At 34.8% G+C, this 72,089-nt stretch overlaps 2 protein-coding genes and 1 non-coding gene across 3 annotated transcripts; all 3 read right to left on the reverse strand.

The window, feature by feature from the left end:
• Positions 1-22,626: 22,626 nt before the first annotated feature.
• LOC136233847 (trihelix transcription factor ENAP1-like) lies at positions 22,627-24,208 on the reverse strand. The gene has a single exon (XM_066023541.1). It carries the CDS (start codon positions 23,821-23,823, stop codon positions 22,963-22,965), a length of 861 nt encoding a protein of 286 aa, XP_065879613.1. The 5' UTR covers positions 23,824-24,208; the 3' UTR covers positions 22,627-22,962.
• A 5,182-nt stretch (positions 24,209-29,390) lies between these two features.
• Positions 29,391-29,497, reverse strand: LOC136234396 (small nucleolar RNA R71). The gene has a single exon (XR_010691280.1). It is a non-coding gene; the product is annotated as a small nucleolar RNA R71 (small nucleolar RNA).
• Positions 29,498-50,510: 21,013 nt separating this feature from the next.
• On the reverse strand, positions 50,511-56,825 carry LOC136233601 (protein LIGHT-DEPENDENT SHORT HYPOCOTYLS 10-like). The gene is made up of 2 exons (XM_066023332.1): positions 56,112-56,825; positions 50,511-51,005 (listed from the first exon to the last, which is right to left on the reverse strand). The coding sequence occupies exon 1, from the start codon at positions 56,703-56,705 to the stop codon at positions 56,145-56,147; it is 561 nt and encodes a 186-aa protein (XP_065879404.1). The 5' UTR covers positions 56,706-56,825; the 3' UTR covers positions 50,511-51,005; positions 56,112-56,144.
• Between the last annotated feature and the right edge of the window lie 15,264 nt (positions 56,826-72,089).

Raw genomic sequence — 72,089 nt, forward strand, 5'->3', positions numbered from 1 at the left:
AATGATGTTTAGAGAGATATAGATGTTAGTGATCAATGAGAAGTAAAGTGGGAGAATATATTAAAGTTTATGATTTGATGATTAAAAGGACAAATTTTTCTGATCTTACGCACAGTTTGAGGTAGAAAATTAAGAACGTATTTTTAGTTGAAGTTTGTGTGGTTATGGTTTACGTTTATATAAGGATCAAATTGAGTGTTTTTAGGTCAAATAAGAAACTCGAGGTTTATATTGGTGATGTTGATGTTGAGGTTTATGAAATGACTCTTATAAGAATGATAGTGATGTTGATGCTAATGATTGAAGAGTATAATATAAATAGTTATTGGAGTGAAAAATTATAGATGAAATATGATTATAGGTGTATGATGTTTATTGATTCGAATTATTTAGAATATCTAAGAAAAATATAATATCATACATATTAGCGGTTCAAAAGTGATATTTTTGAAGTCTATAGAACTTGGAGATAAGTGAAATATATTTGATATATATGCAATTGATGGAATCAATTGTGATTTTTCACATTATTAAAGTGAGATTTGATGTATGTTAGGAAAAGATGAATGATATTTGACGTTTTAGTGTGAATTATGGAAGGAAACGTTGAAGTTAATGGAAGGAAACGTTCGAATTTGTGGTCTTATGATGATTATGGAGAATCTTGATAATGTGACATAATTTTGTGATCTTGGAGATTATTTGAGGAAGAAGATTTAGATTAGAAAATGTGAATTTCGAGGACGAAATTTCTTAAGGTGTGAAGAATTGTCACGCCCGGGTCTAAATTTCTAAAATTTATAGCTTGATAGTAATATATATTATAATTATTAGGTGTGTGAGTTTTATTTGGTGCTATAGGAAAAAAATTGGAGTTAATTTGATGGATTTAGGTGTAAATTAAAAGTTTAGGAAAGTTTTAAAAGATTATATAAAGATAGAGGATCAAATTGGATATTTGCCAATATGGATATATATATATTCAAAGAGGCAGGGAGATAGGATCATGATTTTTTTTTTCTTTTTCTATTTTTTTTATTCATCAATTTTCTCTGAACCGTTTCTTCACCGTTTCTTTGATTTACGGAGATTTGACCGTCCGAATCACTCGAAATTGGAACCATAACATCCTTATACATAGATCTAAGTCCTAGCCGAAGAGTTTTTGAGTTTCGACAATGTTTGGAGAGAAATGTCTTAAACAGAGTTTAGAGACGAATAGAGCGGATTTGTGGTCTTTAATTAGTAGCCAAGGTAAGTAACTATCAATTATATTTTGAGTTTGATGTATATAAACATATATATATATAATCAAAGAATTTTCAGAAAGTGATATTTTAAGGTTATGTAGGAATTTTGTAAATTGGGTTTTTCACAATTTTGCTTTTTATTGTGAAATTATGGTTCAAATGAAGCTATTGACTATGCTTCTATTTGAATTTCAGATTTTACTTGATTATGTTGATTTAAGGCTTAATTTGGTTGATTTACATATATACATATATGTTTTTGGTTTCAATATATATCTATATTGAACAAAATGAATTTGATGATTTCTTACGAATTGTATTTGGATTGAGAAATCTATTACGGTTATTGTTGTTATTATTTTGGATTGAAGTCCAAATATGATTTTTATGATACAAAAGGCTAATTGAAGCCAAATGATTTATGGTTATGAAATAGTTTGGAATTTGATTGTGAAAGGAAATTTGAGCACGTTATGATTTAATGATTTTATATCCATCGAGAGTTATCCGGATCGGTGGTTTTATATTTGAAGACCATGTTCAGTGAGGGACATGGCCTGTGTACACAGTCTGAAGACCTATTGGGTATGGCAAAGAAGTGTCGGGTAAGACCATATGGGATAGGCAATGTTAAGAGACGTCTCGATTATATATGTGGTTATATATTGATACTTAAGGGGAGAAACTCGAGGATGGATACAATGTTTTAAGTTCATTTGGATTACGTTTTCGGTTATGATTGATTTTGATATAAGGTTTTACGTTTGATTGAATACGATTTGGTTTGATAAAACATTTCTTTGATTATGAATTGATTTGATAAAATTATATGAACTTTGGTTTTGAGTATATTTTATAAGGTTTTAATTAAATCTCTTTCTAAAGGTATATATGTAGTTATGTTAAGTAAAGTTAGTTTTTATGGCTGATAGTTTCTTACTGAGATTTTTGTCTCACGTTTTTAAATGTTTTAATGTTTTTAGGTGAGAAAGTAAAGGATATAGAGAAGGTTACCGACCGTTTAGGCGGGGTTTGAAAGTTGGCTGTTTATTGTGAGAATTATGGTTAGAACTTTGGTAGTTCAATTGTAATATAATGGCGTTGGATAATTTGGAGACTCCTAAGTGTTGATTATGATCTTTCTATTTCATGCCCGATGTCGATTGAGGTCGTTTAGGGTCGGATGTGACAGATGCCCCTCCTATCCAAGCTGAGAGACGTGTAATAGCTTTAATGTTAAAATTGGTAATGTAATTACCCTGTATACTTATGTTAACAACTCTTTTGTATTATTTCTCTGGTCGATATTTGCCGACAAAAGCATGGGAAGGATGCAAGGAACAATCTTCATAAAATTAATTAATTAATATAAGAAAAAAATGAAGGAGAATAAGCAAATAAACAACTCGAAAACTTGGGAAAATAAAATAATAAATCTTTAGGGATGAAATTAATATTCTGAAATGTTATTTATATCAACTAGATCCAATAAAAACTAAAATTAGAGAGCTGAGCTAGATATGATCATCAAATAGCTAGCTAGCATGGTCTAATAATAATATAAATATAATATACCAACTAATTTTTCATGTTTCCTGCATACAAAATATAATAATATTATTAAAAAGCACGTAAATCAGTGGTATTCTAAAGTGAACTTTTCCATTAAAAAAGAAAAAGCGTAAAATATAGGAAAATAAATAAATATAGTGGCCAAAGTGCTACATAGAAATTAAAAATGATAGAGATTTGATATTGTGTTTTGGTGGGTAATCCAATAATTCAAGCGGCGCCTCTTGCTTTTGCACCGATTTGCAAAATTTAGAAAATAGTCACTATCTTTCTCTTTTTTTTCTTTTTATTATTCATTTCATTTTATTTGGTATAATTCTATTATTATTATTATTATTATTTGTTGGCCTTTTTTTTTTTGGTGAAACTGGAACAAAATAATTTGTTGGCCTATATAGTATATATCTTCTGTGATCTTTATTTATTTCTAGAATCTCCATGCTTTTTTTTTTAATTTCTTTATCAAAATAATAATAGTCTCCTCCATGCTTTGAAAGCTTTATAAATTATCTGATTACAATTTATGACTTCTTTTGTTCCTTTTTGTGGCAGATTTAGTGACATGATACCCCTGCTTCCTAGGCTATTTTGATGGACAAGATCTCCAGAAACTAATGGGAGGGGGTTAATTATATTTGTTTATATTTATATTTTTTTATTTTTAATAAATAAATTATTATATAAATATAATTACAATATAAATTATACTATTTAAAAATAATAAATATAAATTATTTAAAATAAAATAATATATATATTTCAATATTTAATTTTAAAAATGCCCTAACAAAATAACATTAATAACAAAATGTACTAACAGAATGATATTAATATACTTAAAAATAACATTTTATTTTTAGTTATTTAATATTTTATTTAAAACTATAAAAAAAGACATAAAATTCAAGGGTGATTTTTTTTTAAAAGCCGCAAACGGTAAAAAAAATTGGTAAACCGATTTAGTGAAGAAAATCGGAATGATAAAAATTTAAGCATAGACCGATTGGAAAAGAATGGATTTGGCTTTTATATATAAAACAATATAATATTAAATTTAACATTTGTTAGACAATGCAATTTCAAGTTCCAATAGAAAATGAGTTTTTTTTTTTTGTCATTAATAGAAGATGTGTAATTTAATTGAAGACTCTCTAAATAGCCATAATGGATCTCTTCAACCTCCAAGAGACATGTAATGAACTCGGATCTATCAATAAATAAATCAACAGATTCAGACTTGTCTTTTGTACCACAGATCACTTGAACAAGAGTCGAAGTAATCAACATTGGCTCAGTATCACTGATCTAGGAGGTTACTACACCGAATGAGCAATTCGTTGTTCCATGAACTAAGAGCGCTACCCGATAACAAAGAGAGGCGACGGCTAAGAGAGAGGGAACAGAGGGATTGCCTTTGTGCAGTCTCTGATATTTTAGTTTAGAGTAAACTAGTGTAGGCAGTATACTCTGTCTCTAGTGTCTGTTAGGTTTAGCCTCCATAACTATTTATTTATAGCTAGGCTAAACCTATAGGGTCAATTACATGAATATCATAATTAACTACAAAATTACAATTAAGTCATATCACCAAACTTAATTCTTAATATGTAATTATTCTTTATATATTATGATTTTACACCATAGTTTAAAAATTCTAGACTCCAATTCATAAATCATAAACTCTAGAAAATATATTTTAGATTTCTAATTTATAAATTCTAAACCTTAAAGTATATTAAAAGTACTAATTTTACTAGTTTGACATATAATCCAAAATTATGACATGACATAGTTGTAAATAGTTGTTAAAAAATGAATTCGTGTGTAATTTTCCCAAACCTATACCTTAACCGTAACCTTAACAGATCAGGTTATGAGCGGGCCATAAATGGATTGGTAAATGGACCAAAGCCTGTTTACTCCATTTATTCCTACATCTCCCACTCGTACGTAATGACAATATATTCCATCCCTCTGTCTCGTTCATACTCGCAAATAGTTCGTGTGACCGACATACAATCGAGAATTCAAACGATGTATCACTATGCCATTTTCCCTTTTACATGACACAAGATATATAACAGAAATTTGTTTTCGTATCGTCTGAATGTTTTTCGTGACAGTATTTTAAATTTCTGTCATCTGAAAGCTTAAATTCAAAGAACCTCAAATTACATATAGCTTTACGATGACACATGTATGTCATCCCATAAAAATCGGATTTTAACTAAAAATGTATATCAATTTTAGATGACACTTATTAAATTGCACTATCATTGTTGTGAGTAAATCAAAATCTAAATTTTTCTAACTTTCGCGGGCGGAGCAAAAAGTACTCAAAATTTTAACGCGCCCAAACTTTTATAGGTCATATAAAAGGAGAGTAAAAACCTAATTTCTTCTGCTTTCCCAATTTCTCATATCGATCTCCCTCCTAAAAATCCATCACACCTTGCTCCCTCCATCTCCATCTTCATCTCTAGAATCTGGAATCGTGTCATCTTAAGATGTCTTCTTCTCCGACCATTCTCAACTCTATCTCGTAAGTATCGTTAGATTTTATCCTTTTTATCTTACTAATTCCATAAGTTTAGGGTTTTCTCTTCACTTTGTGAAACTCAAATTTCTTATGTCTCACAACTGTATATGATTCACCTTCCTTTTTCTTATTTGTGTTATATCTAATTTTTAGGGTTTCTGCCTCAAAGGGTTCTGCGCAGCGAGTAAAGAGAAAAAGTGTAGCAGTATCGTCAATATTTGTTACAAGTAATAAATTTATCCTCCTAATCTCTCTATATTTTACTCCCATGCTTAACTTTGTTTAGATAATGGATTTATCTTCACTTATCTATGTTTTTTAGTTTCTATTTCAAAAGTTTTTGAATTTTTTTACTGAGCATGGTTGGACCTGTGGAATGGTTAAAGCCTTATACTGATGATACTATCATCCAGCTCAAAAAAAGGGGTAAAGAATCTTCTGGTTGTTCCTATAAGGTATTTAATTTCATGTATTATATGTTTAATGTGATTGTGTATTTGTTGTCATATCCTCTTAATAGCCCTGGAGAATTGTATATTTTACATCTGTTCTGTAGACTAGTTGGCATTGGTGCTTTCAACTGAGCTTTTTTTATTGTTTATTGCTTCTTTTCCTCAATTGTGTTTTAGGAAAGTTTTGATGTTTGAATTTCAGTTTGTACGTCTTGTTGGTTGCAGCAGACAAATATGACTTACCTAGACTCAGATTAATGTGTGAATCTATACTCTGCAATGATATATCAGTAAATTATGTGGCCAAAATTCTTGTCCTGGCTGATAGTTTTAATGCTATGGACTTAAAATCTGTTTCCTTAAAGTTTGCTGCAGAAAATCAAAGGAGTCGTTCTACTGAACAAGGAACTCAACAGCAACAAACTCACTCCTCTTCCACTGCCCCAAAAACTCAACAACAACATCAGCAATAAGGAACCTCACAGCAATCATGAAAATCTAAACAAGTTCAATACAACACAAAATAGTTAGACTTTTTAGTTAGCTTGTCTAGCGACTTAGATCTTCTAATTTGTCTAGCTTGTCTAGCAACATTCTCGATGCTGCTGAGAATCACCTCATGGCAAGAAATCAACTAAGGAGGTACCTCAACAACGTAGCTTTCGTCTCAGTTTTGGAACCAAAGAACTTTTCAGAAGCTGAGAACGATGAATTCTGGATGGGTGCAATGCAAGAGGAGCTTGACCAATTCAGAAGGAATGAAGTTTGGGATCTAGTGACACATCCTCAAAGTCAGAAGATAATAGGAATAAGATGGGTCTTCCGCAACAAACTTGGTGAGCAAGGAAATGTTGTCAGGAACAATGCAAGACTCGTTGCTCAAGGATACAGTCAGTGGGAAGGTATTGACTACGGTGAGACCTTTGTCCCAGTGGCAAGGTTAGAGGCTAATAGAATACTGTGTGCTTATGCAAGCTTCATGAAGTTTAAATTATTTCAAATGGATGTCAAAGGTGCATTTCTAAATTGAGTTATAAATGAGGATGTATATGTTAATCAACCTCTAGGGTTTGAGGATCCAAAGTTCCCAAACCATGTTTATAAGCTCAAGAAGGCTCTGTATGGTTTATGTCACATCCATGTCATTAATATTAGTTATTATGCCCTAATATTAGGTTAGATTATATTTGTTTATTGATTTGTGAGTTAATTGAATATTATGGATATAGTTTGGAGGCTAATTTCAAACTTTAAGTGTAAATTAAAAGTTTAGAGTAAGTTTTAAAAGAAGTTTGATTTTATAGGGATCAAAATGGACATTATCCATTCTTTGGGAATCTAAATAACACCATTCAATGAGTTAATTTCGTGCAGATGAGCTGTATCCTTCCCAAGTACTTCAAGTCCATCATCCTCTTCTTCTCATTCAAACACCAAAACTGCCCAGCCATACTAAAGTAATGTTTCCCAGATATTCAACCGTCGGATCGTCGTGAAATTTAAACTGTACCTTCTAGACACATATTTCTAAGTTCTCACCGGAGGGATTTTGATTTCGATATTTCTAGAAGGCTTTCGGACTAAACAGATTCTAAGGCGAATTTGGTATATCTTTTAGAGTTTTCTTCAAATTCTTGCTAAGTAAGTAACTATCAACTACCCTTTTGAGTTTTTATGTATATATTATCTATATATCACTCTATGTTTTCCAGAAATTGATATTTTTGGGGAGTTTTTACCATGTATTTGATTAAATGGGGTTTTTATGATTTAGTTTTAATATGATTTTAAAGTATGTTCAAGAATGTATACCTATATATTTTTGCATGCAAACTTAATTAGCTTAAAGTTAAGTTCAAGTAATTATATATGTATTTGCATGCCAATTTCAACCTATAATATATATTTATATGTACATAATTTGAGTTTTGTTTTGATGACTTTAATATATTTGATTAATATTTGTGTAAGAATTGATAATTTGAAGAATAGATTTAAAGAAAAGTGTATTGAGAAAATTTATTGAAATTGATTTATGAATAAAGATATATGTATATATTAAGTGATTTTTATAATTTATTTCTCAAAATAAATTTTAGTTTTAATTAAAGATTGCTAAAGTAGTAAGTTTGATGAACTTATGATTTATTGAAATAAAGTTTATATATGATTATATATGTGTATTTTTTAAGAAATTGAAGTTATTGATAAGTATATTTTTAAATTATTTATTGGTGATTTTAGTTCAATAATGATTTATGATTGAAAATTTTGGAAATTGATTGAGAAAGATACTTGAGAAATTTTATGATGTTGATTTATGAGTTATATATATATATATATAGGAGAGATCAGGTGTGACACATTTCTTATGGTGTGACAAGGACCAATTTTGTAATTATTCAGGGGAATATGGTAAATTTATAAATAAAAGCAAAGAGAAAATTATTTTATTTCTTTTCTTTAAAATGCATTTTTCCGACTTTTCCATCCTCGTTTTTCAAAAACTTTTATACCGTTGGACTCATCTTAATTAGACGGTCATTTTAAGATCCAGAAGTTCAGGTAAAAAAAATTCTGGTGAATAGAATCCGCCGATTTGTTTTTCTGTGAGAAAAAAAATGCCCAGAAAATTTTCAAAAAATTTCAAAAAATGTAAAACATCATTCTGAGAAACTTTAATTCTTGACTCAAAGTGAGATTCCTTACGATTTAGTCCAAAATTAACGGAATCTGGCGATTAGGTGTTGTTTTCCGGCGAGAAAACAGAAAGTACCCAGAAAATTCTCAAAAAATATAAAACATTATTTTGAGAAACTTTAATTCTTGGGTCGAAGCAGGATTTCTTACGGTTTAGTCCCAATAAAATAATTTTCTTAATTTTATCCATTTTACATGCTTCAACAATATATTGGGTCAAACCGTAAGAAATCTCGTTTTGAGCCAAGAATTAAAGTTTCTTAAAATGATGTTTTACATATTTTAGAATTTTTTGATAATTTTCTGGACACTTTTTAGTCTTACCTTTCAGCACTATCTGTTGCAATATTTTGTTGGAACAATATAAGTATTCTGTTGGAACAATATAATTATTCTGTTGGAAGAATATAAGAATTATAATTATTTTCTAAATCATATAACTAATATAAATTTGAAGATAATATATTAAATACTAAGAAACCAAAATGAAATTGAAGACATAGATAATAAAATTGATTTGGAACAATTGGTAAACTGATTTATTATGTTGGAATAATATAAGTATTATGCTGGAATAATAGAACTATTTCGTTGGAAAAATTGGTACGCTGATTTATTCTGTTGGAACAATATAAGTATTATGTTGGAACAAATGGTACACTGATTTGGAACAATTTCGTACATTGTCGGAACAATGTAAGTAGGATAAAAAACGTGCCCAGAAAATTATCAAAAAAATTCCAAAACATGTAAAACATCATTTTAAGAAACTTTAATTCTTGGCTCAAAATGAGAATCCTTACGGTTTTGACCCACCAAATTGTTGAAGCATGTAAAATGGATAAAATTAAGGAACAAGTTTTATTGGGACTAAACCGTAAGAAATCTCGCTTCGACCCAAGAATTAAAGTTTCTCAGAATAATGTTTTACATTTTCTGGAATTTCTTGAGAATTTTCTAGGCACTTTATTTTCGTCAGAAAAAGCCCACCCGGATTCCGTTCACTAGAATTTTTTTTACTTGAGATTCAGGGATCTTAAAATGACCGTCTAATTTAGACGAGTCTAATAGTATAAAAAATTTCGAAAAACGAGATTAGAAATGTCGGAAAATGTATTTTAAAGAAAAGAAATAAAACAGTTTTCTCTATCCTTTTTTTTCTTTTATTTACAAATTTGCCACATTGACCTTTTCAATTATCATCAAAACTACTTAGTTTTGTTATGTCACACAATAAGCTCATTGCCACACCTAGACCCCTTGTCAAACTGGATCTCACCCATATATATATATATATATATATATATATATATATATATATATGTTGACATATATATATTTCTGATTTTAAATTATATTATGAAATTATAGTATTTTTAGTATCAATCAAGAGTAATCCGGATAGGTGGTTTTTATTAAAGTCCGTATTTAGTAAGAAATACGACCTGTGTACACAGTTGAAAGACCTAATAGGGCATGACAAAGAAGTGTTGAGGAAGACTATGCAGGGTTAGGCAAAATTATGAGATATCTCGATTCTATTATATTGTGGGGATTGATACATACATGGATTATCTCTCGGATGGATACAGTTGATGAAGTATTTATTGAAATATAGTTTATGAAGTATTTATTGAGATACAGTTTATGAAGTATTTTATTAAAATACAATTTATGAAATATTTATCGAAATACGGTTTATGAAGTATTTATCGAAATACGATTTGCGAAGTATTTATTGGTATACGGCTTGTGAAGTATTTAATGATATACGATTTGTGAAGAATTTATTGATATGTGATTTGTGAAGTATTTATCCAAATACGGTTTATGAAGTGTTTATTGATTTACGATTGATTTGAGTAAATTGCAAAACTATTTATTTTGTATAGTTGGGATTTTAACCAAATAAATGTAGGGTAAATTACAAAAATGGGTCAAATAGAAGACTCATTTATATATTTAACTCATTTACTCAACCTACTACATATCTAGACTGATTTTGTGTGACTTTCCCATAATACCCTCAATATTTACGCGCCTCCCTCCCTCCCGTCTGACTTCGCAGATTCGATATTATGTGAAGCATGCGAAGCTAATGTTTGGATTTACTTGATGAATTTAATTAGCATATGCGAAGCCTGTGAAGCTAATGTTTGGTTTACTTGATGAATTTAATTAGCATACGCGAAGCCTGGATGTGTTTTGAAGCTAATTCGCGAAGTGGTATATAACAAAAAATGCCAAACAACAACGGATTCTAACATTAAAATCATAACATTATCAAAATTTACAACAAGATTGCCACAATAACAACATTAAAATCATAACATTATCAAATTTACAACAAGATTGCCACAATAAACTTCTAACAAATCACTTCATTATCCATAGGCTCTTATTCACCACCGATGGATGTCTCACGACACATAGGCTCTTATTAACCACTAAGGGATGGACGTGTCCCATGGTGTAGACTCCTATTCACAACCGATGGTTGGAAGTCCAGGCCTTTTTGAATGGATGTCTCTCATGGCACCCTAACACGCCGGCTTCCAGGAATGAATATTATTTATTCAACCACCTTCAGAAAAATCTAATCATGTTAGTCAGAAAAAAGGAAGATTTGGCTTCGCGAAACGATGATTCGCTAAGTATGCGAACATAAATGTGCAAGGAAGAGGCTGATTTTACTTAGCAAAACAATGATTTCGCGACGTCCGCGAGGAGGAATGTGACACTCTGACTTCGCGAAACAATGATTTTGCAGAGTCTGCGAGGAGAAATATGACGCTCTGACTTCGCGAAACGATGATTTCGCAGAGTCTGCGAGAGAAATTTATCGAATTACCTCGCAAACTTCGTGTAATCATCGTTTCACGAAGTTAAATCGATAAATTTCTCCCCGAAGACTTCGCAAAAGCCGCATATGCTAAGTGGATTGGTCCGAGAAAACGCAGAAAAAACAGTATATACTTACATTTTTCGACGAACCCAATATGATAAACTGGGAAAAACCATGAAAATAACGTAGAATCACCATTTCTTCGAACGAGCAGGAAATGGAAGATGAAGAACCATGGCTTCGTTTTCTAGGATTAAGAAGTTGCAGAATCAAGAGATGAAGAGAGGAAGAAGAGAAATACAATGTGATTTGGAGAAATGGTGCAGATTTCGTGCAATTTAAATGGAGATAGGAAGATCAAAAGTCTTGGAATCATTAATGGATTAGCTGCCATCGTTTCGCGCAACTAAGGAGAAGAGGGGAGAGACCGTTCGCGTTTGGGGAAATGGGAAGGTTAGGGGTATTATGAGAAAGTCACACAAAATCAGTCTAGATATGTAGTAGGTTGAGTAAATGAGTTAATGTAAATGGGCCTCCCATTTGACCTAGTTTTGTAATTTTCCCATAAATGTATATAGCTATTTTGAACACGAATTTTATCTTAAGTAATTTAATACAGTGATTTACGTTTTGAATACGCTTGTTATTTTGAGAAATGATAGCAAGCTTGATATTTTAAGTTGCAGATTTTGTTAAAAGTATCATTTGACTATTTTATTATGGTTTAATCCATAAAATGTTCATTTTTAAGAATATGAATTTTATATGATACATTTTGAAAATTAAACTATAGATATAGTTATTTTGAGTATAACTAATTTATGTAGTTGATAATTACTTACTGAGATTTCTGCCTCACATTTTTAAATATTTTAATGTTTTAGACGAGAAAGAGTAAGGTATAGAAGAAGTTACGAGTTGATAAACGAGGTTGAAGTATCAAGTCATTGACTTTGTCTTTAGTTAGGACATTTGCCTTTCATTTGAAAATTTGATTGTATTGGGTTATATTTTGGGACTTGAATGTAGTAGATATATGAATTCGTTTTATAATATATCTAAGAGGAATACTTGAAAAGTTTGAAATTTAGGGTCGGGTGTGACAGTTTAAAGCAAGCACCACGTGCTTGGTATGAACACTCAACAAGCTTTCTACTGACTAGAAATTATGTCAGGGGAAAAGCTGATACAACCTTATTTATAAAGAAAAAGGGTAAGGATACCCTACTAGCACAAATTTATGTTGATGACATTATATTTGGTGCTACTTATGAGTCTCTTTGCAAGGAATTTAGTAAGCAGATGAAAACTGAGTTTGAAATGTCCATGATGGGAGAACTCAACTTCTTTCTTGGACCCTGAAATTAAGCAAGGCAAAAATGGGATCTTTATCAGCCAAACTAAATATGCAAATGAAATATTGAAGAAGTATGAAATGGACAAGTGTAAGTCAATATCCACCCCTATGGGCACTGACACTGTCCTCTCTACCGATGAAAATGGAAAGTCAGTAGACAGTAAGTTATACCGAGGTATGATTGGCTCTCTACTCTATCTTACGGAAAGTAGGCCAGATATTCAGTTCTCAGTATGTTATTCTGCTAGATATCAAGCTAACCCCAAGGAATCTCATTACATAGTTGTAAAAAGAATCCTCAGATATTTGCAAGGCTCAGTAAATGCAGGCTTATGGTATCCCAATATTACTGAGTTCACACTCCTTGGATACACTGATGCTGACTATGGACGAGACAAGCTGGAACGAAAATGTACCTCAGGAGGATGTCACTTTCTCGGAAACAGTCTTATATCTTGGTTCAATAAGAAGCAATCATCAGTAGCCCTGTCGACCACCGAGGCTGAGTACATTGCTACTGGAAGCTGTGTTGCCCAAGTTCCTTGGATCAAGCAACAGCTGGATGACTATGGAGTAAAAACGAAAACAATTGAAGTCAAATGTGACAATAAGAGTGCCGTTGACCTATCCAAGAATCCAATCCAGCACAGTAGGATGAAGCATGTCAGCTTAAGGCATCACTTCATCAGAGATCATGTACTCAAGGGTGAGATCAAACTGACCTATGTTCCAACAGATGAGCAGCTCGCTGATATCTTCACGAAGCCACTAGCTCGTGAGCAGTTCTGCATACTAAGAGAAGCCATCGGTATGTTCAATCCTCTTCAATAATTCTAAGTGTAAACTATGCTAAGTGATAAAATTGGTTTGCATGCTATGTGATAATACTGAGTAGACCTTCTAGGGTTTGCACACGTACTAAAGTAGTGACTAGGATGATGTAATCAATCATCATTAGGGAACCATGTGCCATAATTAGCATTAATGTCAAATTAATTACACTGAGTGGTTCAAATTCCCACCGTTCACTCTGACCTATCACATCCTCTCCTTCCGGCTATAAATAGTGAAGCCTTTTACCTTATTTTCCTTACACTTGAACTATTCGCACTATTCCTTCTTTCTCAAATCCCATTCTCTTTCTGGAAAATCTCAAGAACTTGAAGAACACCATGTCTTCACATTCTCAAACCTCTTCCAACAGAACTAAATCCTATAAGGATAGATCCTCTGAAGTTAACCCCTCCTCACCGAAGGATGAACAACAACTGGACTAGGATGATACCCCTGAGCATTAGTCAATTCATGGCCAACACGATCAAGTCATGACTGAGGCAAGTATCCTAGAACAACCAGTAACTCAGCACAACGCTGAGCAGCCTGCTGAGTCCTCTAGACCAAAGAAGAAGAAAAAGAAAGCACCTAAAGAATGAACATTCTGCATCACTTATAAGTCATTGGAAACTACCGAGAATCCTAAAGTCCATATCTCTCGGTACTTCTCCCTTGACTTCGTTAAGTTAGCCCAACCATTTTGCAAATGGATTGCTGACCTTGGTTGGGAAACCCTATTTGGACTACCTGGAACTACCTACCCAACGCTGGTCACTGAATTCTACAAAAACCTCAAGATCGATGAGGATGATATGGACTACATGGTGAGCTTATTAAAGGGCACTGCAATCATAATTACCCTAAAGTACCTAGCTGTTCTGTTAAATCTGAAAGAAGAGGGTACTGATCTTCGAAGAGTGGGAGACGAGACAGACCTTGACTATAACAAGGAATACTGTAAGCCTAAGGGCTTTGTCGGTGAAGTCATAACAACTTCTCTTTCTCTGCCTCAACGTCAAACTCACTACATGCTGACAACCTTTCTTTTCCCAAAGGCCAATGCTGTAACATCAGCCTCAAATTTTGAGCAGTGTTTCATATGGCATATGCTGTAGAAGAAGCCCCTGAATATGCCGGTTTTCTTAATTAGAACGCTTCAACGAAGTTCTGGACAACTCAGGATGGGCTCACTGATCACAACCATCCATGTGGACCACAAGGTAAGCTTTGAAAATAAAGTCAATGAAGTTGGTACTGAAATCACTACTGAGTATCTCCAAGGTCTCACACACAGCAGACCATAAGTGCCTAAGGGAAAGAAAGCTGAGACTGCTCAGGGTGCTAAAGCTGCACAACCCAGCAAGGGGAAGAAATGTAAGGATGATGTGTCTAAGTCATCTGCAGGCAAGTCTCCCAAGGCAGCAACCAAAAAGGTCAGAATCTCCACAAATGACTCTGAGCCAACACCTGCTGAGACACCTTAGAAAATAGCTGCCACTGATGACTCCACTGAGGATGATCAAACTCTCAAGAAAAAGAGAACCTTCAGAGTTAAGCGATTAACAGCTCCACCACTGGTTGTTGCTATACCTGAGGATTCCCATTTCCTCAAATCCCAAAGTGTGACTGCTGAGGAGCCTTCAGTTACAACCTTTGCTCCAGGTCAACCTGCCCCTGCTGTCTCTCCTACTCCATCCACCACTTAACAGCATGATGAATCAATCCACACTGAGGTCGAACCCAACTCAGCTGCTGAGAAACATATTGAATGTGAAGGAGTACAAACTCCTAAGGAGGAAACCTTAGCTGCTGGAGAGCGGCTTGAAGGTGAAGGAATACGAGCTTTTAAGACGTCAGCTACTGAAAAGCAGATTGAAGGTCAAGGAATATGAAATACTGAGGAGGAACTAACTCCGCAACCTGAAATTCCTTCCTTCCAATCACCAGCCACCATTCCTATTGCCTCTCCTAAACACCATCATCGGTTGAGTAAAGAAAAGAGGTACAAGAAGTCAAGAAAAAAGCCTAATGTTCATTTTCTTGATGATGACTCACCTCCTAGCAAAAACTCTCTTGACCCTAACAACATAGACTTTATCTTCTTCACACCCAGCACTCAGCTTACTGAGCCATCTGCTCAGCAAAAGTAAGCCTTTGTTTTTGTAACTTAGGAACAAGCCTTATCTGAACCCAACTTGGGCTCTCAACCATCCAACGCTGCTGCTCCCACCATCTCCTTTATTGAGCCAGTGCTTGACGCAACTACTGCTCAAATCAAATCCTCTATTGAGCAAGTAATTGAAGAAACACCTGCTCTGAATAAATCCATACCTAAGCAAGTGATTGACTTAGCTACTGCTCCATCTACTTCCAATCCTGAGCAGACAGTTCCTAAGTCCTCTGCCGCTGCTGCTAACACTTCCAACACTGAGCAAGCTCGCACTGACTCTCCAACTCTTGTCCAACAACCTTCCAATCCAAATCAATCATCTGGAATGGACAAGAAACCGGCCACTGAGACTTCACTGGGCAATGAAGATGCTGGCCCAGAACCACTCACCTTCCTGAACGCCACTGAGTCGGGGCAAAAGATTATCCACTCTGCTTTTGCCTTAGTCAATGACATGGCCAAGTCTCAAGCCACCAACTCTGCAACACCTTTTACTAAGCCCACTTCACTTAGCGAAGTCATGCATCTTCTGAACGAACTCAAGAGTCTCAAAGATTTGATACATGCACTAACTGCTTTGGTCTCTCAGCAAAACAACAAGGTGTTTACTGATAGAATGGCTGAATTACAACTGGTGATGGTCCAGCACTTGGATTCCCTTGAAGGTAAAATTACAGCCATCTCAGCTGGCAATTCCACTGTTGCCACGTCTGCTGAAGTAACCCAACATTTCCAGCAGATGTCCTCTGAGCTCACTAAAGCTCAGAATTCTATCACATCTTCATCCGAATGCACCATCAAGCAAGTTGCTGAGGCCATCCGGCTACTCAGTATAAATCATGCAGCAATGGAGACTGAACAAAAGAAGACCTTTGCCATCTTCAACTTTTCAAAAGATACATTTGGGCATGTCAAACATCAAACCCAACAGCGCCATAATTATGATGGTGCAATGTTAAGACTACATCAACAATCCTTTGCTAAGCTCACTGACACGCTGTCCTGGCAAGCCAAAGCAATCCAATTTCTTCTCAGCAAAATGAGTGCAACTGGCAACATGCCAGCATCTAATATGGACGCTGGATTGTTAGTCTTCAATGGCCTCAAGGACAATGCGAGTGCATTACAACTGTATTCATCCAGACTCTCTCATGCTGTTGCCGCTGGTCAATTTCTCCCTTCCTCTTCTGGACCCAGTTCAGATGCTGGCAAAAAGGGGGAGAAAGAAAAGGGAAAGGCTAAGGAAGATCAAAGGAGTCGTTCTACTGAACAAGGAACTCAACAGCAACAAACTCACTCCTCTTCCACTGCCCCAAAAACTCAACAACAACATCAGCAACAAGGAACCTCACAGCAATCACGAAAATCTAAACAAGTCCAATACAACACAAAATAGTTAGACTTTTTAGTTAGATTGTCTAGCGACTTAGATCTTCTAATTTGTTTTTGTGTTAAGATATATCTCTGCTGTGCTGACTTGCTTGCTATGTTATTTATATGAGAACGTATCTTACATATATCATGTGTCGATTATATATACTCTGTCTGTATCTAAATTGCTTAAGTCTTTAACTGCCATGTTGAACTTATCTTGACATTCTCATAATGTATATCAATTTAAAAATAAAATATTGATCTAATACCTCAACTTAAGAACATGAAATTTATACAAGTATAAGCCACTGACTAATCCTTACTCAACAACCTTGTTATAACTCAGTAACACTTTCAACTCTGATAATTGAACACTCTTAATTAAATCAATTCAAGAAGTATCATGTACTGAGTAAAATAAACATGTTCTTAATACTGACCTGCTTCTGACCTTGATCTCAGCCTTACTTAGATAAACCTCGAAATGTTTAAAGTAAAGCTAAATCAGTGGTCCAACCCTTATGGGGGAGAATTGAGAAGTTAAAGAAAGATCAACAATCATGGGGGAGCTCCATACTAAGTTCCTAATTCAATATTTTTGCCAACATCAAAATGGGGGAGTTTGTTGAAACACATTTCCACAATGATTTTGATTTGACAAAATTATTCAAATTAGAATTAAATCCCTATGATAAAATATTCCAACACATTAAATTTAAATACTTTGATTTATTTGTTACTAATGTGTTTGTTCAAATGTTGAGTATTTAATTCACAAGTATTAAAAGACATTAAGACCAAGGCCCAAAGCCCATGAGAGAATGTCAAAGCCCAAGTCAACAGATCTAAGCTAATTGATCAACTCAGCACATCAAGAAGAAGGATCTAGAAGCCTTGCTAATTGCTTCACGATGAAGCTACTGAGTCAAACGGATAGAAGGCAAGTCAGTAGTTGACCTAAACAACTTGGAAACAAAGCTAATCCATTTTGGGAAAAGATCGGACGCCGTAGAAAGCTGTCTAGAAGACTTTACCATAAATGGAGAGACAACCTGATGCTTACTGACCAAAAGTATCTGATACCTGATCAAGATAGAAAAGGCAACGTTTTTATTGGCCGAAGACACTGAACACTGAGGAGCGAAAGCGACAACGAAGCCGTTTCACTTCAAGGAGAAAAATTTTAAATAGTTCCTTAACCCCCGTGGAACTAATTCTCACATTACATAGGACCAACAAAATTGATCTTCATGTTGGAACAGATGTTAGGGATGGGATTGGTACAACATGTATTATAAATTGGTGTGGTTGCATTGTTCAGGATCCTCATCCAGAAGTTCGTGCTCTTGGGTTTCTTCCTGAGGAAGTTCATGGTGTTTATGTGGCTAGGTAACATCTATTGCTGCATGGAAACATTGCTGGGTTTTTTTTTTGTAGAGACGGTAGTAAGCAGACATCACATATCTACTATCTAAAGGGAATTATTTTACTTATTATTTTTCTCCCTAACCCTCAAAAACATTCAGTAATTGTATATGTGTCATGTTTACAGCTGTGGGATATGGTCAGGAGGACTTGGTTGTCTCACCTCCCATCCACCATGTTTAAGAACTTAGACGCGCCTCTGATATCTGTGTTTGTGGAGCGGTGGAAGCCTGATAAGAACTCCTTCCACATACCGTTCGGGGAGATGACTATTCTTCTGCACGATGTATGGCAGATTCTACGTATTCCGATGCACGGTTAGATGGTCTCCGATGCATGCAGTGCTGAGCGGCTGCAGGCCATGTGTATGATGATGTTTAGGGTCAGTCAGGAGGAGTTGCTATCGCCATCTTGACATTACTATAGTGGTGGAGGTGTTTTTGCTGATGCTGTGGAGAAACTTACCCACGAGGGGTGGGTCGGGAGGACGGGACTCGGCATTATGTTAGGATCCACCTTGTTTGTCGACAAGAGTGGCGATAGGATCAGGTTGTCCCATCTCCAGGAGGTTCACGGCGGTGTCAGAGGGGCAGCTGGACTTTCTTGGGGGTCTGCTACACTTGTCACGTTATATCGGCAGCTAGGGATAGCGAGTAGAGGAAAGTGCTCGGGTATTTGTGGATGTTTGACCCTCCTCCAGGCGTGGATATATGAGTATTTTTCGGTGTTCCGGCCCCATCGACTACCACTCCAGATCCCAGATGATTCTCCCCGGACGTGTAGATGGAAGGTCGGGGTTCCAGGCAGGAAGGTCGCCCGACTCGAGACCATACGTGCACAGTTCGACCGCATGACGGCAGCCGAGGTATTATTTATAGTTTAGTATTATTTATAATTTTAGTATTATTTATAATTTAGTATTATTTTTAGTATAGTGTTTAGTATAATTTAGTATTATTTTTAGTATAATATTATTTATAATTTTAGTATTATTTAGTATAATATTATTTATAATTGAGTATTATTTTTTTGCAGGTGACGTGGTTGCCTCATGGTCCAGTCGCCGATGACGATCAGCTACGAGTGTCCTATGCGGTTTGTATACGGTGTAGAGACATTGTTGAGCCGTATATGCCCGATCGAGTCCTACATCAGGTCGGTTATGTTCAGCCTATCCTGACTGAGCGTATTAGATCTGATACTGCATTCCGACCATGGAAGTCTATCTCATACAGACTCGCGCATTCATCTGTTACAGTTGATGATACTTGACGGAGATTTCCATCGACTCGTGGCGTTGATCGGAGGAGATGCCAGCCAGTTGGAGCCGATCCCACTGCTTGTGATGCGGGGTACATGGAGTGGTACATACGATATTCACATCCTCATCTCCTTCATACCCCTTGGGATGCGCTGATCTAGTATGCTCGCTCGAACAGCGAATATGTAAATTTATTATTATTTTGTTATTTATTATTGGTTTACATATGTTTGTTTTCTAATATTTAATTTTTCTGCAGTTGGTTAGCCATTTGTGGCGCATAACTGAGCGGCCGGTCGCCGGACAAAATGATGCGGAGGCTCTACTTATTAGGACTGATATGGATCAGTTTATGGACGAGTGGCACAAGACGAACTTTATATGTTGTCATTTACTAGAACTTATTGTTTTTAACACATTTGAAAACATATATAATATTTTGTGTATATTAATTAATTGTAATGTTAATATTGTACATTTAAAACTAAAAGGTTAATAACTATAATACACAATAATCCATAATAAACCGTCTAATCCGTAATATAATACACTGTATTCAACTTTTTTTTTACTTATCCGCCACGTGGGCGTGTAGCTATCACGCCTCACCACAAGGTGAGGCGTGACTCCCTCACGTCCGCGTGACGGGAGAGGAAAAAAATTTCAATTTCCCACCCCAAAATCCCAAAGTATATTTTCATCCTTTCACGGGACTAGGGGTGGAAAATTGATACTATGTTTAACAACACCCAACTACATTTTTATTGAGATCATGATTTTCCGCTGTAAATCATTTGTTGATCTGTTGATGTCTTTTTTTTTTTTTTTTTTTTTTGAAAAAAGATTCATTTGGCTTTGTTCTGTTTGAAACTAATAGTTTAATTTATTAATACTATGTTTTAATAGTTTAATTATTAATACTAAAACATAAGAGAGATTAGTAACACTTTCCTTCTGTCTTCGGAGAGATTGTCTAAAATAGTACTCAACAACAAATTCATTGCTCTAATTCAAACTTTGAAATGTAGCTACTTAAAACATCAGAGTCCATTCCTGTCCTACTCAGTCCAGACACAAACTAAAATCATCTTCCTTAAACTTTCGGTACGTACTAAACCTGAGGATTCTCGATAGTAGAATGTATTAAAATCTTCTGATCTAATGATTTCCTAGACCGAAAAGTGATACTCTTAAAACTGCTCACTGAAGAGAGAAAGGGAATAGATGGGAAGACAACACTGCTCACCGAAGAATGAAGGGAATGGATTGAACTTGATAACAGAATGTAGTTTATATCTACAAGTTTTAAGAGTGTATCAAGTTTAAAAGCTCTAGCAGCACCTCCATCCGTACTATTCTTATGGTTGTCACTTGCAACCTGATTCAGTTTCCTAAAAAACAATGTTAAGAGAATTCCCAACATTAAAAGTACGAGTATAGTGATTTTTTTAAAGAAGATTCAGCCTCATTGACAAAAAGCTTCTTGCCAAGTTACCTCTAAGAGAAAAATGGCATTTCAGAATTAAAAGAGAAGAAGAAGACTCGACTAAGAGGGACAAAGACATGGATCATTACATTTGGTTAGAAACAGAGTTAAAAAAACACGGTTAACTCGAGTTAATTGTGGTTAACAGATTTAATGAATCCAAATGATGATTAGGATATGTTTTACACATGTAATTTATTTATTCCAGGACAGGGAAGGAGACACCATTTAAGGGACAGAAGATTTTTTTTCCAATACGACTGGCACGATTAAATACAATATGTAAACAACATAACACACTAACCCGAATTCTCTAGCGAGACATGGCTAAATACAATAATAATTCGACTCATCTTTGCTAAACATTTGAGAAATATGTGTGCATGGATATGCACAGATAGCTCGCCCTAAACTTTCAAAAGGCCTCTAGACATATCAGTCAAACAGAAACTTTCAAAAGAAATAATGACATGAGGTTCAACATCCATTTTTCAACAGATTGCTAACACCAACAACTTCTTTTAATACTATGAAATTCATATACTCCTGTATCAATAAATAGAAATTATCCAAACGCATTTAATATTATCATTTGCTAAGCACATTTATATGGCTTTGCCCCAGCAAAAGGAAGATCAATCCAGAATATTAGAAAGTGACTCCTTCCCAGATATCAACCAGGGGAATTGAACAACCAACACGAACAAGGAAGAGACTGATGTAATAAATACACTAATGTCTCGCAAAACACAATCTACCACAATTACTTGACATGCACATTATTGACAAATTGAAATGTTGTTAGCCCAGATGAAAAAAGTCTGCTTATTAGTGTTTAATCATGCAAAAAACACTACAAGGAAAAACAGCATGGGAGATGGAACAATTTACAGAATTTAATTATGTGCTTGTGATGTTAATAGACAGGCTATTCCTTCCAAGCAGTTGCTGGAAGAATATAAACATACTACGAAGCAAATGTTACACATTTACACTCAATGAAAATAACAGCAAAATCGTCACGAGCCTTCTGCTGTGACTGCTCTAAGAACTCAAGTTGCCACATGGACACTTCTACCAAAGCATACAAAACTTACACAGCTTTGAGCAATAGACAAATCATGGGTTTACTCTCGTTTGATCGAGTGTCAAGCACACAACATGTTGTAACTTGAGAGATAGAGAAGTATTTAGATCATTTCTACAAGCACACAACATGTTGTAACTTGAGAGATAGAGAAGTATTTAGATCATTTCTACGCAGTCAAAGGCTTAAACCAGCAAGATGATATATTGACAGTTCTATATATATTATAGACATTTGACCTTACAAACACTGGTTTAGGCCTTAGGACAGGAAGTAACCAAGCTAATTTTCCACCTTTGTTATCAAAAAAAATTAATACAACAGACAGCTCAGAGTATAAACACGAATCAAATGTGGGAAAAACTCAATATAATTAACATGTAGACAGTTTTGAACTTTCACAAGGTAGATTAATTCAACTCCTAACATCTAATTTTTCATGAAACAGTTGCAATTGTATTCTTCTATCTATCCATACTGTTTCCAAAATTCTTCTCTGAGTTTGGATATTAGCAATTGTGCACAATGTCCAAATAATATTAATATATGAAAAACCCTAACCTTACAACAAGGATTTACACAAATGTGAAGGATCAAATTAGAGTTAGTTTTAGTAATCTCTCTCACCATTAGAGCCGGATCGTTTGCCTTTCTTGATCTTCTCAAGCTGAATTTGCGTCTCTGTGAAAATCCGCATCCTTTCCGTCTCTAAATCTTTGGCGAATTTCATCCTCTGCTTCTCCAAATCCAACATATGCCTCAATTTCTCACTTTCCACCCTCTCATAAACCTCCCCAAATCTCTCTATAGCTCTAGCCAATCTCCTTATCCCTTCTCCCTCTTCATCTTCCTCATTTTCCCTCTCTCTTTCCCTCTCCTCGTCCTCCTCTTCTTCATCGCTCTCTGATTCTGCAGCTGCTGCAGCCGCGGCCATAGCTGAGTAATTCCTCCTGAAATACCCATCATCCAATGGCCTCTTCTGTGGAAGCGCCACAGCAGGCATGGCCGGCGTCGAGGTCGAGGTCGGAGTCCTCCTAAACGAATTCACCGGCAAAGCCACCGGCGGGGACGGTGAGAGGGAGGGAGAAGCTTGTTTCTTACCGGAAAAATTAGATCCAATCAACGAATCCAAGCTGTCATAGAAAAGCCAAGACGACGCCAACGTTCCATTAGAGGATGTAACCCTAGCTTTCTCGATCTTGTACTTCTTCTTAATCGTATCGATCCGATTCTTACACTGCACATCGGTGCGATGCGTTTTCTTTGTATGGCCGTGTTTAGCGTTAACTGCGTCTGCAACTTCTTGCCAGTCCTTCTGTCGAAGATTACCACGATTGAGCTCCATATACCGGCGGCCCCAAACTTCAACGAGAGTGGAGGTAGCTTCCTCACTCCAGCAATCTTCACGGATAGGCAACGGCCGGGAGTGAGAGGTGGAGGACGGAGTGACGGAATCCGTTAGGTCGCCCATATGAATGAAATCGTAGCCGTGGAAGGAAGAATATGTGGTGGTGATGGTGGCGGTGGTGGTTTAGGTATTTAATCGTCAGGTGGAATATTGATGGGGAGAGATAAGGTTAGAGAGTAAGGGAGATCTCTGACCAAATACAAAACAAAGGAAACGGGGTCGGTGCGGCGAAGGTGACGCGCCGGACGCATGAGGCGAAAGAGTAGGGGGAAAAACTAAAAGAGAGGGGTCGCCGGGACGTGGAAAGGCGCGTGTAGTAAACATGGAATACAATGGGTGTGTCATCGGGATTTGGCTCGGCTGTGTTTCCACACTCCTTTAGCTGCTAAAATTATTTGTTATGTTTTTTTGGTCCCTTCCCCAAAATTCCTCTCTTCTCCCATCTTCTTCTTAAATTATGCCTATTTGTATTTTCATTTCCTAAATTATTAAAACAGTAATTTAATTACGATACAAACCCATGCTATGTTATGCACTACCATTTTGCTTAAGTAATTGTATCTTATATTTAACTAATTAAAGATGATGTAGTAAATTATTATTATTTTTTTATTATCACAATATAAAAATAATGTAACGATGATGATTCCTTTTTGTAGATTAATAATATTTTGTTGATTTTTTTTATAATATCTCAGATAAAAATTTATTGTTAACAATCAAATTGTATAAGAAGGTTTTATGCTTTGATTGGATGAAAGGTTTTAGCGTGATTGGAAAACAAAAAGATTTTATAATTTAAGGATGACTAATTAGAAAAGGTATGCATATTTAAAGATTACATGTTAAATTCTATATCGTTAATGTCTGCTATTCGCTTGTGAGAGTTTTTTATTGTCATTTCCTTCGTGTTCGTTCAGTTCAATGAAGAGTGGTATGGAAAACTTTTTTTTTTATCTCATAACCGAACATGATGTGTTGTATATTTCTAGAGGAGTCGCTAACTCTGAAAATTGCTACTGTGGACCATGTTTGATTGGGCAACTGTTGATTGACAAAACCATTAAATACCAACAAACACATCCTTTTGTGAATAGTCTTGTTTGTCGTGAACAGTCATGTTCATATATAAATAGTCGTGTCTGTCAGTGTATAATCGTGTTCGTTCGTGAAAAGACATATCCTTTCGAGTTCTATTTATATAGAATGGATTGTCAAAATTCACAAGTGGCTAAAAGCTGTTGTTGAAGTTTTAAAAAATACTATTTCTCTGTTCACATTGTTCTTGTTTTCCTACTCCGATGATAACTAGGCTACATACAGTTTGAGTTCGCTTGCGTAATCTGTTGTATCCTGGAAGACAATCGTCAATAGCGACGACATCTATCTTAAGGAAACTGCTGATACAGGCCTCAGATTTGTCTAATTCTTTCCTTTTAATTTCTAGTTTTATTGTTCATATGTTTTTCTGTGTTCGTTTTGTTTTTTGGTTAATCACATCTAACATTTTTAAGACAGCCGTAATTGTTTGTATCCCTGCTTAGGTAAGGGAACATTATGAAGGTGGAACCAGGCGACAAATGTGTTAGCTAAAAAATGATAATCGTTTAATTGATATGCATGGTTATAGCTTTTGTGTAGATGGATGGATTTTCGCAAATTGTGATCCTTCTATTCATTTAAAAGAAAATCAAACGTATAGGATGAAATATTTTGATATTTCTAATGTTATTTTTTTATTTGTTTTCTTTTGATCCCTGCAATTTTCATAGTTTTTTTGACGAACAGGAATACGTTAATGATCAATTATCTTGACGAATAGATTATACTTGAAAAATTATATTGGTTCTGTTTGTTTAAACAGATTATAATATTCTGATTCTAACTTGATTTGTTTGAATTTCAGGAAGAAAAAGTTATTAATTATTGTTTTGTCTTTGTTTGTTTAAACAGTTTAATTGCCTTTTGGCATATGTTGGTACATGCGTTAATTGAAAATGGATCAGGTTTTAAGAACACAGTCACTTCAAAGGTTTTAGACCTACTTGTACCAGTGGTAACGTGTAAGCCACAACGAAAGTCTAGGAAAATTCATTGGTATGAATTTTAAAGACTTTGTGATAAAAGAAAATATCTTTTCTTTAGAGATGATGATGATATATGAAAATTCCATATTTGATATTCTCGCGCGTAAGGATGGATTTACATTAGAAATGTGAAATGTCATAAATTGACAAATCTGAGTAGTGATGTTATCTAACCGAGTTAGACGCTGGTAGATGAACATTAGTTGGCTAGATTTAATTTATGAAAGTCACTAAAAATGTAGAAATCAAATCGCCTTAAAATAAGTACATCACAATGATGGAATTGAAGGAAAATATCATATCAATTGGTGAATATGCGGTATAAAAAGCTTTCGAAAGATGAACTTGTGCAGAAAAGCTTACGTGTGATAACACCATTAGTCAATTGATCTCAACGAGTATCATTCTAATTGATTTTGTAGAATCAAAGGATAACACAGCGGATCCGTTATCCTAGAGGTTAAACCGAGATCAAATTGAAAAATCATCGAAAGTAGTGAGAGTAAAGCCCATTAGAAGAGGCGTTATGTGAAGGAAAACCCTAGCTAGTTGACTAGAGATCCCAAGATCTAGGCTCAAAGAGACAACCTAATTGCATAAACCTTATGCGCTCACTGTGGGTGTTAAACCATAGTCCATTCCTAGATGTAAACAGTGACACCAACGGGAAAAGGTTAAGCTATATGCTTTTAATAATACATTGTGCGTCAGTATGCTGAGTAAATAAATCACCTATGTCAGAGTGAAGTGGGGTCGCTTTGATGGAGACTAGTGATGCCTAGTTCTCTTAAACTCTCGCAGAACCAGGCGATGTTCATGACCATAACGAACATAACCATGAGAACCATACCATGTTATGTTGGTATCTGTGTGGGGTATATCATCGTTTACAAAAACGGCAGAATAGTTCAAAGACATCGCGTCTACTAGTCAGCTAGTAAAGTAAATATACTTTCACAAAGGAAGATTAATGCACATTAGCTACCTATCCTATGCAGATATCTTCTGTAGAAAGTTATCACCACATCGTAATCGTCTCGTTTATAATTTTATTCATGTGGGGGATTGTTGCAAAAAATTGAATAAAATTATATATTAATTTAAATACCAACAATCATGTTCGTACATAAACAGTCGTGTCTGTCAGTGTATAGTCGTATTCGTTCGTGAAAAGACATATCCTTTCGAGTTCTATTTATATAGAATGCATTGTCAAAATTTACAAGTGGCTAAAAGCTTTTGTTGAAGTTTTAAAAATTACTCTTTGCTACACATGGTTTGAGTTCGCTTGCGTAATCTGTTGTATCCTGGGAGACGATCGTTGTTAAGCCCAAAATATACCTAATATATCATCTATAATTACATCAATATTGCTACGAATTTGTGCTACTTATACCTATTTAGAATGCTTTTACTCTCGAATATGTTTCTTTCTTGCAAGGTACGTAAATGTTTGGTAAAATCCAAATAGGAACGAAAAGAGCTCAAAAACAGAATAAAAAACTTACAAAAGGAGTTAAAAACGACAAAGATCAAATTACTCCAAAACAAGGACAAAGACGAGGTCAGAAACAAAAGAAATGTCAAATTCTCGGTTGAAGAAACGAATTCTCGGTAGAGAATTTAATGAAAGCCGCGACCAAGAATCCATAATTCTCGGTCGCGACACACGTTCGTCCAGATCTCCTTCCCTTCGTCCGAAGACCAAATAAATGCTCCCCCATTCTCGGCCGAGAATTGCCATTCTCGGTAAGTGCAGAAATTCTGCCAAGTACAATGAACACATGTTAAAATCTAAGAAACGCGTTCGTTCGGGTGGATAAAGACGTTCTTTCACAACGGACACGATCCTTCACAGGGGACACGACACTTCAAACACGACTCTTCAACATCTATAAATAAAGAGTTGATGGAGAGTTGAAAATATATAGAAGAAAGAGATTAGTATAGAACTTATGCAGAAATTCCGAGTCAAGTGATTCAGAATTTAGATTTCATTTCTGTTCAAAGCAATATGATGTACACACATTGTTTATTCAATAATAACAAACACAGTAGCGTTTAGACATTGTTCATGTTTAGTTTTCATTTTGGTAGTAGATAGACCAGTCTCTATTCCGAAGATTCAGCGAGAAGATTGAGTAGAGAATCCGCCCCTGAGCCTGACAAACTCTAACGAAACCCAAGGAAAGGATTGACAACCCGTTCACTTGCAAGTCGTCGAATGTTTTCATGCTCCTTGTTCTCTGTAAACTTGTATCAATTTATATTTCATCTAATAAAGTCCGTTCTATTCGATAGATTTTTATGCAGCACTTTGGTAAAGGATCCGAAGTGGATTGCTGGTGTTTTCATTAAAACGTAGTTTAATTCAAAATCTTTACAAGGAAAGTTTGTTGAACACTTAGACAAGTTATTATCTCGGTAGAGTTTTAATTTGGTTAAGGAAGTAATCTAAACTAGTTAGGCGGATTGTTGCATTCAAAGCCTAAAAATTAGAGGTTTCGTCATTTATTTCATCGTCATAATTTATACAAAGTTTAAAGTTGTTTTCTTTGCTTAATGCAAACGAATATATTTGTTTACTTTTCTAAAAAGTACTAAACGTTCCTGTCTTGCAAATTCACTCCTAATCAGAAGTATTTTCTAACATTTTCATACTCTAATCTAATTCTCATTCTAGCAATTTCAAAACCAAATCCGATTTAACGATTTTCCTTATTATAAATTTTAAAAGTATATTTAACCAATTCAAAATAAGTTTTTGTTAAAAAGCGTTCCCTGTGGGATCGATATCTTTTATTACTACAAGCGTATACCGTGCACTTGCGGAAATCGCTCAACAGGTTTTTGGCGCCGTTGCCGGGGAACGCCAAAATTTTTGACAAAAATTTAGATTTTTGATATTTTATTTCGAATCTAGGTTTATTTATACTATTTCAAACTTTTAAATTTTAAAAATTTAAAATTACTAACATATTTATTTTTCAAATTCTGTTTTGAAGGTAGTTTGGGTTCGTGCGAAATTTCAGGTTCATGCGTAGTTCTCATAGTTCAGGCACGTCACCAGATCCTATTGACCCAGAAATTGAAAGAACTCTTAAAAACAACAAGAAAGAAAAGAAAAACAAAAACAAAACTCCAATAAAAACTAGAATTACCGAGCCAGAAGTTGTGGCCACACTTATGGATTAAGCTAGGCCAGGAGTGGACGGTGTAATGAACAGTATAGTTAGACCCCAAATTAATGCAAATCAATTTGAGATTAAGCCATCTTTGCTTAATATGTTACAAAATAACGTAACATTTTGCGGGTTACCTAACGAGAATCCTAACACCCATTTGACAAATTTCTTAGAAATTTGTGACACTTTTAAAATACCAAATGTGACTGCAGAAGCAATCAATCTTCGCCTTTTTCGTTTTACTTTGAAGGATCGAGCCAAAGAATGGTTAACTTCTATGCCAGTCGCATCATTTGAGACTTGGGAGCAATTAGCCCAAGCATTTTTATCAAAAAAAATTCCTTTAGCAAAAACCGCAAGAGTCATTAAAGAGTTAACATCTTTTTCTCAAAATGATAATGAAACTCTTTATGAGGCTTGGGAACGTTTTAAAGAACTTCAACGTTTATGCTCACACCACCAATTGCCGCTGAACTTTTAATGCAAACATTTTATAATGGACTCAATCCTACAACTAGAGGTTTATTGGATGCTATGTCTGGAGGGTTATTCATGAAGAAAACATCTGCCCAAGCAAGAGAACTTTTGGAGGAAATGACAATCAACAGCAATATGTGGCCCGCGGAACGTGGACACGTACCAATAGCGAAACCATCATCCTCAACTACGTCATCAGTTAAAGGTATAGTGAATCTTGATCCAGTCGCGATGTTGCAAGCCCAGTTTTCTGCCTTATCGCACAAAATTGATAGGTTTATAGCACCGTGTGATCCTAATGGTAAGCCAATCCAAACGGATGTGGATTATGAAGGTATGAGCGAAATTGAACAGGTAAATTTTGTCCAAGGGCAAAACCAACCTAATAACCCTTACTCCAATACATATAATCCTGGATGGAGAAATCATCCTAACTTTAACTGGAGAGATAATAATAACAATGCTAATGCTAATCAAAATCGTACCACTAATTATCAAAATCAATCAAGATATACGATTAGCACTTTATCTTCTAAAATCGACAAATTTATTGATGCTATGAGCGGAAAAATAAGTAATCACGACGATGGTTTTAAACGGATCGAGAATAAATTCGATCAGCTTATTAAAAACCAATCATCTAGCATCTATAATTTGGAGGTTCAAATTGGACAACTCACTAAATTAATTCCATCCCGCAAAGAGGGAAGTCTTCCAAGCCATACAGAAGAAAATCCTAAAGAGCATGTTAAGGCTATCACTCTTCGTTCAGGGAAAAATTACTTAGGTCCGGAAATGTCCGGAAATTCAATTTTGCCAGGAACTGATTTACCAAAATCCAAAGAAGATACATTAAATCAAAAAGATGTACAAATTGACTCAAGTACAAAAACTTTTGTACCCAAACCACCTTTTCCACACAAAGTCCGCAATAAGGACTATGACAAACAACTTTTAACATTTTTAGACAAACTTAAGAATTTGCATATTAATTTGACGTTTATGGATGCGATTACGCAAATTCCCAATTATGGTAAATTCCTCAAAGATTTAATTTCAAAGAAAATCAGTTGGGAAGGAATTTCATCCATTTCACTAACTGAAGATTGCAGTTCAATTGTGTCAAGTACTTTGCCCACCAAACTCAAAGATCCCGGATGTTTTACCATTCCATGTAAATTGGGAGATATTGAATTCCCAAGTTGTCTTTGTGATTTAGGAGCAAGCATAAACTTGATGCCATTATCTATTTTTAATAAGTTAGGCTTAGAAGAAGATATCAAACGTACCAATATGGTTTTGCAATTAGCGGATCAAACCACTAAAAGACCATATGGTATAATTGAGGATGTTTTAGTTAAAGTTGATAAATTTATTTTTCCTACCGATTTCGTTATATTAGATTTTGCATATGACGTAAATTGTCCGCTAATCTTTGGTAGACCGTTCATGAACACGGGACGTGCTCTAGTTGATGTGTCGGAAGGAAAAGTAGTTTTACGAATAGGAGACGATAAGATCGAGTTTGATATGAACCAAGCAATGAAATATCCTATGGAGGATTTCGCTTGTATGAAACTTGATTTAATTGAAGAATGTGTAAATGACATTGTTCAAAAAGAGGAAATAATAGAACCTATAATAAGTGAGGAACTAGAAGATAAGGACCCAGAGCCTTTGATTCGTGAAGATGGACCAGTTCCGCCTTCAATTATAGTTCCACCTAAATTAGAACTTAAAGAATTACCAAGTCATTTGAGGTACGCTTTCTTAGGCGAAGGCGATTCTCTACCTATAATTATCTCTAACAAATTAACACAAGTTCAAGAAGAGAAATTGAAAGAAGTTGTTAGAAATAGGATAGGAAGTATGGGTTGGCAAATTTCAGACTTAAAAGGTATTAATCCGAGCATCGTAATGCACAGAATTCACTTAGAAGAATATAAGCCACCTAAAGCGGATAGGCAAAGACGCCTAAATCCGAATATGAAAGAAGTAGTAAAAAAGGGAGGCATAACAGTTGTAAGGAATGACGAAGGTGAATTAATACCTACATGAACCACCATTGGTTGGAGGGTTTGTATAGATTATAGGAACCTTAATAAAGCAACTAGGAAAGATCATTTTCCTCTACCTTTCATTGATCAAATGATCGAAAGGATATCTGGTCATGCTTTCTATTGTTTTCTAGACGGTTACTCCGGATTCTTTCAAATATGTATTTACCCGGATGACCAAGATAAAACAACCTTCATGTGTCCTTACGGAACATTTGCATATAGGAGAATGCCCTTTGGTCTATGTAACACACCTGCAACATTTCAACGTTGTATGACTGCAATTTTTAATGATTTCATTGAAGATATCATGGAAGTTTTTATGGATGATTTTTCAGTTTATGGAGATTCTTTTGATTCGTGCCTAAAAAACTTGGATAAAGTTTTGTCTAGGTGTGAAGAAACAAATTTAGTATTAAACTGGGAAAAATGTCATTTCATGGTTGACGAAGGAATTGTTTTAGGTCACAAAATATCTGAAAAAGGATTAGAAGTGGATAAAGCAAAAACTTCAGTAATAGAAAAATTACCCCCTCCAACTACTGTTAAGGGAGTAAGGTCATTTTTAGGACATGCCGGTTTTTACAGAAGATTTATTAAGAATTTCTCTGTAATTTCCAAACCACTTACTAATTTACTCATGAAAGATTCAACTTTTGATTTTAATGAAGATTGCGTTAAAGCTTTTGAAACATTGAAAACAGCTTTAGTCAGTGCACCTATTATTGCTAAACCCGACTGGGATTTACCCTTTGAAATTATGTGTGATGCAAGTGACTTAGCCGTCGGATGTGTTTTAGGTCAAAGGAAGGATAAGAAACTTCATGTCATTTATTATGCAAGTCACACACTTTCTGGTGCACAATTAAACTACACCACAATAGAGAAAGAAATGTTAGCTGTAGTTTTTGCATGCGATAAGTTTAGGTCATACTTGTTAGGTTCGAAAGTCATTATATATACTGATCATGCAGCTTTAAGATATTTATTTGCTAAAAAGGATGCTAAACCACGTCTAATTAGATGGGTTTTATTATTACAAGAATTTGATATAGAAATCAAAAACAAAAAGGGAGTCGAAAACCTTGTCGCCGATCGTCTATCAAGGCTCGAAGATGAAAACGGTCCTATAGGTGAAACTATAGGTATACGAGATGATTTCCCCGATGAATATCTCTATCAAATTGAAAGTGTCATGTCACCATGGTATGCGGATTTTGCAAACTATCTTGCAGCCAATATTGTTCCGGAAGGATTAACTTTCCAACAAAGGAAGAAATTTTTCTTTGACATTAAACAGTATTTTGGGAAGATCCTTTTTTGTTCAAGACTTGTGGTGATGGGATAATTAGGAGATGCATTGGAGAAAATGAATATGAATCCATAATTTCGGAATGCCATTCTAGCTCTTATGGAGGACATAATGGAGTTAGTAAGACTGTAGCTAGAATATTTGAATGTGGTTTCTTTTGGCCTACGATGTTTAAAGACATCCGTTCATTTATTACTCGTTGTGATAAGTGTCAAAGAACAGGAAATTTAGGAAGGAAAGATGAGATGCCCCTCACAACCATGTTAGAAGTTGAAGTCTTCGACATGTGGGGAATAGATTTCATGGGACCTTTTCCCCCTTCTTTTGGTAAAACTTACATATTAGTCGCCGTTGATTATGTTTCCAAGTGGGTTGAAGCAATTGCAACCCCGGCAAATGATTCTAAAGTAGTTGTTAATTTTCTTGACGATATATTTTGTAGATTTGGTTGTCCTAGAGTCATCGTTAGTGATGGCGGTACCCATTTTACAAACCGAAGTTTTGATATGCTTATGAAAAAATATGGAGTACGCCACCGCGTGTCAACGCCATACCATCCTCAATCAAATGGTCAGGCGGAGATATCTAATAGAGAACTCAAATGGATTCTAGAGAAAACAGTTTCATCTTCGAGAAAAGATTGGTCTTCTAAACTCAATAATGCGTTATAGGCATACCGTACTGCATTTAAAATGCCAATAGGAATGAATCCATACCGCTTAGTGTATGGGAAGGCATGTCATTTGCCAGTCGAATTAGAACACAAAGCCTATTGGGCTATTAGGGAACTTAACTTTGATTTACGACAAGCAGGTAAGAAACGTTTGCTCGACTTAAATGAGTTAGATGAGTTACGTCATCTATCTTATGAAAATGCGAAGATTTATAAAGAAAAAGTGAAAAAATGGCACGATGCCAAGATTAAAGTCAAACACTTTAATGTTGGGGATAAGGTGCTGTTATTTAATTCACGACTTTGTTTATTTCCAGGAAAACTTAAGTCCAGATGGATATGACCGTATTTAGTCATCAAAACATTCGATTATGGTTCTTTAGAACTTGAAGGACCTAACGGAGTTCGTTTCAAAGTTAATGGTAATCGATGTAAAATTTATTACGAAAGTATTTCAAAAATAGGAATTAAGTTCGTAACAAGATTATCTGACGTATAATTCGTTTAGCTTTTCTAATATAGTTTATTTCGTTTTATTTCTTTTAGATTTTTGTTCATTTTTATTTATTTTATTTTTACACATGCCATTTTTTTATTTTTTATTTTTAGATGACTTTATGTTATGATTTAGATGCATAAAATATGATTATTTCATGATTTTAGATTTGATTTTAGGCAATTAGTTCAAAATTGAAGTTTCAGGTGATTCTCTGCCGCGAATTTGGAATTCTCGGTCGAGAATTATCCTTTTCAAAATTGTCCAAATAGGTTAGGTTTTTTCTGAACTTACCGAGAATATTTAATTCTCGGCCGAGAATCGGAAAATGGGTTTCGACACCTGATTTCCGCAAGAAAATCAGCGTCGGTCGCGACACACGTTATTTCTGCAACATCAGACCTGAATCATCTTCAACCTGTAGACAAACCCTTTCATATACGAAAAATTAAGTTTCTTCAATTCAGAAAGGTATAATTTTATGCCTTTTCGCATCAAAACAACACCTCATTTCATCCTAAAATCTTATAAATAAGTCCTTGAAGATCATGGTTCTGTTACATTCTTTTCATCTTTGTCAGATCAAATTTCTGATTTTCTTCAAACACCATTTTTCACTAAGTTACAGAAACCTTGTTTCTTAAGTTCTTTACCATGCCTACTAAACACAAAACCTCAAAGAAAAATGCTGCTTCAAGCAACAAACGTCCAGACTTGTCCAAACGATATGATGCGCCATTTTCTATCTTCAATCACGATGAAGGAAGGCGCTACTAGAGGCTCCGTTATACATTCTTTGTTGGAATGCTATATATGGATGACTTCTTGAATGATCAACTTGGTATAAGCGATGACATGAGTCGCTATTTGGAACGTTTAGGGTGGACAAAATTCGCCAAAATGCGATTTCCAATCATTGGCGATTGGATTCTGGAATTTTTCTATACCGTTCATTTCATTAACAAACGACGTGTCCGTCTTAGTTTTCGTCGAGATGGCGAAATCTTCACTTTTGGCTATCCAGAGTTGCAGGTCTGGTTTGATTTTCCCCCGAGGGATACAATCAAACGTCATCCTGGCAAAGACATGACGTCCATGGACATTTGGAGAATGCTTACTGGTTTTTGGCGTTTCAATCTTAGACTCGCCTATAATCATTCCTTTCACTCAAACTCCATGCTGTATTTACACAAATTGTTATATCACAGTTTGTTCGGTCGCACATTTAGTAGTGTGGTCCGTGACACAGATCTATATGTTCTTGGAGATATATTCCAAGGCAATGCAGTGGATTCTTCAAAAATTCTGATGGAGGGTCTTGTCGCCGCTTCTCGATCCAAGGATAAAAAGATTGGGTTCGGCAATATAATCTGTGGAATAATTCTCGGTACCAAGGGTACCATTGATGTTCCTTGGAGTGATGATGAATTTTTCCCGACGATAGACTATGAGTTTTTAGAGTTCGAAGGACTCGTAAAACGTGTCTTTCGTGCAGGCCCGCATTTTCTTTTTGCACCGGAACGTCAAGCTTTCGTGCAGTTAAAAATTGACCATTATAGGGCCACAGAAATCCCGCTTGATAAGGATGAATATATAGAATAGTTTAGGTTTTTCAATTTTATTTTGTATATATTTCTCTTATTTTGTTGTAATTAAATTGTTTATTTTTATTTTGTACACATGTGTTCGATTAATAAATTAACTTTTCTATTTCATCTTTGTTCATTTATTTTTCTAATAGTTGCAAATATTGGTTAAATGATAATAATTAAATGTTTAGATTAGTCTAATATGATTTCTTATTCAACACATCTTCCAATTTTTCCAAACTTAATTCATTGGATTCAATACATTAAATTTTCCCAATTCTTTCAATTGATTAAATTCATTGTCTTTAATATGTATTAATATGAACTTAATATGCACTTAATATGGTTCTTTTAACTTGTATGCATAAATAGGCATTTAAGTTTCATTAATTCTATATTTATTACCCTTTAATTCCAATTAATAAGGCTAAACCTTTGGTTTTCCTTATAATTAATGCCATTTATTTTAATTTTTAAGTGCAGGAACAATTTATATTAAGTTCAGGACACAAATTGCCAACAAAATTGCACAAACCAAGTCAAAAGACACCAAAAACGCCATTTTTGACCAATTCTCTACCGAGAATTTAAAATTCTCGGTAAGTCCAGCAAAAACGGCTGAATTCAGAACAAATTTATCTCTGAAATTCGCGTGCCGCGACCGCGGCTCAGCATTCTCGGTCGCGACACGCGACCTGCAGGCAATATTAATTCCGATTTTTGCCCTATTTCAAGCATATTCCTATTCCTATTCTACCTCTATACCTACCTATTTCACCCTATATAAACCTACCCCTTACACAAACATCACATCACCTCACTTTTTATCCAATCCCCTACTCTAAACTCTTCCCCATAAATCACTTTTACTCTTCCCAATTTATTCTTTCCCCTCTCTTCTCTCTTCTCAATTCATTACCTCATTTTACCCATTTCAATTCATCTTCATCCTTTGCTCTTCTCTCTATTTTATTTCTTCTTCTTCTTCTTTACACAACCCTAGCCAACACCATCACCATGTCTAGACAAAAGCGTGTGGGTCAAAAACCTCCGGTTACGGAAGCTAATCGCCTTCGTATTCGTTGCGGAGCTTATTTTGATATCGAAACGGAGGAGGAAGCCGCTCGATTTCTTCACTTTTCCAATTCCAAACGCGAGTTTGTGGATATGCACTTCCTTGACTTCAATTTGGTAAGAGCATTAAACTTCTCCACTAGAATTGATGCTTTTATTGAAGCTTTAGGTTGGCAAGAGTTCGTTTCTATGCGTTTTCCCCGTATTTATGAATACGTGGTGGAGTTTTTGGTCATTTTGACCATGAACAAGAAGAAAACATCAATTTCTTTTAGGAACAATGGTGTAACTTACACCATAGATTATGAGGCAATGGGAAACATGTTTGGTTTCCCTACTACTGATTTTTATGATAAGCTTAGGGATTTTGATAATGATTCTGTTTGGCAAACCCTTTCGGACCAAGATTGTTTTAACTCCAAAAACACTTCAAGCAAGTTGATTAAGGACAATTGTGTGTTCTTCTTTCACAAATATTTGAGTTTTTCCTTGTTTGGTCGTGTTGAGAGTTCGAATATTCAAGTTCGGGATTTGTTTGTTTTGGATAGCTTGTTTAAAGGTTTGAGGGTTGATAGCATTGGTATATTGTTTGATAATTTGTTCCGTGCTTCGAGGGCTCACACAAATCAAGTCCCTCTTTGTAATTTTATCATGGCTATTGTGTTGGGAGCACGGGGTGAATTGGCCGATTATGACATGTCCACCTACCATGGGTATATTCCAATTTTGGACATCTCGGCACTTGAGCGGGCTCACTTATTGCTTACTTCGGTTCCTCCCGTCTTTATTTCATATGCTTCCCGTATTTCCCATCTTCGTGGCACTATGGGTGGAGGAACTTCAAGTTCTCAATATGTAGGTACCGAAGAAGGAGGCGAGGCGGAAGGCGAGGAGGATGCACCACAAGCTCAACCACAACCCCAAGCACCTTATGAGGATGATCCGGTGGATTTGCGGAGGATTTTGAACCAAATCAATTCCAATAATCGTCAAATTAATTTAAGAATTGATGATTTGGTGGAAAACAACATGGTGATGAATGACAACCTCAATACTTTGAGGCGCGAGCATAGGTCTACTCGGTATCGGATGCTTTCCTTTTTCCGTCTGCCGAAATGTGGAGACTTCCCCAACACCTCCGGATTCCCCGCCTCATGCCTAGGTTGTTTTCTTTATTTTTATTTTCATCTTGTTAAAGTTTGGTACAATATTTCTTTTTAATATGTTTGGTACAATTTTTAATTTTATGTTGAATGATTTTAATTTGCTAATATTCTATCTTTATTTCGTATGCTTTATTTCGTGCTTATTTTTTATGTTATGTCGATTTTTGCACCAATGAGGACATGGTCCAATTTAAGTGTGGGAGGAGATATACATATATCATTTTAGTTTTTAGCACAAATACTAAATGCAACGAATAATTTTTATGCAAATGCAACATATATTGCAACACATTTTATTTTCACACTATTTTTCATAAACTTAACATTTTTCATATGTTTGTAAATTACTCATAAGTTAATATGATTATTTATGATTTTTATTTTTAGGTTATCATTATCGTTAGAAATGATATTTCTATACGGGCATTGTTTTTCAAATTTTTCACAAATTTTCGACACGATTTTAAATAAAATTGTCTCGAGTGAATGTATTTAAGTAAAAACTTCTTTATTTCAATCTCTACTTTATATCATGAAATTCGTGATACAATAAATCTCATTTTGAATTTTCAATTAGGTTTATAGGCATTAAATTGAACTAACAATTTTAGCTCGGTTTGATTTCGTCTTACATTAACACCAATTGAAGTTTTTAAGGAAACTTTAGCCATAATACATGTTGAATTTTAAGTCAATATAGGATGAATGTGCTATCTTTCTTTTTCCCAAGTTACAATTTCAAATTTGTAATTCATATTAATTCATCAATTAGTTGAATTCTTAACTTTTGGCCACGATTGAGACCAACCTTATCAAGGTATGAAAGGGAAGAAAATTAAGTACCGTTTACTTTTGGCCACGGTTGCGACCACCCTTATCACAATCGAGGTATGGAAGGAACGTTTAAGCAAAAAATAATAAGAGTGTTTAAGTTTAAAGTAACGATTGCGTCCACCCATGGCATGGTCGGTACCTCTTAAGCGAACACAAAACAATAAAAATACGTATAAGGTTACGATCAAGACCACCCTTATCTCGGGCGTAACTAAGCAAATAAATTAATCCTAAGTACTTATTTTCATTTAATATATCTCATATATTAGTTTAGGTTTGGGAAAGGAAATTTTGTGCTTTAAAATGCCTTGAGACGAAAGACTCAATAACATGCGTGCTTATATCGTCCCGAATGCTTCAATTCAAAATTGAAAAAAACAAGACGAATGATATATCGCCTTTATACTAAGTTAGTTTGATATTTTGCGTATAAATTTGCCATGCGAAGTAAGTCTTTTTGGCTTAACTAATTTAAAAGGTAACACCGAGATATATGTTTTATTTTCATAAACGAGATTAGTTAAAGATTAAATTCAGTGAAATTTTGCTCGGGACTAGCAAAAGATTAAGTGTGGAGATTTGTTAAGCCCAAAATATACCTAATATATCATCTATAATTACATCAATATTGCTACGAATTTGTGCTACTTATACCTATTTAGAATGCTTTTACTCTCGAATATGTTTCTTTCTTGCAAGGTACGTAAATGTTTGGTAAAATCCAAATAGGAACGAAAAGAGCTCAAAAACAGAATAAAAACCTTACAAAAGGAGTTAAAAACGACGAAGATCAAATTACTCTAAAACAAGGACAAAAACAAGGTCAGAAACAGAAGAAATGTCAAATTCTCGGTTGAAGAAACGAATTCTCGGTAGAGAATTTAATGAAAGCCGCGACCGAGAATCCACAATTCTCGGTCGCGACACGCGTTCGTCTAGATCTCCTTCCATTCGTCCGAAGACCAAATAAATGCTCCCCCATTCTCGGCCGAGAATTGCCATTCTCGGTAAGTGCAGAAATTCTGCCAAGTACAATGAACACATGTTAAAATCCAAGAAACGCGTTCGTTCGGGTATAAAGACGTTCTTTCACAATGGACACGATCCTTCACAGCGGACACGACACTTCAAACACGACTCTTCAACATCTATAAATAAAGAGTTGATGGAGAGTTGAAAATATGTAGAAGAAAGAGATTAGTATAGAACTTATGCAGAAATTCCGAGTCAAGTGATTCAGAATTTAGATTTCATTTCTGTTCAAAGCAATATGATGTACACACATTGTTTATTCAATAATAACAAACACAGTAGCGTTTAGACATTGTTCATGTTTAGTTTTCATTTTGGTAGTAGATAGACCAGTCTCTATTCCGAAGATTCAGCGAGAAGATTGAGTAGAGAATCCGCCCCTGAGCCTGACAAACTCTAACGAAACCCAAGGAAAGGATTGACAACCCGTTCACTTGCAAGTCGTCGAATGTTTTCATGATCCTTGTTCTCTGTAAACTTGTATCAATTTATATTTCATCTAATAAAGTCCGTTCTATTCGATAGATTTTTATGCAGCACTTTGGTAAAGGATCCGAAGTGGATTGCTGGTGTTTTCATTAAAACGTAGTTTAATTCAAAATCTTTACAAGGAAAGTTTGTTGAACACTTAGACAAGTTATTATCTCGGTAGAGTTTTAATTTGGTTAAGGAAGCAATTTAAACCAGTTAGGAGAATTGTTGCGTTCAAAGCCTAAAAATTAGAGGTTTCGTCATTTATTTCATCGTCATAATTTATACAAAGTTTAAAGTTGTTTTCTTTGCTTAATGCAAATGAATATATTTGTTTACTTTTCTAAAAAGTACTAAACGTTCCTGTCTTGCAAATTCACTCCTAATCAGAAGTATTTTCTAACATTTTCATACTCTAATCTAATTCGCATTCTAGCAATTTCAAAACCAAATCCGATTTAACGATTTTCCTTATTATAAATTTTAAAAGTATATTTAACCAATTCAAAATAAGTTTTTGTTAAAAAGCGTTCCCTGTGGGATCGATATCTTTTATTACTACAAGCGTATACCGTGCACTTGCGGAAATCGCTCAACAATCGTTAATAGCGACGACATCTGTCTTAAGGAAACTGCTAATACAGGCCTCAGATTTGTCTAACTCTTTCCTTTTTAATTTCTAGTTTTATTGTTCATATGTTTTTCTGTGTTCGTTTTGTTTTTTGGTTAATCACATCTAACATTTTTAAGATAGAAGTAATTATTTGTCTAACAATGAAAACCATATTAGCAAGTTTGTAGTGGCTGGGAAGAGGGATATCAATCACAATGTGATACAGAGCATCTTCTTCAAGGGTTCGAGTCCGGATGAAGAGAGCCGAAGTAGGAATGAAGCACGCTAGAAATTTCCAAGAGGAAGATAGACATCGACAAAAAAAAAACAAGAACAATGAGAGGATAGGTTAAAATGAGAGCTTTATTAAAATAAAGTTTTTGTAAATTTTGGAGATGATGTTTAAGATTTTTTTTCCTTTTGAAAATCCAACGATAATGAGGAAAATTTTAGAATGAAATAGTTAAGAAGTGGTGAAAAATAAAAATGGAGACCTTGAATATTTGGATTTACTGATTAATCAAATGAGAAAAATATTTCGTAATTTAGTAAATAATATAATTAAAATAGTATATAATAGGTTTAATACATCAAGAGCTTTTTGAACTTAGTTCAAAAAAACAGATTGTTTCTCTAAATTTATAGTATTTATTGTTAGATTCTAAATCACTCAAGTGATATGATTAACCCTCTAGATCTATATGACAAAACAAGAGATGATTTGAATAAATTAAAAACTGTATCATTTTAAGCAAACTTAAAGTACATTGGATCACTATAAACAAGTTTATGAGTCAATATATCATTTTAAATAAATTCAGATGGCCGATATGTGATTTTAAATAAAATCGGAAGCTAACGAGACACTCGATAAGGTGGAGCAAAATAATGTTTTAGCAATGACGGGACCACAAGGCAAACGAATAAAAGAGGGCAATTACCCCTCTAGATTTGACCCTGCATATAGTTTAAATTTTGTAAATACGAATATAAGATTTCAAATGTGTAAAAGATGAACTTTTTTACTAAAATTACTAGTAAATAAATAAAATTTTAGTTAACCTCAAACTTAATAGAATATATATTTATACTCTTTTCCCTTCTTCTTATTTCCATACTTAATAAGGAAGTGTAATTGAGTTTTCTTCATTTATACAAATTGGAAAACAAGGTTTCTTTTGTCTTATTTTCTAAAAAGTTTCTTCCTTTCTTTTAATTCTTACATTAAAAGTTCTTTTTTATCTATAGCATCATCAAGTACTCTTGAATCGTTGTATGTTGATTTCTCGTTGAAAGATGAAGAGAATGGTGGAGTTACTGTACCCGATGAAAATCTCAGTGTTAATCATCCTGATCTCCACTTGTCCTTTGTTGGAATGATTGCCCAAACTAGATGAAAACCTCTTAGTAGGGATGCTCGCTGGCTTGTCAATGATGCAGACTTTGACGGTAGTTCCCCGACAGTGGTGCGCAACTCTAGTCTGGCCGAGACAGTCAAGATAACTGATAATTATGATGGTAGTAACTGCTCAATGAAAAAGAGTAATTGATAATTATGATGGCAGTAACTGTTCAATTAAAAGTATAACTGGTAATTATACTAGTAGTAATTCCTCAATTAAAAGCGAAACTGATTATTCTGATGGCAGTAACCACTAAAATAAAAGCCTAATAAGGGGAACAATAAATATGACATTTACTACTATTAATGGGAAGTAATTTAATGAAGGGAATCAATGGGCAGTTTTACAAATAGAATGAGTAGTTATCTCTGACCCAAAATGATGAATGATAGATGTCTGTGAGGATTGTAGTAACGTTTTGGCTATTCCTCTATCTTCCAATGAAAAAGGAGTCTTGGGTATGGGCTACGGAGAATAATGGACTCTATAAATTAGAGTGAACATCATCCAACTAGTTTTTGGAAAAGGTTTTGAGAGTTGAAGGTGTCGAGAAGATACGAAATCTCCTGTGGCGGGCTTACAAAAGTTATGTTCTTCGCAACTCGTCTGACAGTTTTGTAGCAGTAAGGAATGATAGTATTGGCCCAAAATAAAATAAATTTTATTTTATGTATATAGAAAGCTTGGGTTTAATTTTAGGGTATAGTTTATATTCTTCTAGAAAAATAATAATGGTAAAATAAAAATAAAAATGCATTCGTAAACTCGCCTCAAGTACGCGAGGCGTGCATTTCTATACGCGGGGCGTATACCACACATCCGAAGACGTTCCACTTCAGAGACTCCATTACGCGGGGCGTACCTTACTTTACGCCACGCGTAAAACGCATCAACAAGACGCATCAGGTTCAGAAGCTGCACTATGCAGGGCGTAGCCAGACTTACGCGGGGCGTGTTCTTTCTCTCGACGAACTAGAGGTCAGTTCTCGCCCGGAGCCCGTTGTCGATCACCAATTTCTCAGAACGCATCCGGACACAGCCACGGGCTAGCCTACAAGCTTAGCCCCATCCCCACTTCTAGGCCCAAGCCTTAAGATTTTCTTTAACCACAAGGTAGTGGGGTGATGTGGCATGGAAGTTAGTGGTAGTTGGAGGAAGTTGATGATGTGGCAAGGTAGTGGGCAAGGTTAGAGAGAAAAATAAGGGATAGTTGATAAATAATTACCAAAATGCCACTAAATAATTACCAAAACGCCACTCCAAAAAACTATAAATAGACCCCCTCCCCTTCATAAAAAATCACACACTCAACACAACAAAAACCCCCCTTTCAAAGCTCCAATGCTTAATCTCTAGTTCCTTTTGTTCTTAGTTCTTCAAGTTCTTCTTTTTGTTCTTCAAGTTCTTAGTTTTAATTCCTTCTTTTAGCTTCCTTTAGCTTTAATCCAAGTTCCAATAGCCTCTTTTCAATTTTTTTCAATTCAATTTAGCATTCCCAAGCCTTTAATTTGCTCAATTCATTGCTAGAATTCTGTTTTCAAATTAATTTTCCAGATTCGTCCAAGTATTTTCAAAGCCCGATTTCGTCCATTTAAATTCATTTTTTGCTTTCGATCCCTTCAACAAAGTTGTTCCTGACGTCTTGAATTTCAATCTAGTATATTTATTTTCCCAATTCCGTGCTCAGAAACTATAGTTACAAGCCAATCTTTACAGCCCAAATTCTTTTAGCTATTCTGTTTCCAGATTTTTCCAGATTCGTCCAGTTGTTTTCAAAACTCAATTTCGTCCATTTAGAGTCCGTTTTAGCCTTCGATCCCTTGTAGAAGTTTGTTTCTGACCTCCCGAAGTTAAATTTAGCCTATTTACTCGTCCAATTCCGTGTTCTTAAGCACTCAAACGAGCCCACCAAAGTCAAAGGTTAAATCTGCCTCATTTGCCTACCACACGTTTAGTCATTGCCAAGAGCACATACCGTACGGGCCCGACCGGCTGCAGCTCTCCGAGAACCTCGCACCAACACCAAAATTCAACGTCAATCCGAGATAGCTATTGTGGCTCCGAGTTTGTTGTTGAATTTCAATTTATTTTATCGCATTTCAATTCTTTGTATTGATTTGTTTATTCTAATTCAATTGATTACCTATACGTTTAATATAGAGATTTCTCAATTGTAATTCATTTCATTTTCATGCTTTTTGAACATGTGTATTCAAACCTTGATTCATCAATAAAATACCAATTTTTCACCAAATCTTGTGTCAATTTCGTACTTTTAATTTCCTTATTTTACCTGTCTTCAATTTATACGCTTAGCTTAAATAAAATAATTATCTAGCAAAGTTTTTATAACGGCGCTATAGACCCAAGAGGGACTTTTTCAATCCTTGCGTCCTCGCCAATCGCTTCGTTTAAGATTTCAAGTTTTGGCACGCAATTCCATAAACTTAACCGTCTTTAATAATTGAGAAATAATTTCTCTGGCACGCCCGCACCCTAACCACATGTGACAAGGTTGAAATTAGCATATTTCGAAAATATCGCTAACAGATAGTCTATCTTGTCATGTGGACCCTTTACTTACTGAGGGTTTTACTATGAGGGAATTCCTTAGTTGGTTAAAAATTCATGGCCTTTACATTCTTATCGAAACAGACTCATAACTCCTAGTAAATGCTTTACATTATCAAGATGTGTATGTTTCTAGTTTTTGGGGTGAATGTATCTTATTGTAAATCCATATTATTAGATCTTGAAAATAGTAATGTGTCTTTTATCAAACGGTATGCGATCAATGTTGCTGATGGGTTAGCCAAAGCAACTAATTCTATGTCAGATAGGTCTGCGAACAATGTTGCCGATGTGGTCGCCAATGCGACTTGTTTTATATTAGATTGTGAAGTTCGAGAGCATGTTCCCTCTTATTTTCTTTTTAATTTCATGTTGACTGATGTATACATTTAACCCTTTTGTTAATTTTTTTTTATCATTTTAAAATATTTTTTCATCTTACAACGGGTATAAATGAAATAAAAACCAACGTATCAGGAGCAAGAGGCTATCATATGTTGGGGAGTGTGGCTGCACCGTAATGATGTCGTTTGGAATCAAGCAGCGGTAGCAGCTCTTGTTATTTTTCAGCATGCGATGTCATTCCTGGACGGGTGGAAACGAGCACAGGAATGCAGTAATCCATCGGGATTGGTAGTGGCTTTCGTCTGATGTGTGGTCCGCCCCGTCGATTGGCTTTTTGAAGCTTAATTCGAATGCAGCAGTATTTTAGGCCTATGGTGAGACATGTTTCAGATGGATCCTCGGCGATGATTCTGGGGAGTTCATTGCTTCACGAAACAGTGTGCTTCTTGGTCCGGTTCAGGCAACTATAGTAGAGGCTCTTCTGATAAGGGAACGCTAAGCTGGATTAAAGACAACAGCTAGACCCATGTTCAGATTGAACTTGATTCTCAAATTGTTGCACAGTCAATGGCTCACACATCAGATGCTTCCTCACCCTGTCATAGTACGTGCCTATATTTCTCTTATTAATGAGCTAGTCAATTGTTCTATTTATTTTATTAGAAGATCAACAAATTGTGTCACACATAGACTTATACGATCGGTAGGTGATGTCTTGTTTAGAAGCTGGTGGCTTTCTATCTCTCCCGCTTTTCGCTGTACCGTTCTGGTTGCTGATCTTTAATAAATTTTCATAGTCAATTTTAAGTTATAGATCTTTGCAAATAAAAAGAAATACTTTGTATGCGTAAATTTTAAACCACACGAATAGTTTTAAAAAAGTGCTAAAATTATAAAGTTTATCTTCTTATAATTTGCCTTTTTATTATTAAGAAAATAAAATCGAAAAAATTAATTAGGTAAATTACACTAATTGGCACTAAAATTTATCCAATTAATATCATGACTACTAGACATCAAACATAAAAGTCACCAAATTTTACATTTTTTTAACACTATGACCACTAAACATTAAGTAACGTCTTAAAATAATCGTTCATGACCTTAAAATGGAACAATCTAAAAATAAGATTTGTTTAGAATTACATTACGATAGAACTACCTCTTTTTTCTAAAATTACAATTTTTAAAACTTTCTTAAAAGAATTAAAGTTTTTTAAGAATATTATCCATTATTAAAATTTTCTATTTTATTTTGAACTCATCAATAATCATTTAGAAGCGTTGATTGAAATTTAGTAGTCATAATATTAAAAAACATTAAAATTAAATGATTTTTATTTTATATTTTGAAATTTAATTGTCATACTATTAGTAATTGGAAAATTCAATGGCAATAGGTATAATTTTCAGTGGAATAATTTGAATTACCCATACCATGAAAACATTTTTTTTTCATAAATATTAGGCTTAAAACATCATCAACTCTTTTTTTTTTTAAAAACTTGTGCGTAATACACTTATATTAAAGACAAAAGAAAACCCTTAATCCACTCCACCCATGTGATTTGATCCATGATCTCTAGGATCATAGGTAAGATCTCAACCAAATGTGATTTGACCCATGATCTCTAGGATCATAGGTAAGATCTCAACCAACAGGCGAAGAGTTTCACCATAACATCAACAACTCTGTAAATTGAAGTGAGAAAGTAAGTTTGACATTTATTTATGGCTTTCAATTTGAATTTTGTAAAAAGAAAAAATTAAATAAAACTTAGCATAAAATGGAAAAGAAAGAAAAAGAACAGAAGACTAAAAGAGGGAGAGAGAGAGAGAGAGAGAGAGCAGCAAAATAGTACAGTAGTTTAAGAAAAGAAGAAAGGAGATGCGTGGAAGTAGACGTTCATAGACAGAAGCGAGCCACTTCTAAGTCGGCGGCTCAATACACGGCTGGTTGCCGCCATTTGGATCAGGTCTCTCTCTCTCTCTCACATCAATACAACGGAACGGAACGGAAAGCAAACGGGAATTTGTCTCGCCCATCGTGTACCTGTCTCTGTCTGTGGCTACACTTGCTGGGCTCAAATCAGTTAACAATATCTTTGGGCCTATCCATTTTCTCAATTTTCCTCCAACTACCCACCGTTATAATTCCGGTCCACTAAATTAAAGAAATTTACATTACTTTTTTTTTTTTTGTATTTTATCACAAAAATAATTTCATTTAACCTTTTAAAAATTATAATTTTATTTAATATTATTATAAAAATACATATATTATTTTACTTTTGTCAATAGATAGTATGAATATTTTTTATAACTTTTCCAAAGTTTTTATTTCAATTTCTTTCAAATTCTTATAATATTGTTTCCCATTTTTTTTTTCATTTTCTGATTTTTGTTTTAGACTTCTTCCTATTTGTAATTTTTCCTACGTCCTTATTCATGTAATTAGGATAACAACGGGTAAGGTACTTGTGGGTAATGTCAATCTCAATTCCAAACTCTTATCCTTTTATTTTTTAATTACCTGTACCCGTCCCATTACTCTAACGGGTATAATTTTTACATCTCATACCCTTCCTGTTTAATTCACGGGTACCTGCGGGTACCCTTAAAGGGTAAGAATTAATAAATAAAATAAAAATATTACTAGTTTAACATAGTATAAATTTAATAAATCATCCATCTAAAAATTGAACAAATTGAACCTTAATCAATAAGAAAAAAGTAAGTTAGTGGTATCACTCAATGGTTGAAGAACAAAAGGTTGAGGTTCAAATTTCACGTTTAAAAAATAATAATCTTCTTTAATATATAAAAGAGTTATAACGGGTAACGGGTACTAGGTACGCTGGGGTTATTTCCATACCCATCCTATACCCTTTTATATAGGGTACGGGTAGTCCCATTAAACCCGGGTAGTGTGGAGTACCCGTGGATATAGTACCCATTGTCATCCCTACATGTAATCATTCATCTACCTATATTTTCCTGTTATTTATTTATGGATTTTTTTCTTTTACATTTTTCACACTTAATTGTGTATAAAATGTAGCCAATCTTGGAACTGATTAGATTACATCGTGCGAAATTTAGTTCTAAAGGATGATTTTGATTTTGATGGTACCAATACCAACAACTTTATAAGAATTATCATTGTTATCTGTTGATCTCTAATACAGTAGATTAGTTCTAAAGGTGGTCAATAGAACTAATGGATAATTTTAATCTTTATAAAACTTTTCTCTTTTAGATCAATAGCAGCATAAAGGCAATGATCGGAGTTAGAGGCAATTTCGGTCTACTGGGTGTTCAGTTTACTGAGATTGATTCTGCTTTTGATAATTACACTCAGATGACAATTCTTTTAACATAGCTTCTAAAGTTTTTTTACGTATATGATTTATACGATATGCACAGATTAATCAGAGTGATGAATGTGAGATATATATATATAAATCTGTCGAGTAACTTCTTTCCCTTATACTCCTTTTTACTTCCTTTACAACGACACTGGCTTCAACAAGGTTGTCTTCTTTATGAACCTTTTCTGTATTTTTCCTTTGTAGCTTGAAACATTCAGCTTTGATATTCCATTTTTTACACTAATTTTATGTTAAATTACTGTGTTTAGATTTTGATTTAGATCTAAATCGATTATTGCTGTTGCTACTACTGGGATCTTTTGTGGCAAATCTCTCTCTAACGATCAGACTTTTTGGAGGGCCATTTCTATCACTAGAAAGCTCTTTGTCTATCAAATCTTTATAAAATAGACATCTTTTAACCTCATCCATAGTTAGAGTGCTTTTACTGTAGATCATGGTCTCTCGGAAAATTTTGAAAGACGAAAGTAGAGATCATAACAACATAAAAACTTTGTCTTCTTTTTCATATTAATATCTAAATTTTCTAGATCCAGCAAAATGGAATTGAAATTATCAAGGTGTCACTTTAGGAATGTACCTTCCGCCATATTGAGCATGTGAAGACGATGTTTCACAACAAGCTTAGGTGTGAGGTTTTTAGACATGTAGAGAGACTCAAGTTTCTCCCATAAGCCTTTAAGAGTTTTCTTATGGGTGACTTCACGCAGGACCTCGTTCAAGCATAACTGAATGACGAATGACAGATAAAGCTTTCTCCTCCAATTCTTGTTTCCCCTCATTTGTTGTCGTGACATGTAACTCGTCTACTAGCACCTTGTGCAATCCGTTCTGTGTCAAAATGACTTTCATCTTGATTTACCATAGGACAAAACTGATAGTACGATCATACTTCTTGATATCATATTTTGTTGTCACTACAGTAGATCCCAAAATAAATATTAATTGGCTCTGGTACCAATTTGTTAGGAAAAAACCCGCAGCGGAACGAAATATTTAGTTTTGGTAAATAGATTGACAACAAAATAAAAGAGAACAATAAAATAAATAACAAAGAGATTTACGTGGTTCGGCAGTATGCCTACTCCATAGATGAATGAGATCAGAAATTATTGTACTAGAGAAATGAAAGTGGTACAAAAGAATGGAGAAAATAACACTTAAAAGTCCGTACCCAAATACACAAAAACCTCACAATTCTCTCTTGGAGAGTATCTTTCAAATTAGCAATTAAGTATTAATTGCTTGGATGCTCAGAACCTATGTCAATGCATGGTATTTATAGAAAAATGTGGGATGTGAATTGGAAAAAATTCATATGTGAACAAAGGAAAAAAAATGGACTAATATGAAATTTGACAAATTTAATTGTTGTTGAAAAGCTACTACATGTTTTGAATGTGAATTTGAAATAATCTATTAAATACGGTGGTTTTCACCAGGTCAGTGACTGACCAAGTGAATTTAGTCAATCACATTTAGATTTAGCAGGTGTGAATCTAAACCTTGCGATAATTTCAATCTCCATCACATGATTTTAATAAGTTTAAATCCAAATCAAATCCACCTGCTTAGTCTGACCAGGTGAAAATTACGGTAGAAATCTATTATTTATAGCTAAATCCTGGTGGAGTACCTAGGAAAGGGAAAGACCAAACTGTTGGGTAGGATGGGCTTAGTAAAGCAAAAGAAAAATGGAGTTAGGGTTTCAGTCAAGATAAATGGCTCATGTTCTTAACTCTTCTATTATTTTTATTTGTATAGAAGATATTACTATTGGAATAGTTTCGCCTAGCTACAAGATGAACGGTCTCATTCGTTAATCTAAAAACTGAAACAACTTTAAAATTTGGTTTACTATCGATAATAGTCCTGCAGTCTTGAATGATGATCCAAAATCAGAAAAATCATTAGTTTGATAATTAAAAAAGATCTTTAGTTTTAGAACTAAGAATGCAACATGGAAATCCATAAAATAATAAAAGGTATTGATCTTCAAATAAAATAAAATAATAATACCGTGTGGGTCAGTTTTCTCACACTTCCCTTTCACCTCGTATCTCACACGACATGTGGTTGAGGACACACGCCGTGTGAGGCTTTCATTCGTCTTGATTCATTTTCTTGAAGGAGATGTCTGCCTCAATAGTTACATATATAGAAAAGTAATTAAAAAAGAGGAGTAAGAATTACAAGGGTGCATGGGTGATGAGGGGCTTATTCAGCCAAAACACAAGAGCACCACTTTTTCTTTTTTTGTTTGACATAAGTATATAAACTAGCTACCTCTTTTACAATAACATTTTACAAATTGATCGGACTTTAAATTGTACATCGAAAATAGTAATTATTCAGACAATTGTAGCTTCTCTTTTTGCTTCTCTATAACCTTCCCTTTTTCCAACTGACCTATATATATATATATATATATATATATATATATATATATATATATATTATCTGTTATCCTGCAAAAATTAAACCACACAACATTTATTAATTTCACCTGTAGTTATATGATTATAATATGCTTAAAATAATTAAGTAACCATATAACTTCTAATTGCAATCTTATATTTTTTCTGTAAAATTTTACGTCCAAACAACAGTAAATAAATCGTAACGGCAAGCAAACAGTAAGTAAACCAAACGGTGCTATATATGTATACAATTCATTTGGGATAAACTGGACCGCAAATTAAATTAAATTAAAGGGTAATTAATTTATTAGTCCCTATATTTTGACAAAACACACTGTTTAGTCTCTATATTTTCAAAAACACACAATAAAATCCCTAACATTTTTCTTGGTGAACTGTTTAGTCCCTAACGTTTTGTGATTATATATTTTGTTCATGGTTTTGTGATTAAAATTGCTGAGTCCTATAATTGATATGTATGCAAAGTGTGGGGACATATGTGATGCGAGGAATATGTATGATCAAATCATTATATGGGTTATAGTTAGGTTCTGCAGTTTTTTTTGTACATTTTTTTGCTGATTTTTTTTGCTTGGATTTAAGATATTGAGTTGTAATACAATTTACGGATGGAAAATGAGATTGATGAAGTTGTTAGATTGACTCAAATCCAAATTAACTAATAGAATCTTCGTGAGAGTCTAACGGTAGGGATTAAAAAGTTCACTGAGAAAAATATTAGGGACTAAACAGTTCATCGAGAAAAATGTTAGGGACTTTACCGTGTGTTTTTGAAAATACAAGGACTAAACAGTGTGTTTTATCAAAATATAGGGACTAATAAATTAATTACCCTAAATTAAATAATTAAAAAAAAGCAGTCCTAAGAATATTTATAATGTAATCAAGCAAAGGCTCTGCAAAGAAATTTCATATAAGTAGAGAGAAATATTGCAGTCTAAACATGATAAAAACCCTAATTCCTTAGGAGAAATTTCTTTCCAATTTGTGTAATTTTAGTGTTCTTTTTTCAGCTATCCACCAATCTTGTTGCAAAAATATTTGGTTAGCGAGTTAATTCCTTTTTTTCTTTTTCAGTTTGAGTGTTTTAGAGCATTGAGTTGCTTAAATTGGAATCTTGAATTGACTTTGAGACAAAGTGTATATATATGACACATTTTAATTAGGAAAAAATCATCAACCCAACCTTAATTGGTATCATTATATATTTCTTAAAAGTTTTTTTTATATACATTTAAATATTTTATAAATATTTTTATATTTATCCTTCATTATGTTTTTCTTGTTTTATTTATATTACTTAATAGGTAATAACTTACTTTCTGTACAAATAATTACATTATTTTTATGTTATACAATTATACTAATCATATCTTTTTTATTAAACGAACAAAGTTAAAAAAAAAAACAAAAATAACAGAAAAAAAAAAGAAACATAAATAAACAAAAATATAGAAAAAGGAGAACAAAGAAAAAAGATTAAAAAAAAAATCAAGAAAACGAAAAATGGAAAAAACGGACAAATAAACAACCAAAAAACTGAAAATTAAACAATAAAAAAGAAAAATAAGAATGATGAATAAAAAAACAAAAACATGGAAAAATTAAAAAAAAATGGGAAATAAAATAAAATCAGAAATCAAACAAAATATTACATGTATTCTATAGTGACATAATAAATTAACAGTTAAATAATTTATTAGTTCCCACCTTTTTATATAATAAATTATTTAATACTCTTGTTTTGAAAAACACATTATAAACATCTGTATCTTTTGTCAATATTAATCATTTGGTTCATTGCTATTTCTTTTAGATTGTCAACCGAACATATCTTAGTTTTCAGAACAAACATAATACCCTACAAAATGACCATGTTACTCTGTTGTTTCTATCTATTTGTTTATGTCAAATGTAACAGTTAAAAATCTTAAAAAAATGAAATAAAAGGACTAAAGGGTTAATATTAGTAAAAACAGAGATCTTATAACGTGTTTTTCAAAACAAGAACTAAATAATGAATTAGGTAAATTTGACGTAAATTGTAAACCCTAAATTAAATGTCAATTTAAAATTGGAAGTGAAAATATAAGTAATCATATTATTTTCTAAAAAAGAATCAGCTTAAACCCATTCCATTGTAACCTATCAAAACCTTGGAATCCAACCCAATAAATAGATTCATACGTTATAGTTAGCTGGATTGAGTTGAAATAAAAAACCACGTTTTCTACCGACAACCATATTTTCTACAAGAAACTTGAAGATTAACGACAAGTTACGTTATGAATTATCAGCATCAGATGTCGACGTGTGTGTATATGTCGGGCTGCAAGAATATTATGTCCACTCATCAACAAATTCAGACAAACCAGATACTCTGAATTTTCCGATTGAAGGGCCAATAAATTATAACCAGACCCTCAAACTTATTTACTATGTCATCTCTAACCTAACATAACGGAAACATCCAATAGCAGTAAAAACAAACGGAAATTAAACCAAACTGGCCCATAGCAGTGTAGATTTACATGTTTAACTATATAGTAAAATGAGTTCGTGTTGTACATGCTTAAAGTTCAAAATGCATTCAGGTACGGAAGCATATCAAAGATAATAATAAAGATTATTGTTAAACATCTCATATTGTTAACTTAGAAAGCTAATATGACTTTTTAAATATGTGAGACAATTCTTTTTATATGAGGTATCTTTTAGGGTGAGTTAGGTCTTTGTTTACATTGTATAAGAGTTATGATTCAATATTGGGTTCTCGAGTGATATTAGCTTCATGTACCAAATGAATTGGACGTGAGAGGGAAGTGTTAAACATCCTATATTGCTAAATTGAGAAGCTATATGGCTCCTTAAATATACAAGACATGTCCTCTCATTTTGAAGTACTTTTGGGATGAGTTAGACATTTACATTTATTCTTGGTCCTTATTCAAATCCTAGTAATCCCATTATTACTTGGTGAAATTTTAATTCATGGTAAGATGAATCTGTGTTATACATAATAAAAGCTATTTTGAAGCATTAACTATCAACTTAAGATTTTAGTTCAGTTGGTTCCTTAACGTTAATGAATAGGTTCATCTCTTGACCGACTGGTTATGAAACTATATTGTAAACACAGGCACAACTAACCTCAAAATGTACTTTAAAGGGAGAGGATTCGCTCTCATATAAGAAGGTATATAATTCTCCAATTATGTAATGTTTAACACGGCACTTATATCCAATTCATTTGGTGTATGACGTTAATAATTTTAAAGTGATTTAGTAATTTGTTTACATATGTGAATGAGTTGAAAGGTATAATCCAAAACCTCTGTATAAATTATATGTGCAGTAGTTAGCAGAATTTCCTAGAGTCATGAGACAACATCTAGGTCTTGTCTTAGTGGATAAAAAAGTTACCATAGCACTAAGCCAAATGATTGTCTGAGTGTAAGTTATAAGTTAATTAGTCTATTTTCTTTAAAATCAACCTCTCCACTGATAAAAATTGAATTTCATTGACTAACTCATATTAAAAACATAATTAACCTATCTTAATCTAAACTTAAATTAAAGCCAAAGAACCTAAATAGGTTGTAGGCTGTAGGTATAGCCATGATAACAATGATTAGCAACAACAGAAAGAAAGGGCATTTTATAATTAATGTTCATACTTTGTAAATAAAAAAGATTAGTGTTCCACTGAGAGAAAGTATTATATAATATATAGATATTGGGAGCACCTAAGTATGGCAAATCGTTAGGGGAGATGCATAATGGGTGTTTAAATAAATAAATAAAAGTAACACATTGATTTTGAGACGTGAATGAGTCTATGAAATGAAATCACATGCAACGTATGAGACATATCACATGGTCATTCATAGGGAGCACAAATATCGCACAGAATCTAAAAAAGAACCCCCAAATAACACAAAAGTTATTAACACTTCTTTATTTTCTAAACTATATATACAGTGTTTTCCATAAAGATATAAACTATATATCTTTTCACTCCAATCATATATATTTCCCATATAAACCAGGGTAAAACACCTATATCATTCAGTTGAAACTTTAAACCTCATTTCTCCATTCACTAGCCTGTTTATTAGGGTTTTGGATGTGGCTTTTAGGGTTCTTAACAGTTAATATCAGAGTCGACTGTGTATGGTTCGAAGATGAACTAGGCGGGCGTGTAACGATCCGGTCCGGACTGGTGACACCGGGTAAATGATCAATCCTAAGGAATGATGGTGAGGGTAGGAATCAACTCAACCCCACGTCGGAAATGAAGAGAGAGTGACTGAGACATATTAGTAAGATGAAAATCTAATATATACAGACGAGTTTTAAAACGGCGAGGCCTAATGTGTTGGATTTGAGTAAAGCCGATAATATACCTCTTGGACGATGTCTAGGCTTGAACGATGTACAATGCAAATTCATTTTAATAATTTGTTTTATATAATATTTGACATACTCCCGTACATGAATACCTCCTAAACTTAAAACGTGTACATCATCAATTCATCTCACGGTATGTTGAAATTTTACCAATTAATTGAGTTGTTAGGATTCGATCCTCAGTTACATGATCTAAGAAGTTTTAATACCACGCCAATGTATCATTTCGACTGAAATTGAACACTAATAGTTAAAACCCAATAATAGTTTTTGTTACACTTTTCAACACACATTTAATGCAATTTTTTTTTATCGCGTTTATATCATATATGGATCACATAATACTATTACGACACAATTGCCCATTTTTACACAAAGGAATTCCCCAAATAGAAAGGATTGATCAATGATTTTCTTCCTTATATTGAAGCCCAATTAGTTAAATCTCTTCACCATTTCTTCTTAGTAAAAGATTGTTAAGTAGAGAAATTCCCTTTTAGGCAATTTTATTTGGGGGTTAGTCACAATTAATTTTTAAATACATATTTATTGAGAAATCATACTAAGAATTTTTCAGTCACAAACACAGTCTGTGTTATCAAACTGCATATATATAGTTTAAATTAAAGTATATCCAATTTCCAAGAATGGATCATCAAATATATATATACATATATGTATATGGACAAGAAATATTATTAAAAAAAGAGTTGTAAGAATTACCAATTTAAGTGGCGAAGACAGAAAGAGTAGTACTTAAGTTGTCTGAATGGAAGTCTTAGCATCTTGTCTAGGAGGCTTAATTAGAGTCTTCCTCTTCTTTTTCTTCTTGTAAGGAATTCCTCTAGCTTTAGCTTGACACTCTCTAACTTCTCTCAAATAAACCCGAATAGCTCCATTTCCGAATGGATTAGTCTCCGGTGATCCACCGTGTTCTTCATAAGCAGCTCTCAGCCGTCCGATTAGAGCATCAAGGCTTCCCCAAGCTTGCCTTAAAGGACAAGTACAAGGAGCAGGAGGATCAGGTTGTCCAAAAAACACACACCCATTTAGATGAACCTTAGTTTTTCCAAACTGGTCTAGATACCTTAGGAAATCAAGAACATGGTTACAATTACACTGAGATACTGAAACTGCTGGTCTCTGGTTCTTCAAGTATTGCCCGAAAGTATTCCAGTCTCTTCTTTTCTGTGACTCGTACCGGCTCAACTGAGCCGGTTGAGGAGGAATCAGTTGTTGTTGTTGCTGTTGCGGTTGTTGTTGACTGATGGATCGCGATGATCCTTCAGCGGAATCTTTAGGCATGTCACCTGACATGAATAAAAAAAAAATTGTTTTGCAGAGAAATTCTTGGGTTTTTTTAGCAAAGAATGTAAGAAGGGGGAAAAAAGGAAGATAGCTAAAGAGGAAGAAAGAAAGAAGAATAGTGAAGTGAAGTGGGGATGGAAGAAGGTGAAAATCACATCAGGAGACAAGTTATGGGTCCCATGAAGGTGCTTTTGTTCCTTTTTTTCTTCCTCTCTTTCAATTTTATTTCTTTCTTCTATTTCACATTATTTGCATTAATTAATCAAAAAAAAAATTAGAAGAAAAACTTTAGTTATTTGATTTCTTTTTTGGGTAAATGAATTTCATTATCATGAGGATATGTCATTAACATAATATAAAAGCTATTCAATGTATATTTTCTAACATTATAGTTATTAATTTTTAACTAATACCTTAAAATGATAGCTAATGATCTTAAAACCGAAATTTTCAATAATTAAACTCATTTAGAACGACATTTATCATGAAATTATATTTTTATATTCTAAAATCACAATTTTCTGAAACTTTCTCTCTCTAAAAAAAATACATTTTGTCTCTTTTAACCAAAACATCTAAATGAATTCAAAACTAAAATTTTGAAGAATTAAAGTTGTTTTGAATATCACTAATTCTTGGAATTCAGTTGTTTTGAAGTTGTTTTGAACATCTAAAGTTGAGTGATTGTATGTTACATTTTGAAGTTTAGTAGCTCTAATGTAAAAATGAGTAAAATTCAGTTGCCATAAATATAATTTACCTTCTTTTTTTTATGTGTGGAGGCCCTAATTTCTTAGTTATATAGTAAATCGAGTATTATATCCATTATTAAAAGAAAATGCATACGTCTTTATTAAAAAATAATTGATGCAAAGAAAATATTTAGATGATTATAACATTTTATTGATAAAATCCAATTGATCAGAATAATAATAAAAAGAATATCTTTCTTTAATTAATTGTAACAAACAACTCAAATGTGTTTGTTCCAACTTTTCAGATGGGTGTTTAGTTTTTTACTTCAAATCGTAGAAAATATAGCGTTTAGTGAGGTTTATATAAATGCATCGTTTAGCATTTTCTCTGAAAACTGCAGTGTTTTGGAGCTTTTTATGAACAGTTGTTTGTAATTATTTGTTATTGATAAAATTATCTTTTTTATTTTTTTTTGGTAAGAAGGGAAGAAAAAAAAACAAACAAACAAAAACCTAACCCGGGATCAGTCTAGGAAGACTGACCCCAATCCTATCCTCAAGAAGAGAAGGTAACAGAAAAGAAGGAGGAACGGAAAGGGTAGAAACACCTAACATCCCCCCATGCCCAGCAGCTGCCAAGCGATCCGCCACGCGGTTTTGCTCCCTATAAATATGGGAGAAGGTAAGAGAATCGAAGGCAGGACGAAGCCTCAAGATGGTTTTAATGAGATTCTGACTCTTAAGACAAACAGCCTGTCTATCCGAAATCCTGTTGATAGCCTCCAAATTGTCAGACTCCACCGAAAGTCTTTTAACACCCATGCGAATGGCGAGTTTAATGCCAGACAAGATCCCCCAGAGCTCCGCAGTAAAGGAGGAGCCCGTACCTAAGTTATGGGTAAACCCAGCCAGCCAGGCGCCACCAGCATCCCGAAGAACTCCACCAGCAGCAATTCTGCCATTACTAAGGCAGGAGCCATCCGTAGTCAACTTGACAACCCCTTCCCTGGGCTTCCTCCAACCAACTAACTGGACCTCTTTAACCGGGGAGGGGTGAACTAGGGGCTCTCTTTCAAAACTCTTTGTAATAACAGAGAGTTTTTTCGAGAAGTAAAACCGGAGGTCAGGAATAAAGACAGTCTTCTCAGCAAATAACTCTTCATTCCTCCATTTCCATATTTGGTGACAAATAATAGCGAAGAGAATAGCCCCGTGCTCCATACTGGCCAACAAATTCCCATTAACGCTTTCAGAGAACCAGTCAATATCAGAGAACCCCATAAAGGAAGGAAGGATGTGGTGAGGAAGGACCCCTTCCCAAACCTTTCTACTATTCGGGCAATCCCTCAAAGCATGGCACAAGGTTTTCACATGGCCGCTGCATCTGCTACAGGCACCAGATACAGCCAAGTGCCTTCTGTGTCTATCTGCATTCGTGAGGAGCCTGTCTTTGACTCCCAGCCATAGGAAACTCCTAATGCGATAGGGGACTTTGAGGGCCCAAATGGACTTCCAAATTTCCAAGGGAGGATCAGCCCTATTAGGGGTAAAAGCTTCATAGGCCGATTTGCAAGAATAAGAACCATTATTAGTCAAGGCACAGCAGTGTCTGTCCTTATCCTCCTCCTGATTACTAATCTTCACACCTCTAATATTAAGGAGGGTCTCCAGGCTAAGAAAGGAGTCGAACTTAGACCAGATCCAGTCTCCCTCCGAGTCCACCACATCAGCAATTCTCCAGGAGAGGAGATCATTCGGTGGAGGGGCGATGCACACCTCAATCAACGGTTTGTCACCAATCCAGGTGTCATACCAGAAACTAATGGATCTCCCATTACCCACCTCCAAGCCAATCCCCGTACAGAACTCAGCAAAAACAGCACTAAGCCCTTTCCAGAGGAAGGAACAGCTGACAACCCTCTCCTTCGGGCCACCAAAGATTCTATCTTTCCTATACTTGCCGCACAGAAGACGAACCCAAAGGGAGGAGGGGGATTGCCACATTCTCCAAAGAAGCTTCATTAACAGGACTTTATTATTGTCCTTAGCTTGCCTTATACCAAGACCCCCCCTGCTCTTAGGCTGGCAGGCTTCCTTCCAAGGGACCAGGTGAATCTTCCTCCCATCCCCAGACTCTCCCCATAGAAAACGCCGATTAATTTTATCAAGGTCGTTGAGGACCGGCTCAGGGAGCTTACAGGCTTGCATGATGTGATTTGGAGCAGCGCAGTTGATAGACTGGATTAAAGTAAGGCGACCTACAAGGGAAAGAGAATTAGCTTTCCAGCTAGCACACAAACCGTTAGATTTGTCCAAAATGTCTTTAAAAGAGGCTTTGGACACCCTGTCACTATGAAGAGGGACCCTAAGGTATTTCCCAAACGATTGAGTCAGGGGAATGCCAGACATCTCACTCAGTCTTCTACACAAGCTATTATCCATATTCTTGGAACAAAGCATACGGGATTTATGGATGTTAATCTTCTGGCCAGAAGCCTCACAAAAGCAGTCGAGGATATCCATCACAGCCTTAATTTGTTCCTCATTACCCTCCACAAAAAGCATGACATCATCAGTAAAGAGTAAATGGGTAATAGGGGGGCAATGTCTGTTGATGGAAACAGGGTGGAGAGTCCCTTTGCTCACCGCCTCTTGGATCAGGTGAGACAATCTTTCCATGGCAATAACAAAAAGGAAGGGGCTCATAGGATCCCCTTGACGAATACCCCTGGATGGAGAGAACTCATCCGACATATCCCCATTGATCATAACCTGGAAAACAGGAGAGGAGATACACTTTCCAATCAAATTCCTCCAGTTCTCCGGGATACCAGCTTTGGCTAAACTATCCAGAAGAAAGCTCCAGTTCAACCTATCATAGGCTTTCTCCAGACCCAGCTTGAGAGCCACGATCCCTTTCTTGTCTTTCTTAATCTTCATAGAATGGACAACCTCCTGGGCAATAACAACGTTATCCATCAATTGTCTTCCAGGAACAAAGCTCCCTTGATTTTGGCTGATAATATCCGGAAGGATCTTCCGGATTCTATTAGCCACAATCTTAGTAATAGCTTTATACAAGACATTACAAAGACTGATGGGTCTCATCTGGAGAAAGGAAGAAGGCTTGGCAACCTTAGGAATCAAGACAAGGAGGGTTTTATTAACCAAACTGATATCGTTCGAACCACCAAAGACACCTAACACAAAGCTGTATATACCCTCTTTAACAGTGTCCCAGTGTTTATGATAGAAACTAGCGGGGATACCATCAATACCAGGAGCCTTAGTGGAACCGATGCTGGAGAAGGCCAGATCAATCTCTTTAAGCTCAATGGGATGGAAAGCATTATTAATAGCATCCTCCCCCAAACGGGGAAAGGAAATGCCAGAGTGGGCACTCTCTAGGTCCACAGCTTCCTCTCTGAACAGGTCCTTGTAGAAATCAAGGGCAAAGCGCCGAATGTCCTCCTCCTCAAAAATCCACTCACCACTGGCGTCTTTAATAGCCTCGATCCTATTTCGCTGTCTCCTAATGATCGTTGAGAGGTGGAAAAACCTGGTATTCCGGTCTCCGTCTTGAATCCAAGCCTTCCTAGATTTCTGGAACCACAGAAGCTCTTCCTGTCTAAGCACAACTTCCAACTCGTTCTGAAGAGCTCTTAGGTGACCATTCAGGCTATGATCAAAACGAACCTCCAAGCAACGCTGAACACCTTCCATTCTCCTCAAGAGTTTGTTCTTCCTCCTGATAATATGACCAAAAGTATTTTTATTCCAAACAGCCACATTCCTCCTGAATTCCTCAGTAGCGAGGAGAACATCAGAGTGGGGATGCCAATTGCTTTTAACGAAATCCTTAAACTCGGGGTCGGAGTGACGGAAAGGGAGATTAAGTACCTTGACCTCAGGAAACCTATAAATCGCTGCAACATTAGCGTACACCTTATCCAACCTAACAAACACACTATTCCTTTTCCAGGTAAATTTGTGGCCAGCAGCACCCAGGTCCGAAAGCCCGCACATATCCATACTTTGCTTATGATTAAGACACCGGTTCACATAATGATTACCCCCTCCTCTCTGATCACTCAAGAGGGCAATGTCATTAAAATCCCCGGCAACCAACCACGCCTCCACCATGTTAGAGCTAAAAGAATGAAGGATCTCCCACAGCCTTCTTCGGTTAGTCGAAACAGGATCAGCATAGACGAAGGTAATAAAGAAGGGTTTATTACCCGGGTAACACACCTTACTATGGATGAATTGACTGTCCATAGTAACAATATCAATATTGACTTGACCTGGCTTCCAAAAGAGCCAAATCCCCCCTGCCCGGCCAGTAGCCTCCGACCTGACGCAATTCCAATTCTTAAACTTTCTAACCACCTCATCTGCTTTGGCTCCACTAACCTTGGTCTCAAGAAGGACAAAGCAGGAAGGGTTAAACTGTTTAATGAGATCATTGACATGAATGCGGGTAGCCTTGCTCGCCGCACCTCTAACATTCCAAACGAAGAAGTCCATCAGAGGGGGAGACTACAGACGCAGGCCCAAACCCTAGATCGGGTATTTGTTCGGGGCTCTAGAGAGCCTAGAGGCGGTCCCAAAAGGACCCCTTTTATCCAAAGAATTCAAACCATGAAGGTTCTTTTTAGGTTTCCCTTTGGGATTCTTCATGTTTAACTTACTCACTCCTATAGTCTTACCAATAGGAGCATCAACAGGAGGATGTAGAGTACTCGCCTCCCTACTCAAACCCTTCCTAGCTGACAGGATAGACTGGGGAATCTCTTTGCCTTTAGCAGAAGCATTAGAGACAAAGAGAGGATTAATAGAATTACCCAGACTAGAGGCATGCTCTACCGACTCCAGACCAGGCATGCTTAAATCAATCTGCTTATCAGAAGGATCCGAGTCCTGATCTTCCTCCATAGACAAAACACCGAACTTTGACCCGGAACCCGAAGCTGAGTCCACTCCAGTCTCAATCCCCTTCTTAATATCCGGGGGTCTGACCTTGATCTCAGGAGCAATCTGGAGAGTAGTCATCTTCGTACTGATATCTGGTGAATGATTAGCATTAACATTAGCCCGTGGCTTCCTTCTCACTGGCCTCTTGGCAAACATCCATGGGCCAAAGCTCCTTACTTCCCCTTGACTCTTCTCAGCTTCGCCTATGATAGGTTGCACCAACTCCTCCACGTCCTTCCTCCTCTTAGGACAACCCTCAAGGGTATGGCCAAACATACCACATTCATAGCAGATGTTGTGTATACCTTCATATTCAATATGATAGACCTTGTTTTGAGTACAGAACTGAGAAAGAAGAGGCTTAGCGAGATCAATATCGATACAGACACTGGCAAACTTGCCTCTCACGGCCCCAATGGTAGTCTTATCAACATGGTGGACTTTCCCAACAAGGCTACCAATCTTGTTCAGGAACCTATCACTGTAGTATTCAAGAGGTAGGCCCGGGAACCTAACCCAAGTAAGGATCCTGTTAACAGAGCAATCATGGGGATCAAAATTTGGGACCCAAGGTCTCAGAGCCAACACATGATTGGAGATAATATACGGACCACCATTCACAACAGCATTGAAATCCTCAGCCCTTGTGAATTTAATGACATAATAGTCATTTTCAAGGTCTGTGATAGTAACCTTTCCTTTCTTTGCCCATTGAGCCTGGATCCTCTGGGCAAAATAATTGAAACTGATCCTTTTCCCCAACACAGTGACGATTAACGCCAATTTCCACTTCGATCTCATGACCCGCTTGTCATCTGAGGATAGCCGGATCCTAGGACATAGCGGGTTATCAGGCTCTCCATCCTCAGAATCGGAATCAGAGAGAAAATCCCTGGAATCATTCTCAAAAGCATCCACCTCCATCATGGGATCCTCCTCTGACACCCCTAGCAACTTATCCCTCCAGAAGGGGCCTCCCAAATCCACGGAAACTCCCGCTTGCGCGGCCTGTGCGGCCAGCGCGGCCAGCGCGGCCAACGAAAGTCGCACGGCATGCTCATCCTGCTGGGGAGAGACGGTCGGTACTCCCTGTGGCCCAAGCACCGGAAGCGGCCCTCTAACTCCGGAATCATGCGCGCGTCCCTCCGCGAAAAACGAGTCCAGGGCCGCGGCCGCGGCACCAACACCTTCCAGCCCCCGATCGGCCGCCGCATCCCTAGAAGCCCCCAACGGCACCGGCGCACCCCTAGCACCCCCCGTCGAAACCGCCGGATCCGCCTCCCCACCATCCACCCACTCCGATCTACTCCTATCCCTCGACCGATCCCTCCGAATCCCGCTGCTCCGCCTCCTCCCCCGAGGAGATCCCTCGGATCTCCCATCATCCGCCGCCGCCCACGCCTCATCGATCCCGGAGTCATTGCCCCGCCCGCGCCCCGCCACCACCAGATCCGACACAGGCCAGCCGCCTGCCTTCACCGACCCATCCCCCTTAACCTTCACGATCGCCTTGGTCATCACCGAGAGAGAGAGAGATTTACTTTTCTTAAATTCTACTATTAGTTATAGTTAATTTATTTATAACTAATTGAGAGGGAGAGAGAGAAAAAATTGAGTTATAAAATTGATCCTGTGTTTTAGAGAAAGAAGAGAGATCTGAAAGGGAGGAGATAGATCTAAAAGAGAGAAATAGATCTGAGAGAGAGAAGATATATCTCAAAATTCTCCATCTTCCTAAAAATTCTTCACCATGACAACAGATCTGAGAGAGAGAAGCCAGATCTGAAAAAGAGAAGATAGATCTAAAAGAGAAGAGATAGATCTCAAAACTCTCAATCTTCGTAAAAATTCTTCACCATGACAACAGATTTGAGAGAGAGAAGACAGATCTGACAAAGAGAAGATAGATCTTATCTTTTTTATTTCCACAAAATAATATTTCTTTTTTAATATTATTTCTATTTCTAGAATATAATTACCGAAAAAACAAGATTTTTTGGCGTTTTAAAATTTTATTTTTATTAATTTGTATAATCAATTTTTTATTTTATAATTTATTTATTGATTAATTTAAAATATTTTCATATTAGACATTTTAAATACTAAGAGCAACAGTCAATAAATTTTTACCAAACTTTAATAATTAAACAACTAATAACAAGCATTTAACAGCAATAATAAATAATTTACTACAATCACAAACAGTTAACAACAACAGTTATTAACTAACAGCTGAACCAAATATATCATAAAACAGAAAAAAATAGTTCAAACAATAATTTGTAATTTCAAATAAGCTGACAGTATAAATATTTAAATTAATCTATAACATATTCCAACACACGAGAATGTCTTTAGTTTATTTTACCATGTGCCATTAAAATTAATAGATAGTTTAATCGTTACAAATTGAAAGATCAGGTTAAATACATAAAACCTAAAAAGTTGGGGTCTCATGAAGGTATTTTTATTTCCTTTTATTTATATATATGAATTATAATTGATCTATGCCATCGATCATCAATACAATCATTACCATCATGATAATTGGATTATGTGCCAACTCGATATATGACTCAGTAGTCGGTGCAACTATAGTAACCGACTCGTAATTAACTCACATTTAAATTAATCAGGTTAATTTTTCAGAGTTAATATTTGAAATTAATATTTTTTAAAGATTTGAAATTAATTAATTAACCTTCTAAGTTAGTATTATATAAATGGCTTAACACTCCCTGAACTTGTCCAAAAAGTATATGATTGGTCTCCTGAACTTTCAAAGTGTCCTCATAACTCTCTGAACTTATATAAAATGTTCAGTTAGCCCCATAAATTTATGTAAAATGTAATTAATCACTCGGGTGTAAAAAAATAGTTAAATGCGGAAGATATATTACACGTGTCTTAAAATATTAGTGCATAATTCACAAAATAGATTAAAACATATTAGAAAATAAGTTTTTGTTCAACTATAAAACTTTATGTTCTCTAATATTAGAATCGCATTACCCTAATCCAGGAGAGTTGGAGAATGGTGTACAAAGAGCTCTCCAAATTTAAGGGAACCCATTTTTTTATTATACTAATCTAACTAAATTATTTTTATTATTTATTATGTAAAAAATTAAAAAAATGTTAACTTATCTAGAAAATTAACTCTTTAAGAATCTTAAGGGACCTAATTATTATTATTATTATTATATTTATTATGTTAAAAATCAAGTTAAAAGTATTTTGGTATTTCATTTTGTAGAAACATTATTATTATATAAAAAGTATTTTTTTAATGAATAAGGCCCAATTTTTCATTTTGCACAATGTCCAAAAAATGTTTAAGATGGTCCTGTCCTGACCTTTGTCGTATTATTTTTTTACAACCGAGTGATTAAATGATTACATTTTATACAAGTTTAGGGAATAATGGAATATTTTATATAAATTCAGGGACTATCGAAATATTTTGAAAGTTCAAGGATCAATCAAACTTTTTAAACAAGTTGACAGCGAATAATATACACGCATATAGGTAAGAGTTTGGCTATGAATAAATTGAATTGTTGATTAATTGAGATTAATGATGTTTGAATTGAGATTCTAGAAGGGTGTATATTGATTATTTACAATAATAATCGTCAATTCATCAGCACTAAAGTAATAATTAGTGACCAATAATACAGGATATATACTATTTTATTGCTACGGCTCATATTTGATTGGTTTTCTTATTGATTTGCCTTTGGTAGGTATTATTTTCCTATTTCTGTCCTTTTCTTTATTTCTTCTGTTTATTCTTCTTTTCCTATTCCCCTCAAATTTACTCAATGTGGATAAAATACCAATAAAATGGAGAATGGCTGGAATCCATTCTACCCTCGAGGTAAGAAAATAAATAAATTAAAATGGGACTGTGGACTTTCAATTCCACTCCGATACTTACAGTGGCGAATTCAGGATTTGAGGGAGGAGGACAAAATTCTACGTAAAAAATTTTTAGACAAAAAATATAAAATTGTTCAATTTTTTATGATAAAAATACAAAATTGTTCAATTTTTGGTGACGAAAAATGCAAAATCGTTCAATTGTCATGCATTATTTTTATGATTTTTTTGATAAAAAACGTAAATTATAATGTTTTCGACTCGTAATCGTCCATTTCCGGGATTCTCGGATTGTTACGCATCAAATATCCATAACGTTTTGGGTCAGGTGCAATTTTACCCCTAACATCTAAAATGGTGCAATATTACCCCTAATGTTTGTAGCCAAGAACAATTTTATCCTTAACGCTGATAAATTGGATCAATTTCAGACACTATTATCAAATACAGTCATTTTTTTTTCTTTATTTTGCACCAATTGCATATCAATTTTATAATTTTGTACCAATTTTATCCCTAACGTTGATAAATTGGATCAATTTCAGACACTATTATTCATGACCGAGAAGACAGTTTGATGAATTATTTCTCAAATTGACCCAATTTATCAACGTTAGGGGTAAAATTGTTCTTGGCTTCCAACATTAGGGATAAAATTGTACTATTTTAGACGTTAGGGATAAAATTGCTCATGACCCAAAATATTAGGAGTATTTTTGCACTTTAACCCTTATTTTTAGACTATATATATATATATATATATATATATATATATATATATATATTAAAATGGGGGGGGGGGGGGGGCAAATGCCCCCTTTGACCCCCCTACATCCGCCCCTGGATACTTAAGTTAACGGAATTAAAAAAAGAAGAGCCTTTAGTGAAAATTATAATAGATGTGCATATTCACCTTAACTGTGATGTCTCGTTCTATTTATAGTATATTATAGGCAATTCGATAGTTGTTGCAAGGTGTGTGCCTAGCTTCTTTTAAGGATCGATATCGACTCCTGAATATCATAAGTAATTTCGGCAATTTGTGATATACCTAAACTGTAATCTTAGATTCTAAGTGTAAATTGATTGTCTTTCTCCATAACGGATTAAGAACACGTGTTCTGATGGTTATTTACACCAATACGATCCGATCCGAAAGTTCTTCTTAAATCGTACAATATTGCTTGCCTCAGATGAAGACACATATACTTATAACATATTCATGTGATATCATTAAGTATAATTTTTATAGCGAAAAATATAAAAATAAACTTTGTGGTTAGACAAATTTGTAAAAACAATACTCGTGGCTTTAAAGTTTACAAACATGAATATGTATTTTTTTTGCGGTTTACAAACTAAGTCATTCTTTTAAAAATTATTGTGGTGACTATTTACTTTAAAAATAAGCAATTTGAAGCAATTAATAAGACTGATGCCCTGTTTGTTTGGGGGAAAATATTGTGTTCTGAAAATTTTTATGTAGGGTTTGTACAGAAAAATAAAATATTTTCCTGTGTTTGGCAACAACACTGTGAAATATTTTCTGGTGTTTGGCTACAATCTGGAAAATATTTTCCAATCACTAAATATAGATTTTCTGTATTTTTTATTTTCAATTGTATATATAAAACACAAAAAAGAGATTCACATGTATTGAGTATAAATTAAGCACAAAACACACACATAAACGGTAAGGTGTGGTTTGGTTCGCGGAATGGAATGGAAATTCCTTAGGAATAACTATTCATATGTTTGGTTGGTGGAATAAGATATGATAGAATATATAATTTTTCATTCAAAAGACAACATTTCCCCCAAATCTATTACTATAAATTGTATGTTTTCGCGTGTTATTAACCTTATTGCGTTTTTTTTTCCTTTTCTCTTCATTTTTTCGTGTTCTCACGTTTAGTTTTTCGGTTTTTCCTTTTTTTGGCATTTTTTATTTTTCACATTTTGTTACTTTTTCGTGTTATTCACGTTTTTTCATGTTTTTCATATTTTTCACGTTTTTGTGTTTTGTTTGCATTTTTCGTCTTTTCATGTGTATCACGTTTTTCACGTATTGTCACGTTTTTGTGTTTTAGCATTTTTCGCGTTTTCGTATTTTTCGTATTTTTTACGTTTTCGTATTTTGTTTGCATATTTCGTCTTTTCATGTGTATCGTATTTTTCACATATTGTCACGTTTTTGTGTTTTAGCATTTTTCGTGTTTTTGTGTTTTTCGTATTTTTCACGTTTTCGTGTTTTGTTTGCATTTTTCGTCGTTTCATGTGTATCGTGTTTTTCGTATATTGTCACGTTTTTGTGTTTTAGCATTTTTCGCGTTTTTGTGTTTTTCGTATTTTTCACGTTTTCATGTCTTGTTTGCATTTTTCGTCTTTTCATGTGTATCGCGTTTTTCACGTTTTTGTGTTTTAGCATTTTTCGCGTTTTCGTGTTTTTCGTATTTTTTCACGTTTTTCTGTTTTTTGTATTTTTCACATCTTTGTATATTTCGTGTTTTGTCACTTTTTCGCGTTGTTCATGTTTTGGACCTTTTCAAGTGATTGCTTTTTTTTTGCGTTTTTCGCGTTTGTTCACATTTTCCTGTTTTTTGTGGGGTTTTTGTTTCATATTCTCGTATTTTGTAACGTTTTCACGTTATTCATATTTTTCGTGTTTCATATTTTTCGTATTTTTACATTTTTTAACGTTTTCCCAAGTTTCTCTAAGCGCATATGTTTTGGGGAAATATTTCTTCCTTCCTTTTCTATTGACTTGCCACTTATTTTCCTTTGACTTATTTTCCTGCACAAACAAACACTGGAAAGTTGGGAAAATATTTTCATGTAGAATATTTTCCCCCAAACAAACAGGACATGAGTTTGCAAATTATCCAAAATACAAGGTCTAACTTTGCAAATTAACTAACCACAAGCATGGTTTGACCGAAAAATTGACTTGCATATCCTTTGACTACAAAATTCATAAAGTACAGATCCTGTTTGCAAACTTTTAAGTCACAGAAATTGTATTTACAAATCGGTCAAACCATAAAATTTATTTTTTTACTTTTCCCATATATATATATATATATATATATATATATATATATATATATATATATATATATATATATATATATATATATAAAAGAGTGCTCATGTGAGATGAAATTCCTTATGTGAGAATGATGCTTATGTGAGAACATTCAATAATAATATTATTGTAGAACATTAGAGATTAGTTTTAGAACATATGTTGGAGTATATGTTCTATATTTATAGTCTGTGTTCTAAAACGTTAAGTAAAATGTTCTAAATAATTAGTTTTAGAGCATAGGACATTATTAGAACATATGTTGGAGTATATTTCTTATCATATGTTCTCAAAAGTTAAGTACAATGTTCTAAATAATTAGTTTTAAAACATATGTTGGAGTATATGTTCTATATTTTATTGCATTTGTTCTAAAATGTTAAGTAAAATGTTCTAAATAATGTTACATATATTCCAAATTTTATAGATTGTGTTTTAAAAAAAATTATGCATGAACTCTAGTGAATTTTTAAAAGAAAAAAGTACAAAAATAAACCATGTGGTTTATGCCATTTTCAAACATAAACTATGTGGTTTAAAAGTTGACAAACATATACATTATTGTTAATTCTGTTAGCAAACACAGTCCAAACTGACTAACGGTGTTAAAAAAGGTCAAATGACAGTTAAAGTCAAAAGGCAAAGAGTTATTTTAGTCATTCTATTTATTTTATAAAAATTATCCAAATACTTTGCGGATTTTTTCAAAAACCATAAATAGTCCATGAAATTGAAAGAAAATCGAGCAGTGAACACTGAATAATGAAAATTCTTATAAACGAACTTCATAAAAATATCAAGCGCCAATTGAAATTTTGGCCGAAATTTGTCCAACTGGAGACATATGAATACGCCCAAGGATTCCCATGCCCTACTTAAGCTCACTCGAACCACTCGCGATCACCAACAACTTTTCAAGGCCCAATGTGACAGTCGACTTATCTATATCACAGATTCGAGTCACGGAAACCTCATATTCATCTGTCCAACTAGGGTCAACGTCATTATTCATGGGTGTATTCCCCTCAGGAGATAATGCTTCATAATAAGATCATAGAATGGATGTATTCCCAACAAAGCTGTCATAACTCTCAATTTGAGTAAGTGGACAAGGCATACAACAACAAGTTTGGAAATTACCCGATAAGAAACTTGAGTCAACGATTGTTTGCTTGGGTTAGGATCAATGTATAGTCCATCGAGTAATAACAATGTAGAACTAGCGGATCCATTCCTCGAAGTCAACGAACGTGGCATGTCACATTCACTCCACCAAAACTAGCTTCACCTTGAGATGGGCTACCCTTTACCACCGGATCAAAGACTTGACAAATCATTGCATCCCCTTTTAGTGTCGGTTCTTGGGTTGGACAAACAATCAAGGCGGATCTCTTTTCTCCACTAGAAGAGCCTCTCAAAGGTGTAAGAATGTACTTGACCATATCATTGAATATGGTGTAAGTGTTGTCCCTTCCCAAATGTGAGGCATCCCGGTTAAATTGCCACGACCTCCCTGGGAGTAAATGATACACGTCCATCTCAACTACATCACACATAATCTTATCTTTGCAGGCCCCAATGGAAATAGGTGTTGGTCCCGTGTAATTAGTTCCAAGGGGGGGTTAGGAACTAATGTAACTTTTTCGCTTAATTATGCTGACTTAATTTAATTATTTAGTTTACTTTACTCAGTTTTGGTCAGCAAGGCTGAGCGAGATGTAAGACATCTTTAGTCAGAGGCTGACTTGAACCTTTTTACTTGTGAGTTGGGAATTAACACTTAAGGTCAGCTTCCAACTCAGCACTCTGATTACTCAATGTCAGCTTATACAATTTATATCCTGAGTAATTTAAGCAGACAACAGATACATATATATATTGAGAGAAAGAGTTAGAAATTACTCAGCAGACTTATCCTGGTTCGGCCTCACCGCCTACGTCTAGTCCCCAGAATCCTTCCGGGCTTTTTCAATCCACTACTGAGCTCTTTAAAGGTAGAGCACAAACCGTTTACAAAGCAGTTGAGTATGCAAGAGTACCGTCCTCTATTCGTCTACTCAACCCTACTGAGCGCTATCACCAAACACTCAGATTTTCTCTACCGCTGAGTACTAAAACCGAGTACTCAGCACCACTCTCTCAATCTTTACAATTGATACAAATTTGCTCTTTCTAGATGAAGAACACTTTAGATGAATACAAATTCAATCTAGACTTTTACACAGAAATAGGATTTGGGTGTAAGTATTTGCTTTTTCTTGTTTGTATGTGCTTGTATGTATTCTTTTCTTTTTTGTATTTCGGCAAAGGATCCAAGAGATGAACTTGTCCTTTTATAGTGAAGTCTGATGCCTCAATCATTTGAATTTGGATCTATCCGTTGAACTCAAACGGTCTTCTTACATCATTCACTGGTCAGCATACAGTTTTACAGGCCAATCCTGTCGTCTGAGTTTAGCAGGCGTCAAGCTTGTCTTCTTCCGCCAGGTTCGTCTTCTAACGTCAGTTTCATCTTTTAGCCAAATGCCAGTTGACCCATGCGTCTCGAAACTGTCTCATTGCGTAATTCCAAAGCTTCTGTATTGGCGCAGAACTTTGTCGGATCTTATCGTTTAGTTAACGGATCATTGGTGCTGACTTGATGAACACTCAGCTTGACTTAATAGACGTTGCCTTCGAGCTTTATCTTTTGCGAGGCTGAGTTACGTTTTTCATTCAGCTTCTTCGGTTAGCTTCGTCTTCAAGCGTTTGTTCTGA

This window comes from Euphorbia lathyris, chromosome 6, assembly GCF_963576675.1.
Source record: "Euphorbia lathyris chromosome 6, ddEupLath1.1, whole genome shotgun sequence".
In the NCBI taxonomy this organism is placed as follows: Eukaryota; Viridiplantae; Streptophyta; class Magnoliopsida; order Malpighiales; family Euphorbiaceae; genus Euphorbia; species Euphorbia lathyris.

Bases quoted from the DNA above. Each gene is read 5' to 3' on its own strand.
- LOC136233601 (XM_066023332.1), bottom strand. From the start codon at position 56,705: ATGTCAGGTGACATGCCTAAAGATTCCGCTGAAGGATCATCGCGATCC.
- LOC136233847 (XM_066023541.1), bottom strand. From the start codon at position 23,823: ATGGGCGACCTAACGGATTCCGTCACTCCGTCCTCCACCTCTCACTCC.